Genomic DNA, 72089 nt, shown 5'->3' on the forward strand with positions numbered 1-72089 from the left:
TATCAGTGACAAAGGCAACTGGGATCTTAGTGTCATCTCTGCAGATTCCAGAGCCTGCTTCACACAGGAGTGACTGGTCCATGACTTTGGCCTCTAGGTCCGAAAAAGCAGTGGCAGGGCTGAGAGAGGAGGCAAAAGGTTGAGTGGCTGCTGCTCAGCATTTGGTGTATACTGATGGCACTCTTGCAGAATCTCAAAATAGAGTTCATTACGTTGGGTGATAATGGTACTCCTGGGGAAGAGAGAGGTTGGGAAAAGGGGGGAAGAGGAATGGGAAGCTATAGACTTTAAATATGAAATAAACACATATGTTTCAGATTGAAATTCTTATCTCAACTTTTAATAGGTTGAAGTGTCATTTAAATTTTCTAAGCCACAGCTGATAGTCATTGTTCAATCTGTGAAGTGAGAACAAAATTTTTCATTTTAAAAAGTAGGTTTCAGGATGTTAAGTATGCATGGGTCAGTCAGGCACAGTCGTCACACACACCTGTAATCCCAGCAATGAGGAAGCTGAGTAACTGAAGGAGACCCTGTCACAAAATGATAAAAGAGGCTGGAGATGTAGCTTTGTTCTAGAGACCTGGCTTCAATTCCCAACTGAAGAAGAAAAAGGAAAATAGGAGCAAAGTAACTACAATTCCTGAGACATAATACAACAAATAACCTTTGTAAATTATTATCCCAGAAGCATAACCCCAATGAAGGATAAATGCATAAATGTAGCCCTTTAAAAATCTTCCTAACCTAAAAGGATTTTTCACCTTCTTCTACCAGAGCCACTTTATTGGTGTTTTCTTTTTGAAACAGGGTCTTCCTAAATTTCCCAGGCTTTCTACTACTTGAAATTATCCCACCTCAGGCTCCCAAATAGGTGTGATTGTAGGTATGATCCACTGTTTTCTGGTTATCAGAAATTGGTTATTAAAAAATTGTCAGAAGCATACTTATATTTACATCTTATAGGAACACAGTCTATTCTGTTTAATGATTCTTTTACCTTCAGTGTCATCAACTCTGCATTATTATTTACTTAAGCATATATAAGTGCTTACCTGTGCCAGTCGTTATGAAAAGAGCTATAAGCATGACATTTTCTCTCTCAAATGTGGAATTTTATAACAACAAAGATTACTTGAATGCATAGTAGGAATTCTTAGAGTCTAGGAAGGGTTGAAGACTAGTTGTTGGAAGTGACCAATGCACTCTGTTTGAACAAGGATATAACATGAACCCCATTCAATGATTGTTGTAAATATGTGTCAATAAATGAATTTTCAAAGCACTACAACAACAATAACAACAACAACAACAATAAAGATGAATAAAACTAATTTTTTTCCTTTCCTTTGGGAGCAGGTGCAGAATTCTGTAGTCCTTGAGTTCTACCTGGAAAGGGACCACAATGTAAGGGGAAATTCCCCACCTTGGGAAAGCTGTGAGCAGGCAAGAACCAATCCACTTATCTGAGAGTTGCTGAGCAGGATCCTTAAAGTCACAGAAATGACTTCCTTTATGGATAGGATTGGAGACTTCTGTATAAGCACCTATCAGGTCTTGACAGCCCCAAGCTACTGCAGATGAGGCCCTAGTCCCAGGAGATCAGTGCATGCAAAAGTACAGAAGGGAAGAAGAGCCTGCTGGAGGCCACATGTATCCCCCAGGAGCATTCCCACAGCCTACTTCTGCTTTCTTGGTCCCTGAAACCCATTTCTATTTCAGATCCACTGCCCTGTGCCACCAGCCCCACAAAGGAGCCCTGCAGATTCACACGTCCCTTGGTTGGCCTGGTTGCAATTATAATAAATCCAATTGTTATCAGTTGTTAATTAGATTATGGTTAAAATCTTTAACAATAGCTTACTTATCATGAAATGCCAGTCTCTCTGCTTCCTTTACATATGTGATATCCCATTTTCATAGCACTTCTTCAGGGCATGTATCTCTGCTCTTACAAAGGCTTAATTCATTATCCCAAATTGGCTGACTATCAACTCAAAGCTGGCTTCCTTCCAACTTTGAGGCTCTGCAGCCCACTGGAGTTTCCTTCTATACCCATCTTCCTTGTTGCTTCATATTCAAGTGACAGTAGTCACCTTTATGTTATTAAAAATTATTATAGGACCAATTGTTCTGTTTTTTTTTAAAATATTGATTTCTTAGTTGTATTCAGACACAATACCTTTATTGTATTTATTTATTTTTATGTGGTTCTGAGGATCGAACCCAGGGCCTCACACATGCTAGGTAAGCGCTCTACTGATGAGCCATAACCTGAACCCCGACCACTTGTCTTTCTATGTATTTGTAGTACTGGGAATTAGACTCAGTTGTGCTCTAACACTGAGCCATACATCTAGCTGCTGCCCCTTTTAATTTTGAGGCAAGTTTCAGGCTGGCCAGGAACTTGCCATGATTCTGCCTCATTCTTGCCAACAGCTAGAATAACAAGCTGGTGTGCCACTGTGCCCATCCATATCAATTTCTTTTACATAATTCACATCTACGTATTTTCCCTTCATTCTAAGGAACATCTCTGACTCTTGTTGTATCTGCAATCTTGTGACACAAACCAGTAAAACTAAAATGTTCAGCATGGCCAGTATACCATGGGCTTTTCAAATTGCTGAGAATCAAAAATGAGCCTTTCAGTTCTCTTATGAGGATCATCTGTATCCATTGGTTCTCACACACTAACAAGTCATATAACCGAACTGTGATAACTTCTAGGAAAAAATGGAATATCATTAGACAAAGAGTTCTGCTTTCAGACTGCTACGCCCTAACCACCATCATCCCTTGAAATATCATTAATTTCCTGGGAGGGATCAGGATGCCCTTTCAGAGTCTTTGTTTCTGATGGTGCCATTGGAAGCAGTGGATGATATGCCAAGGATTCTTGTTGTAAATTACACTACCTGGCTCCCCATTCATTATCTTATTTTTAATACAAAACCAAGGAAGGAAAGGACCTGGGAATGAGGTGAGGCCCTGGATTTAAATGAGGTCATTAGGTCTGTGGTTCTAGTGATCAGAACTCAGCTGTAGCAGCTTTTTATTCTTTACCAAGAAAAAGATAGGGGAGTGAGCTGAGATGCAAAAGCAAGTTGGGAGCTGAGATCAGCCCTCTTCTCCCAGTCCTTGGTCATCCTGACAGGTGTCTGTATGTGTGTGTGTGTGTGTGGGTGGGGGGGTGTCCTAATTAAACCTTCTGAGGATGGGTAGGGATGGAGTGGCGGAGGCAGTCAGGGACTGGTGTTGTCTTAGCTCCAGGCCTGTCTCTAGCCTGGATGTTTAGGTGAAAGTCCCTAGCCCAGTTAGCCCAGTTACCTAAGGCCAAGATATGAAACCAAGATACCAGGCACGCCATAAACAGGTTCAGGCGCCAGGCATGCTTTCCAGACAACCGGTTGAAGAACAGAGCACCCACATCCTAAGGCATGAATGAATAAACAGGAACAGATAAGCAGGAACATAAAGAATAGAATGCAGACCTGTGGTTTTTGGAATGCAGACCTGTACCCCCTAGGTGGCCTATATACTAGATTTAAACAAACCAATAAGAAACCTGTTGCTTCCCGCGCACGTGAAACCTGTCCCAAACCCTATAAAAATCTCTGTATCCCCAAGCCTGGTGTTCCAGTTCACCAAAGCTGAGGTTCTGCTGGGCACCCGCAGGCGCCTGTGTCCCAATAAACAAACCTCTTGCTTTTGCAGCCAGTGTTTCGTGTGATTCTCCTTGGACAGGGATACCAGGGGTCTTTAACATAGGAACATAGGAAGAGAAGCTAACCTTGTAGGAGAATTGTGGGAACTTCTAGGAAAAGGAACATAGGAAACAATGGTATAAAAGGAAAACGTTGGGAAACATGGTGGAAGTAAGAGACTCAGAACTCACTCTATTTTCTTGGAGTGGTGTTCTCAGCCTGTCCCAGCAACAGAATCATATGGGGAGAAATATCTCCCCCTTCCCTGACTCCACACACACACACACAAGAAGCCCCAGAAACCAAGTTGAAAGATTAAGACATTGGTTGGGGTGTATGTTGTAGTATTTTTGGTAAATTTTAATCAACTTCTGTAAGCACATTTTCTGACTTGATACATTAGGATAATAGACTTATTCCCAATGAGGATAAGATGATAGCACAGGCAAGGACGATCTCACATTCAGTTATGGTTCTGTTTTTCCTATGCTAGCGCACCGCCTGAGTCCAACACTTGAAACAGGGTTATGCTGTTATATAGGTTTAACACTGGCTCATTTACCAGCAATTACCTCCCGTGAGCTCCCACTCTGTCACATGCTTGCATAAGTTGGAGAGAAGAAAAGACTTGAACCCTGACATCTACTTCTTACCCTCAGTGGTGACAATGCTGTCATCTTGTTTTTTTTTTTTTTTTTTTTTTTTTTTTTTTTTTTTTTTTTTTATAAGAGAGAGTGAGAGAGGAGAGAAAGAGAGAATTTTTAATATTTATTTTTTAGTTCTTGGCGGACACAACATCTTTGTTGGTATGTGGTGCTGAGGATCAAACCCGGGCCGCACGCATGCCAGGCGAGGGCGCTACCGCTTGAGCCACATCCCCAGCCCTGTCATTTTGTTTTTGAGGTCCCCGAATAGTGAATCCAATGACTTCTACAGATTTCATGACTTCTAAGCAGGTTCAGCTGAGAGACTATGATTGGCGTCTGGGAAGCCAGTGAAGTACTTTACTCCTGCCTCTTCTGACCAGGCAGGAGTGGATGCACCTGGACACTTTGCTAGCAGTGCAGGTATTGGGTAACCAGGTGGGTGGCCCTAATAAAGGAGCAGAAGTCCTCCCGGTGAATGGGGAGCCCAATCACACTAAGAGGAGTTCCATCCCAGAGAAGCTGAAACCCGCCTTTCCCATACAGAGGCCCCAAGAGGTGAAGGGACTATGCTCAGGGTGTGCACCTGTGATGACTGCCTGGAGGCCCTGGGTCTTCAGGTGTAAGCCTGGGCAGCAGAGAGGGCTTTATCCCTGCTCCCACCACCGTCCTAAGCACAGCTCTTTTAAGCTTGTTTTCCAGTTTCTCTTGCCTCAGTTTACCTGTCGACCCCTCTGATTCCTGGTGCAATTGGGTGTTCTCTCCACAGGGGCCCAAGGAGGCTTCAGCAGCACCCTTCAGTAGCTAAAGAAAAAAAAGAGGAAGCACTCCTTTAGGCATGCTTGGGGTTTTTTCCTAAAAGGAATCCACGGGTTTTCGACCTTCTGGCACCACCTAGTGGGCAGCAAGATTCAAGAACCTCGAGGTCAGAGGCAGTGTGAGGGGGATGAAGCACTAGGGGAGTGAGTCTTTGCTAAGTAGGGTCCATATCAAGTAGCCTGATGGCAGTTTCCAATTGAAAAAAAGTTCTGAGGGGTCTTAAAATAGTTGCCTTCCTCATCTCCATCAGTTCCTTTATCCCCCCAAGTGCAAGCGTGTTTCTCAGATCAGCTTGGCATTTTCTGCCACCCGCACTCTAGGGGAGTTGTCCAAGCCTTCCCCAAGGCACCAGAACTCACCCTAATCTTAAAAAAGACTAGGCCTCTGACCATGAATGGGAAATGAACATTCAGATAGTTTAAGAATTAGAGAATGCAGTAGGAGAAGGTTTACTATAAAATTCACCAATCTCATAAAGCTAATGTACCCTCAGAGCTTCTGAGAAGGTCCCTAGCCTTGTAACATGGATACTTGAGGTTTTTCAGTCTTCCTTAAATAGATTTCGCTAGCCCTCACCCTATTACTAGAACTTCCCCCTCCACAAAATCTGAATACATGACTACTGGAGTGGTGAGTCTCAGAAGGGTATCTTGAAATTTTAAAAGATATGAGTGTCAAAGAGGAGCTGGGAGAGGAGAAAGAGAAAGAAGAAACTAGAAGGACCTGAACTCTGAGACCTTCTCTGACTTACCTCCAAGTCTAGAGCCAAACCCAGCTTGGCAGACCTAAGGTCTTGACTGTAGCTTAAAGATCCTGATACCTGATTCAGCCCTTGTTGGAGAATTACTTTCATATCACTTTAAATCCTGTGTTTAATAAACAACATTGTACTTGGCTAACAGGAAAAGCCAGCGATCTCATTTCAACTATTTTATGTAAGATTCTTGCATGTCTCCAGGGTGGAACATTAACACATTGCTAAGACATTATTATAGGAACAAATGTATAAACTCATTGATTATATAGGATGAGGACTCAGTGGCCAAAGATGGCTCCATTTACTCTGGAGAAAAGAATTCTTGGGAAGAACTTGCTAGGACCCCAGATGAAGCTTTGTACTTTTTAAGTCTAGTGAACAAGGGGTGCAGTGTCTCTGCTCTACTTATCGTGCTGAGCAGCAGAAAGCCCTCATGCTTCTCAAAGTTGCAGGTCTCTTAAAACATGAGAAGACACAGGAACTAGAAGGGGAGAGAGTGAGAGTGGAGAGCTTCGGGTGGTCTCACCTCACAACTTCCTCCTGGTTCTGTTTTTCCCAAGTGGAAAGCAGATATTGGTACTTTTTGCCAGTTTCTTTGTAAAATTTTGATGCTGCAACATGTTTTTCTCTTTCCCAGCACCTGGACATTTGGGGCCTGAGGTCTCTGCAGTGCCCACCACTCCTTCCTCTCTCTTCCTCTCATAAATGACTGAACACTTTTCAGTGAGATAAATCTCCTTTTTAAATTTATCCAATTCTGTGGCTAATTATCATATTCTGTGTACCTTTTGATCTATTCATAATTGTGGTTTTTCTTTTATTAAAATTTACAACATGATTAAAGCCTTTTCCTTTCACCTTTGGAATTCAAATTTTGTGTGGTATTGAAGTCAAGAGAGGAAATAGCAGGGTTGGAACTGTGACCTGAGCAAGAGCACAAGGATGTGTGAGTCACTAACATCATAGAAATTCAAATTTCAAAAGTGAGGTAAAATGTTCATTAATATTCTGTCACATTCTAAACATCTGCCTTCTCTCCAAAGTAGGTAAGTAGGTAGATAGTCATATCTTAGTGACTCTCAAACAGTTGGTAGAAATACATAAGATAAGATCATTTGAAAGCAAATATGGGAGCTGAGGGTCTAGCTCCTAGGTTGAATATTTTTCTAGTGGGCTGTAGGCTCTGGTTCTGATCCCCAGAGCCACAGAACACAAGGTGTTGAGAGCTGAGGGGGAGAGTGGAAGAGAAACCCAATAAAACAACACCGATTCAGCATTTCACTGTGGATACTTTATGTGTGTGAGAATGCTTTTAAAACCATAATTCCACATTTTTGAGGAGGAAATTATGCTTTAAAGGGAGGTGGACCCACAGTTATCACTTCTAGTATCTAGAGGTAGTGACACCAATGATTATACCCCTCAGAGTGCCTGACTTCTTTTTGGCCTAGTTCTTTAAGCAAAAAGTAGAGCAATAACATCTGGGCTAGGTGCTGGTGTTGTGGCTCAGTAGTAGAGCCCTTGCCTAGAATGTGTGAGGCACTGGGTTTAATCTTCAGCACTACAATAAAATAAAGGTATTGTGTCCAACTACAAAAACAAACAAACAAAAAACAGCTGGGCTAAGTGGCCCACATCTGTAATCCTGGGGACTTGGGATGCTGAGGAAGATGGATGGCAAATTCAAGACCAGCCTCAGTGACTTAGGGAGTTCTTAAACAACTTAAGAAGACCTTGTTTTAAAATAAAAAAGAAAAGGGCTGGGCATGGTTGCACATGCCTGTAATGCCAGTGACTCAGAAGGCTAAGGCAGAAGGATGGTGAGTTCAAAGCCAGCCTCAGCAATTTAGCTAAACCCTTAATAATTTAGTGATTCTCTGTCTCAAAATAAAACCTAAAAAAAGCTGATATGTGGCTCAGTGGTTAAGCACCCAGGTTCAATTCCCAGTTTACATAAATGAACAAATAAATAGGCTAGATTTTTGTCTCAATGATTAATCTCCCCTGGGTTCAATGCTGGTACAAAAATTAATAGTTTAGAAATAATGGGAAACAATAGGCAAGCCCACCTTACCCAAACACTGGAAAGCAAATCTCAACAATGGGATGATCTGAAGTTAGGATCCCAGAGAAGACTTGCCCCATCACTAAAGCTGCCCTTGTTCCTGACCAGGGAAAGCCCTATTCTCTGCTCATGAAATAAGAATGTTTTTAAACTTTTTTTTTTTTAACAAGTATACATGTTTTTGTACATTCTTCCCTAAAGATGGATTACAATTTACTTTTTATGAATTAAAGTAGGGGGGAGCTTATCTTGTTATAAAAACCCTCTATACTGATTTCACATAACTTATGGTGACAATCTATGAAATGTCAAAAAAGTCTGTCTGCCTTTTCCATTTTTAAACCACTCTATTTCTACTGCTCAGATAACAGTTAGCTGTCCCATGGACCTGCTCCTCTCAGCTGTGGGCTGCTACCTGGAAAAGCCAGGCCTTGGAGGTAGGGAGGGGCCCAGTAGGGAGCCTGGGGCTGAAAATAGTATTTCTAGGGGCTAGACCTGTGGGTGAATTTGTTGGGCAGCCTCTAACTCCTGACCTCTGACCCTTAGACTTTGCCTCCCACTGAGGCTGTGTCACCATAGAGTAAGCCCCCATCCTGTGCCTTGTCCTTGAAGAGTTAACTTTCCCAAACAGTGAAAGAAAAAGCTGCTTTTATTTGATCTTCTGCAGACTGTGAACTTGTGAGCCCCCCCCCCCCTTACATACTGGGTATAAAGTTCTGAAACTACCTGAATCAGAGTTCAGGGAATTAATTGATTACAGTGAAATTTGTACCTCTGAACCTGGCTACAGCCAAATAGAATTGTTTTCTGCTATCTTTAGAACCCTGCTTGTCTGTTCCTACAACACTCCCAGCATGATTGGATCTGCCTCTAGGATTAGGAGATCCTACCTTCTGAAGAAATACCCCCTGAGATCCTATCTCCACTCAACTTTAGACAATGTGCTTCTGATCAAGAGGAGCCCAGAAGAGTAGAAATGATCAGGCAAACGGTCCCTGGAGACTTTTTCTCCTCTGAGACACTGCAGCTATGGACAAATATTTGCCCTGCTGTGTGGAAGGTGAAGCTCCAGGGACCCAGGGGCTGCCAAGCCCTAAAGGAAGCAGATTCTGGGCCCTGGCCTCTTCTTTTTTATCTCAGACTGGACTTCCTTTCTTGGGATCCCCAGGACTTAAACTGTGTAATACCTTCTACACCTTGTGAGTTTCTCAGCTGGTCCTGACCCTTCCGTGGACCCAGATCACACAGCACCATGAGAAGAGAAATACAGCCGTCTGCCTGTCCAGGACAGATGTGTGAGACCCAGCAGTAGCCCCAAGTACCCCCAGGAGAGAAGGATGCCTCTGAGAAACCCGGCTGACCAGCGTCCAGCCTGCCCCCATGATCAAGGAATCCTGAGACTGCCCATGCTCTTTCAAGAGTCTCCCTCTGTGAGTGCCAATAAATACCATCCCATGTCTGCAGGATGCTGCCTGAGGTTTCCAATCATGCTCAGTGAATTTAAAATAATGGGGGCTCTGGATTCCTCACTGCCTTCCTTTGGGTTGAGAGCCATGAGGTCTCTGCCAACACACTGCAATGGAAGATCCTCTGTGAAGAAATGGTATTAAAAAAAAACATTTCTCAGAGCTGGGGTTGTGGCTCAGCACATGCCAGGGCCTGAGTGAAATCCTCAGCACCACATAGGAATAGAAAAAATAAAGGTATTAAATAAATAAATAATTTTTAAAAGTTTCTCAATTTAGTAATCATGTGAGAAATTTATGGTTTCTTGGATTTTCGTGAATTTTCTGTCCCATGTATAATAAAATTATAGAAAAAATTGTTTTTTTCACTTGTGTGTTTGTTTTGGAGATTGAGAAAGGGAGGCTGGGTTTCCTGGGTGCCAGTATGTGTCCTGTGTGGGTATCTTTGCTGGATATGGGTTGGGTCCTCGGTCCCCTTTTCCCAGAGGTCAGACAAGGTTCTCACTTCTCTGTTAATTCTGCCAGGTAAATGTGTGGTCAATGTTAATTACAAGTACTCTTAAACTCATTTCACTTATGTAGTAGTTCTGGGGCCAAACAGCCATGCAGATTAATCTGAGTTCTCTAAACATCAGAACCCTTTCCTCCATTTCTTAGAGTGAATTCCATAAGTCTTACTTTTAAACTTTTGAGAGAGCACAGGGAGAAATTTTACTTTGTCAGATTCAAAAAGAGTTTTCCAGGAAAGGCAAAACATGATAAGCAGAGTATTCCCAGAGAAACTGATAATCCAGATATGTGTGTTAGAGATGTTGATGCACCCTTAAGGAAGTACTTCAATTTTCTACTTTCTTTTTTATTTGTATTTTTACTTTTTCGAGTTGAATAGTAAAAATGTAATCAGGGAAAAACAGCAATTAAAGGCAGCCCCTAAGTTAATACTTTATTTCATGTTCAACATTTTCACCATCAATTGCAAAATACATTATAGACAAAAATGTGAAAGATTGGTACAATTGAAATATTCCTTTAATTCACACACTGACAGTTCTCTCTGAACCCACTTGCAAATAATCACAGGTAGAATTAGGAATAGAGTTCTATTACTGCTTTTTACCAGTGACAAGTCTTTGCTTCCCAGAATGCTGAAGTATAACACCAGAGAAGTATGCCAAGGCAAGTATAGAATGGAAAGAAGAAGCTTTATTAAAGAACATCAGAAAAGACTTCTCCCTGGAGGAAGAAGGGGACCCAAAAGGTGGAATCCAAGGTAGGGCCAGGTTTTCCCTTTTTTATAGCTAAGGTCTTCTTTCAGCTTTCCCACATTCCTGTCCTTTGTTGTCCCTTATCTTGCAGTGATAGAATACAGGTGGGGAGGCCCAAAAGATGGGAGATAGGTGGACTGGAGAAGTAATCTAGGTAGGAGGGACCTGGGGTGGCTTTTGTATTAGCATCTTGGAGTTTACTGGAGTTTCTTCTTTAATATTTCCTTGGAATAGGCTTGGGACCTTGGGGACAATAACATTTAAATTTCCTCAAGTGCTGCACTGGTTTCCTGCATTCCATTCTCAAAAATGGTCTCCATTTTATTTATCTCACTCCATATTAGACCTTATTTACCTAACTACACTAATTACCTATCTTTAAATCTGGCTTCAGGTCCACAATAGTTTTCACTATTCCTCTTCATTTTTTTTGAATGCGACTCAGAGTAATTGGTAGTGTTTCTCTAACTGCTTGTCTAAATCTTTCATAGAATTCATGGATGAAGCCATTATGTCCACAGCTTTCACTTACTGGGATAGATTTTTATCCTGCAGTGGTGGACACTGAACCCAGAAAGGGTATCCTGCAAGTGTTCTGTACCAATGAGCTACATCCTCAGCCTCACCTCATGTTTGATTAGTGATTTAATCCCAGTCATTGTTGTAGCATTGTTCTGGTGTTCCTGTTGATTCAGTCTTGGTAGTTTTTGTTAATGTTAGCATTCATTCAACTTGATGGGATTAAGACATATCAAAGATTAAGAGATTTTGAGTGTGTCAGTAAGGGTGTGTTTAGGAATGATTGACATGTGGGATAACAACTGAAGTGGAGACCCTCCCTAAAGTGGGTCAGCACCATCCAATAGCATGGTGGCTTGGATGGAATAAAAGGTGGGAGGACAAGGAAGCAGCAGCAGATGCAAGTGTAATTCTTTTAGGAAGGGTTCTTGATTGCTGCTGCCATCACTTGAGAATATCAGACTCCTGCTTCTTCATTCCTGCAAAGTGAGCTCTGCCAGTAATCCTCTAAGGAGTTTCTCAAAGCCTTCTCTTTCAGATCAAGAGCACTATTGATCTCTCTTGTTTCAGGGCTTCAGTCACTTGTGCAGCTACTGGTTCCTCCAGCTCTACAGCCTGAAGATGGCCATTGGGGACTATCCAGTTTCTGGTCAAGTAAGCCAATCTAACCAATCCCTTTTTAGAATTATACTTCCTGTTCATTTTGTTCCTCTGCAGAGCCCTGACTAATACACCTTCCTGGTCACTGTTTCTGCTTCATGCCAGAAATTTTGGTATAATGTGTTCTCATAATTATTAGTTATCTATGTATTTTCTCCTCTATCTTATGCTTTTTTTCCTTGATCAGAATATTATTTTATATGCTTTTTTGCTTTTGACAAATTTGTGAATTTTCACTTCTTTTTTATTATGGATTTCTAGCTTTATTCTATTGAGGGTTTAGAAGATACTAATGTGTGTAAAATATTTTGCTGAAAAAAATTTCCAGTATGGGACATAAATACATTTCATGGGGTATTATGGCCTCATTTACTCTAAAGAGCCCAAAGTTCTCCGATTATCATATTGGGGTTTCGTTTTTCAAGTTATGAATTGGATGGAGTTTGGGATGAGGTGATAGATCAATAAGCTTATAGCACCAGATCTGAAACCCAAGACTCATTTGCCATTTTAAATTTCTTTTTGGAAGTATTCCTAGTGAAAAGTATTCTACCACACAGGCAGAGTTCAGGAAGAAAAAGGGTTACAAACAAACCAAGTTGTGATAGTCTAGGTATTGTGCTAACAACCTTGCTGAAGCCAGAAGAAAAATGTCCAGTTTTCAGTGTCTTGTATGAAGCAAGACTTCCTATTACACAGACTAACAGATAATTGTTGCTGTTGTTAATCTCATTAAGTGAGCTTTGTAATGAGATTTCCTTTCAGGATTAAAGCAAGCAACACCCAGGTTCCCAGTGTGGTTGAACACTCACTGGAGGCCAGAGGAGTTTCAGAACACCAAAGCTGCTGCATGCCGAGTCCCACATGCTTGGTGGTACCTGGTGTGAGGCCCACAATGCCATGGAGCAGCACTTTCCCTGTTGTGTGCCACAGGTTTTGCATTCTGCAGACCTGGCACCAGGGCTACAGAGGCCTCCAACCCTGAGCTTAATATGTCCTGGGTCCTTGCCATTACCCTTCTATATCCAACCGCCAGATATTTCCTATGACTACCAAGACTTGCACTGCAACCTGCATCCCACACCCCAAGCGCATCCTCTCTGGCATTGGCCATGGAAAGATGACTTTCCCTGGGCACACAGCACCTTGTGCCATGGCACAGAGCTTCCTGTCCAGGACTCTGTGTCTGCAATCCAGAAGAAGCCCCAGGCGCCCCCAGGAAAGTCAGGGGTCTTCAAAGTGTCTCGCCATCGACCACCTGCTGGGGTTTTCTTGTGTTCCAGGAGTGCTGGTGAGGGATGTCTAGAGCCCAGGACCTCTGGTGGTGACTCTTGTAAAAGTCCTCTTTCCTCTGCTCCCATCAGCGGCCAGGAGACAAGCCAAGGCTGCTGGAAGTGGATCCAGGCCCTTCTGCACAAGACTCCCTGAGTCAGCTTGAGTCTGCAACCTTTGGGACCCAGGAGCACTGAGATTTCTTCTACAACCATGTTTGGAGGAGGGGTCTGCAACCTTTGGGACCCAGGAGCACTGAGATTTCTTTTACAACCATGTTTGGAGGAGGGTTTTGGAAGGAATCATCTAGAAGTAATGCTTGTGTTTGCTAGTCCAACATGGAGGCTTCAGAGCTCTTATGAATTTTTTCTTCTGTTTTTTCAATAAAATTGTGTCAATGCGAAATTCTTGGTTGTAGTATACTCCTGTTGGCAATGTTGGGGAAAGAGGAGGCTCAGACCACTGGGTGGTGAGAGACCATGTCCAGATCTAAGGGGGTCAATTCTAAACCTAAGGGAGCCCTCCCTCATTGTCTTTCTCTGTTTATTGGCAGCATGATTTGGTGGTGTCTCCAGGTATCCAGAGCACTGGTGTATTGGGTATTGTACACGCACTGCATCCCCAAGTAGATACACAGCAGCCTTGAGAACCCAGATGAGAAATGATCTTCCTGTGTTACCCTGCCATCTAGTTCCCCCAAGACTATTTAAGAGGTGCATTCACACCTTGTAGTTGACTAACTGCTACCTCTGCATGTCTTCCTTTCAAACCCACCTACAATCTTCTGATTCTTGGGACTCACAGTCTGCCCAGGCAGTCAAGATTCAATGGAGTGGAGCTGGGGTTGTGGCTCAGTGGTAGAGCACTGGCCTAGCATGTGTGAGGCTCTGGGTTTGATCCTCAGCACCACAAATAAATAAATAAATAAAATGTATTAAACAAAGATTCAAAGGACTCAAGAAGCCAGAGAAGAAAATCAAGTCCAGCCAAGGAAGGGCAGGCAATCTGCCCACTTTGGGTCACAGCTGCCACTATACCCTTGACTGTGCTCACTGTGAGGCCATTCAACAGACCTCAAAACTCTAGGCCTTGGTATTCTCCCATTGGCATAGATCCTCCAGAAGTCTCCACCCTGAGTGTACTGCTGCCAGGGGTCCTGGAAAGAACTCTACTAAAGATGGCCTTCTTGGACCCAACTTTGTCTAGCGTTTTTATATTTTGAAATTGAAATCATGGATCTTTGGTTTTTGACATCCTTACAAGATGTATCTCCAATAATTTTTAGTTTTTGTTTTGAGACATGATTTAATGAAGTTGCTAAACAGTTTTTTGAATTTTTTAAAGTATTTTTATTAGGTGTTTATAAACTTTTTATTTTATTTGTTTGTATGTGGTGCTGAGAACCAAACCTAGTGCCTCACACATGCTAGTCAAGTGCTCTATCACTGAGCCACAATCCCAGCCCCTTGAATTTTTTTTTAATAACAGAATTGAACTTAGGGGTACTCAACCACTGAACCACATACCCAGCCCTATTTTGTTATTTTGTATTTTATTTACATACAGGGTCTCACTGAGTTGTCTAGCACCTCATTGTTGCTGTGGCTGGCTTAGACATCACAATCCTCCTTTCTCAGCCTCCATAGCCACTGGGATTACAGGTGTGTGCCACCCTGCGTGCCTTGTCTTGAATTTGTAGTCCTCTTGTGTCAGCCTTCTAGGTCACTAAGATTACAAGCCAGTACTATCCTGACCACCTGGCAGGATTTATCTTTACAATCAATTTATTATTCAGGGAGCTAGAGAACTGTTGCTCAGTGATATTATACAAAATATCAAAATGTACCTACTTTTTTGCTCCAGTGAAATAACTGGGAAAAAAACAAAACAGTGCATAAATTAATTGTAATGAACATATACCAAATAATTCTGTTATGCTAAAATATGCTAAGGTCTTCTAGTATATAATTCTGGGAAGAAAGTGGATTCAATAAGTTGTGTATTTATAGCATCTATTTGACTAAGAAGAAAAGTGAGGGATGACTTCAAATTGCATCAGAAACTTTACACCCCATAGTATATAAGAGAATGAAGCAGTTTGATTTTGAATCAACACATGAGATGGCAGTTCCCTAGGTTTTTAAGTCCAAGTATAAAAGGCTAATCCATTGGATTGACAGTTATGTTTGTGTTTATTCTTGGTATTGGTCTCCTGGGGTGAAATTTTACCCTGAGTTTTTTGCATGCAATCTTAGTTTGGCATTCTTGTTTCATACCAAAGCACTTCCTTTCTGCCACCTTCTCTTTACTTTCCTCTCCCTCCACCCCCTCTTTCTTTCTTTGTTCTCCTCTCTATTTTTCAGATACTGCACACAACTTTGATAGATCCCAAGCTCCAGGATGACCTCTGTGACTTCTATGGCCAATGCAGCTCCAGACACTAGCTTATTCCTGGACCTCTAGGGAGTTTTTCTTCCTGAATCTTCTCTCCTGCTACCTCTTCTCCTGGAATTCTAGAGCTCTATTCAATGATGTCCTCCTCCACCACGTTTTACCCAATCTGACTGCTGATGTGTTCTTACCTTAAAACTACATGAGTTTTTCTCCTGGAGCAAAAAGTAATGGTGCTTGGGGGCAGTGTGAACCTGGAATCTGTAAAAGAGAGTTCAGATGACACTGGGTATCCAGAGTTCTTGGCTGTTATGGTGCAAAGTGAAGCCATGAAGAGATGTTTCGATGTGAAGTGTGTCCCACAGAGAAACACATAACATTACTAGCTTTTCAGTAGCAATATTGAGCCTAGTCTCACCAATGTTAGACACCAGGAAATTAAAAGAAACACACATTTAAATGATATATTAGAAAGAGTTAAAAACTTTCATCACAGGGTCCAGGGATGTAGGTCAGTGGTGGAGCACTTGCCTAGCATGAATGAGTTCAAGGATTTGATTCCTGCTATATAAAATAGGAGAAGAAACGTTCATTATAATCCATGTTTTTAAAATATAGGCAAAGGACTGGGTGTGGCTCAGTGTCAGAGCGCTTGCCTTGCACATGTGAAGCACAGGGTTCTGAAAATAAACAAAATAAAGATATTATGTCTTTGTGCAACTAAGAAAACCATTTTAAATAAACATTTTAAAATAATGTTGGCAGAAATATGTTCCTCAATATTGGTGTTTGAATGAATTTGGTATGCAACATAGCCATGTGTTTTAACAATTTTAAATATACTGTTTTGATATAGGAATTCCACTTTTAGGAATTTATTGTGCAGATTCATTCACAGAAAAAAAGAAACTCTATTAAGGAAAAAATAGTGTTCTTTCATAGTAACAGATAAAAATGATCCACTTAGTTAGAAATAAGGCAACCCTTAAAATCTCAAAGGGAATAGATAGCATAGAGGTTCTAGGACATATTAAATGCCCTTATAATTCCAAGAGGTAGAGAGCATTAAGGAATTATATATATGTGTAAATTTTTATGGTATTGAAAACATGGCTCCCTTTTGATATGGAATCATATACATTTTATAACTCTAAACAAAGATAATAATGCTACACAATTTTATATATTTTGTGTAGGACCTTTAATAAAAAATATTTGATAAAATCATTCTCTAATTTCATATCTTCCACTTTCATTCTCTTTCCTGTACTACTGGAAATTATTCTAGTGAAATGAAATTTGAGTAATGAATATTTGAGCAAAGTATTTAGTAAGACTCGCAAAAACTACAAAAATATTATGAGATTTTAGTTTGCAAAATGGATGCATATGATATCAAAGATAATTATATAAGAACTTTATAAAATTATGAATGGATGTAAAAGTTACTAAAGATTATTCAATGACAAACTTTTAAATTATACAAACATTACTTAAGACAAGTAAATGTGTCATAGTACAGTTAAGTGGAGGTCAAGTCAGGAGATAACTCCTCTTCCTGGTGCATTCACCAGCTTAGACCAAAGCAAGTGGCCTCCCTCTGTGCTACTTGTCAAAGACTGAGCCTTCCTCAGCCTGGGGAATTAGAACACATACTGTGGCCCTCTGCGCCTAGCAGAAACCCACCTGATCCTTTGGCATTCTTTTGCCTTAAGGTACTCATTCCTGAACTAAAAACTTAATCAATACATTAAATTAAAAATTATTGTCAAACACTATGGTTTTATAAAATATGCTGATATTATATATGCATGATAATTATTTTTTTCTTTCAGTTTCAAAAGAAATTAAAACAATTTTGTAGGACCATAATGTATTTTAAGGCTCTAGTCACTTTGCACTTGGATGGGTGAGCCCTGCCTGGAATCTTACTGATTTATGTTAGTAGCAGCTAAGGCTCCGACTCTCGAGGGCCAAGTTATAAACCCACTACAAAGCAGAGTTTGCTTGGCCCAAATGAATTGTTAAGAAGCAAGTTTGTGAAGGAGTCTATAGTTTTATGGATGTTCTTAGAGCTCCTAATGATAACTACTTCTCCTTGGATCATTGTGACAAAAAATGTGACAGTAAAAACCACTGTAACTTCTTTCTCTCAAACATATGCCACAGAGATTTTTCATGGATAAGTTTTAATTCAAGATCATGAGGCTTTGATTATATTTCAGAATAATAATACCATATAGAAAATGAATGTGAACATAATCTGAAGAGTGTCCTGCCCTAAATTTAAAAAAAAATCACCATTTATCAAAATGAACTTTGAAATTGTGATTGAGAAAGTCAGCCATAGAGGTAGTTGTGTACTACCTCTACGCAATATTGATGTTGCCCATTATCAATAATGATATTTGATTATTAATGTTGCCCATTATCAACCTCTAAAGTGTCTTTAATTCAAGCTACTCAGGAGGCTCAAGCAAGAGGATCATAAACACACAAGCAACATAGTGAGACTCTCTCTTCAAATATAAAAACAGCAGGAGATGTAGCTTGGTGTTAAAGTGCCCCAAGTTCAATCCCAAGTTGCAAGGAGTGGGGGAAAAAACTTTTAAATGTCAGGTTTTTCATTCTTTTGTTATCTATTATTTTATTTTGCCCATATTAAAATTTGGATTCTGCAATCTGAATACTCAGGAAATCAGAAATTATATCCCATCTGATTAAAATGTATTATATGTCAAAGTCATTGTACTGTCATGTGTAACAAAAAAATTATAATGTGCTATGCTATGTATTTCTTCTCATCATTTTCAATACTGAAAGCATAGTTGTATAAAGATTTTTAGAGACTTCTAATTTTGTTTTATGTAAATTTAACCAAAGGAAAGTACATTATTAGAATGCTCAATTTTGGTAGACATGGTGTATGTGTGTGTAAAGCAATGAAAGGTTCTCAAAAATGAAGATGTCCTTTAGTACTATTACATTTGTAAAATATATCATTTCACAAGGTCTGGAATCTTTTTTTGCACAGTGACATATGTGGTCATGACATGCTATAGGTGTTTTTTTTCCCCCTTGGTGGTGCAGGTGATTGAACCAAGAGCTTCATACACCTCTATACCAAACTACATCTCCTGTGTGTGTGTGTGTGTGTGTGTGTGTGTGTGTGTGTGTGTGTGTGTGAGAGAGAGAGAGAGAGAGAGAGAGAGAGAGAAGGACTTTTAATTTTGCTGTCTCTGGCCTTGAACTTGTTTTCCTCCTGCTTCAGACTCCAAATCCCTGAGATTACAGGCCTTGGCCTCTGCACCTAGCTTCCTTTGTTTATTGTGGAGGCTAATCCTCTAGTTTTCCCCAAGGTTCAAGAAAATCCATGAGAGGGAGAGGAAGAAAAGCTGATTTAGATTTTAATTTTTTTTTAAAAAAAGGATGATCCTATTGGAATCCTGTCTGTATATCTGAACCACAAAAATACTCCAACTTCTCCTTGACCTCTACTCCCATTTTATGCCATAGACAGTTGACACTCAATTTAGCTGATGAGAAAAGCAAGGCAAACAGGTCTGATCTCACTGTTCAGTAAGACCTAGCACCTAACCCCTCTAAATCTAAATCCCCTCAATCTAAAACCTACCAGGTTTCAGGGAACAGGAAAGTTTAAAAGTCCATGTCCATGCTAATGAAGGCATTACATCCCTTCAAGCTAAGCCCAATGTATAATTTATCTTTTTATTTTTTGAGACAGGATCTTGTTCTATTGTCCAGGGAGGCTTCAAAATCCTGGACCCAAGCAATGCTCCTGCTTGAGCCTCCTGTGTACCTTGGACTACTAGTAAACAACATGGCACCCTGCTGATGATAGTTTGCTAAAGCTATCTGAGCCAACTGACATTAGGCATATGACCCCACCCAAAAGCCTTCAGTTTTGGTGGATCTCAAAAAAAAATCTGTAAAGTTTCTCAACCTGGAATTAGCCCACCAGAGCAGGATTCTGTCACCGTCTGGACATGTCTGACCTAGAGCTGATGTCTTGGATCCCATGATTGACAACTCAGAAGTCCCAAGACTAGAGATTTCATTTTGAAGTCCTTCTTAGTTAATGAGAAATTAACTGTAGAACATTTAAAGGATATTTATTGATGCTTATTCTCTCTCCTCTTCCAGAAGGTCACATTCAGTTTCGAGGAGACGCCATCAAGTGGTCACCCAACTATACATTCTGTTAGCACACTACCCTCATATCTCCAGAGATGGCATTGAGTTCAGCCACAGATCTGAGCTGGGTAATTGGCTCCTTTCTGCCCCAGACCTACCTATATAGATTCCAATCCTGACCCTTTACTCATCCCCTCCACATCAATAGACAAGCAGTGAATACAGGAATGGCTCATCATGAACAATTCAATCACATTAGAAACTAGAAGAATTTTCAGTTCATCTAAAAGAAGAGTTCTTTAACAAATTAATTACACAAAGAATTTTTGTTTATTCAAGAACCTTTATATCATTTCAGAGATAAAGAACAAAATGAGGGATGATCACCATAGCCAAGACTTCAAAGTGCCTAGGCATGCAGGGCATAGTCCTAGTGCATAAGTCCACAGGGGCAGTATGAGGGTCCCCAGTGGTGTATTTCAGGTTCCTTCTAGGGCTTTGGCTGAAGGGCATTGTACTGCAAGGCATCCTCAAGATGAGATTGCTTTTATTTCTGCGTTCCTCTGAGATGTGAGCCTCAGTTTTCAGCAGCTTCTGGGGACATCCTGGGCTCCAAGAGAAGGCCTGAATGTGGGTTTGTCCAATTGTCCAGGCACTGGCACCTCCTGGGAAGTTCAAGACCCATTGGTCCCACTGACCATAGTGTTTGCAGATATTTGAGGTGACTAGAGCTCCTGAGAGGTTTCAGTCATTGACTGCTGGATGGTCTTGAACTCCGTGCTGGTCCATCTCAACTCCGTGCTCCTGTGTAACAACACGTACTGTTAGTGCACGACCTCAGTTCCCCAAAGAAAGCTCCCTGCTCTCTGTAAGCCCAGTGAGGCAGTTGGCTTACTGGAAAATTCACATCTCTGCAGCTCTGGAGGCACTGGGAGGAGTGGCAGCTCAGTGAAGGAAAATTATCTGGGTTCAGGCCTAGGGGAATGCAGAGCTCTGGACAAGATCTCCTAAGAGTCAATGATCTCCAGGTTGACTGACAGACTGCCATAGCTTCAGCTTCCCTACCATGCCAATGTGTGTGTGTACCTGGCCTAGGAAAAGGACCAACTCATTCAGTCTGGTATGGACTGAAGCTTTTCATAGTGTTCTGTCCAGTAGTTGACCTCAGAAGCAACACCCAATCATGTGGGAGGGACATTCATTTGTATCATACATTGATTGAAGTACCTCATAGGATTAAGGTGCAAGTGGACCAATCCTGAAGGCATTTTGGAAATTCCTTGGTTTTGATTGAATGAGGGAAAGGATGCGTGGATGAGGTAGGATAGAAGCGAGCCTCTAGTTCTTTCAAGTTTCAATTCACTCTAAAAATTCTTTCTCTGTTTCAAATAAACATAGACAAATTAACAAGGCATGGTGGTGCACCTCTGTAATCCTAGAGGCTTGGGAGGTCAAGGCAGGAGAATGTTGAATTCAAAGCCAGCCTTAGCAAGGGCAAGGTGCAAAGCAACTCAGTGAGACTCTGTCTCTAAATAAAATACAAAAAAAAAAAAAAATTCAAAATCACTGGTCTAATTCTGCACTTAATTTTTGTTTGTTTTTCGATGATTCTCATGATTGAATATTAGGCTTTACCACTGAGCTTTTTGTCAGCCTTTTTTATCTTGGGTTTGAGACCATATCTGGCTATCTTGCCTAGGATGGCCTCAAACATCTGTATTTCTTCCCTCAGTCTCTTGCTTCTTTGGGATTGCCTGCAAGGGTCACTACACCTAGCTAGTTCTCCGCATATGGACTGGCTGGTTTTAGAGACCAGACTCAGTGGTGCTGGATCATACTCTTAAGACCATGGATGTGCATACCCTTGATGGCCTTGACAGTTTTGCTATGTTTCAAAAGTGAACACAAATATTTGAACCTCTTGATTTGCAAGATTTTGTGGAGCTTTTTGTATCAACACAATAGTGAACCATTTTCACACATAACCTCTAACAAGTTATAGGAAGAGGATTGATTCATTCTTCAGGAGATTATATTTTTAATTGATGTAAAAGTTTCAGGGGACATACTCAATTGTATTTAGAAGAAATTTAAACGTTTCCTTTTTTTTCTTTTTCTTTCCTTCGACTTTTTTTTTAAGTATCACTGGGTATTGACTCTAGGACTTCATGCATGCTGGCAAGCACTCTACCACTAATCTGCACTCAGAGCCCCCATCTGCAACTTATTAAGATCTTTTTATGTACATTTCATCTGCTGCTTCAAATTCTGACATAGTAGCCTCTGATGTGCCTTAGCACACCCCAACTTTCAATTTTCCTGCAGTGGACATTCATATTGCTGCTGTCTCCATAACCACACATAATTGTCTCTATGAACCTGTGGGAAAATTTCTCTAGAACAGGTGACGATTAATAAAACTGTTTCATAAAAAGTGTATGACCTTAATTTTACTGATAATTGACAGATTGTTCTTTAGGGTGCAACATTTATTTTTCAATAGTGATGTGCAGTAATGCATGCACATATTCCCCCAAAACACTTGGAATGACCCAGTATTCTGACATTTGCCAGGGGCTTTGTGGCTCTGTAGAGGTTTGCTCTGGTGCTGATGGCTACCTGTCCAGTCTTTTCTAATTTCTGAAGCTCTCTCTGTGGGCCAATTGCTGTGTGATTTTTGAGAGACATTCTCTCATATTCAGTCTGAAATCTGCTTTTGCTTTTTGATCAGATTGCTGATTTTCTTTATCCCTTGTGCATAAACTGTGTGTATTCAGTGTGGGTTCCTAAAGACAGAAGGAATACAATTGTGCTATTATATTACACTTTGTGCCTTGAGCTTATTATAATCTCTTCCGTTTTTGATAACCCCAGTATAATGGATACAGAAAAGAATACATTTCCTGTTGGGCTGGGGTTGTGACTCAGAGATACAGTGCTCACCTAACATGTGTGAGGCCCTGGGTTTGATTCTTAGCACCACATAAAGAGAAATAAAGAAAGGTATTGTGTCCATCTACAACTGAGAAAAAATATTTAAAAATACATATTCCCCATAAAAAGAATATTTAAAATATTTTTGATTTTAGGATGTTTTTATAAGGTTAGTTTTTTATAATTTTTTCTTTGAGAAAATATACAGTAAAGAAAACATGTCTTTCAAAATTTCATCTAGATACTCTATAGGTTTTCTTCTGTGTAAGCCTTTCCAGCAAGAAATACATTGTTTAAATAGAGACATTTGTACATTTTCTATATAGTTTAACTCATTACCACAGGGATCCAGGGACCAGAGGCAGACATTCTGCCTTCCAGGACCTCCTCTCCCTGGTTGGTATTAAACTGGATCTCAGTGACATCATTCTGAGAGATGCTAGTGTCTGAGAGAAGCTGTGCTGGTCAGGGACAGCCTTGTGGCTGTCTTAGACACTGAAGACTCCAGGCCCTTCCTTAGGTAGATGCAGGATACAGATATTGTGCAAAGAGACACATTTCTCAGCTAAGGAACTCCTATCATCCCACACTTTCTTTCCTATACTTGGATATATTTGTTTGAGGCTAAAATTTGGGGCTCCTTTGCATCACCCTCCCTGGATACCTTCCATATCTCTGTCCACCAAAGGAGACCATCTCTAAGGCTCTGATGACAAGTCCACAGCACAGCTCAGAATCAGAGCTCTGTTTCCTATGGCTTGCAGCACTCTTCCATCCTCTCTTCTCTCTTCATTCTGTCTCCTGTTGATCAAGAGAACCAAATATTCATGAGAGCCTGTACAACAACATCAATTGCCTATTAGAAAGTAAACAAGGAGACTTTGGTAAGTGATACATCTTACATTTTTTTGTAACAGAAGTAAAAACAAAATCTACCAATCTGAACACTCAGTACTCCTAGAACTCAGTGGTCATGGATCAGGTTTAAAAGCTTGCATGTCTCTGGGGAGCCTGTCTCTTGGACTATAGGGATTTCACAAAAGAAGCTGCCAGGTCAGGCGACTGTTTGCTTGCTTTGCAGCATGGCACTCTCCTGAGGATGAATTTGAGTTCTTTAATGTCATAGGCATAGGGTTCTGGAAAGGCAGGCAGGTAGAACTAGGGATGGTTCTATGGTGTATGGGTGCTAGGCAAGTGTCTGGGTGGAAGGAGACCAAATATAGCAGCCCCCATGGCCTATATTTTAGGCTTTCCCACCTGGGTTCTCCCAGCTGAGGACAGAAAGGGGAACCACTTCCCAGAATCTTCTAAGCTCAGTGACAAAGGGAACTGGGATCTTACTGTCACTCTGTAGATTCCAGAGCCTGCTTGACACAGGAGTGATTGGTCCATGACTTTGGCCTCTAGATCTGAAGAAGCAGTGGCAGGGCTGAAAAAAGGAGGGAAAGAATTGAGTGGCTGCTCAGCATTTGTTTTTTATTGATGGCCCACTGGAATGAACAATTTCAAGGTTGAGTTCATTATGTTAGATGATGATAGTATTCTTGGCAGTAAATTGCTTCACAAGGTTGGGTCTGATGAACTTCAGTAGAAAAGCAATCATCTTTACTGTCCTGTATATCTAGGAAGAAAAAATTTAAAAAAAAAAAAGAAAAAAAGAAGAGAAATCATCTTGGATGCAATTATAATAAATCTAATTGGGATGAGTAATTCATTAGGTTAAGTAATTAATTAATTAGATTAAGTAGATTAAGGTTAAAATATTTCACAAAGGCTTACTCATTATGAAACACCAGATTCTCTTTTTCCTTTGTGTATGTGAAATCCCATGATCACAGTGCTTATTCAGGGCATGTACCTTTGCTTCTACAAAGACTTAATTCATTATCCAAAATCACACCAAAGGCAATGCTGCAACCCAGTCCTCTGTAGAGAGTCCTGTTAGGAGAAAAGATGGAAATCAATTCTCCACTCTTGATTGAAATTCTCAGCTACCTGTTTTTTTTTCTCTACTGATGAATTCCTAAATTATAAGGACTAAGGGGAATAGAGAGGTGGGGTGGGGGAATGGAAAGCTATACTCTTAAAATATAAAAAAAATATATGGTTCGGACTTAAATTCTTATCTCAACATTTAATAGAAAAAAATGTAATTATAAATTTAAAATTTTTAAGTCACAGCTGGTGGACATTATTCAATCTGTGAAGTGAGAACAAAATTCTTAATTTTGAAACTTATGTCTTAGGATTCTAAAAACCATAGGTCAGTCCAGCATAATTGTGTCACACACTTGTCATCACAACAACTAGGAAGCTGAGGTAGAAGGAATGAAAGTCTGAAGTCAGGTGAGGGACTAAAGGAGACTCTCTCTCAAAATTATAAAAAGTCTGGAAATGTAGCTTTGTTCAAGGGACCTTGCTTCAATTTCCAGTACTGAAGAAGAAAAAAGGAAATATGAGCAAAGTAACAACAGTTCCTGAAACATAGTACAACAAATAACCTTTGTAAAGGTTTGATCATTCTTACATGATCATACTGCTTATTATCTTAGAAGCATAAACCCAATGAAGAACAAAACTGTGGCCCTTTAAAACATCTCCCTAATGTAAAAAAATTTTTCACGTTTTACTACCAGAGCCCCTTTATTGGTATTTTCTTTCAGCCACAGAGCCTTCCTAAATATCCCAGGCTTTCTAAATCTTGAAGTCCTCCCACCTCAGGCTCCTTAATAGGTGTGATTACAGGTATTGCCCACTGTTGCAAAGTTACCAGAAATTGGTTATTAAAAAATTATCAGAAGCACACATATATTTACATCTTATAGAAACACCGGCCCCCCTGTTTAATTATCCCTTCAATGTCATCAACTCTGCATTATTATTCAATCAAGCACTTTTATTCAATCAAGCATATTTCAGCAAGTTGTTATGAAAAGAGCTACATGTATGGCATGTTCTCTCTCTAATGTAGAATTTTATAAACAAAAAGTTTACTTGAATGTAGAGTAAGGATTATTAGGGTCTAGGAAGAATTGAGGAGAAGATGGAAGACAAGTTGGTGGAAGTGACCAATGCCCTTGGTATGAATGAAGATATAACATGAACCCCTTCAATGTTTGTTGTAAATATGTCAATAGATACATTTTTAAACAATACAAAAAATGAACATGAGGAAAACTAATTCTTTTCTCTCCTGTGGGAGCAGGTGCAGAATTCTGTAGTCCTTGAGTTCTACCTGGAAAGGGACCACAATGTGGGGGGAAATTTCCCACCTTGGGAAAGCCTTGAGCAAGCAAGAACCAATCCACTTACCTGAGGGTTGCTGAGCAGGATCCTAAAAGTCACAGAAATTACTTCCTTTATGGATAGGATTGGAGGCTTCTGTATAAGCACCTATCAGGTCTTGGCATCCCCAAGCTACTGCAGATGAGGTCCTAGTCCAAAGAGATCAGTGCATGCAAAAGTACAGAAGGGAAGATGAGACTGTTGGACACCACATATGTCTCCCATGGGCATTCCCACAGCTTTTTTGGTCTCTGAAACCCATTTCTATTTCAGATCTGCTTCCCCGGGCCACAAGCCCCACACAGGAGCCCTGCAGATTCACACCTTCCTTGTTTGGGTTGGAAGGTACAAGGTGGAGTGGTGCCCAAACTGAACCTGGAATATCCAGCTATAGTAGTGTCTTGGTGCAGGCACATTTTCCATCTGTGCCCTTCAACTTCTAGACCTTTAGGAAGATTTTCAGATTAAATCAGCCTCTTTTGGTCTATAATAACATAATGAGATTTGTATTAATGGATTATAGTAATTGTGGGGGATTTTCTAAAAATATTTATTTAGTTATAGATGCACACACAGTATCTATGTATTTTTATGTGGTACAGAGGATTAAACCCAGTGCATCACACGTGTGAAGTAAGCACTTTACCACTGAGGTATAGCTTCAGCCCAGGGAATTTTTCTAAATGACATTTTATCCCCTCTTTAAATAAGAGAAAAAAAGTAAGTAGTTATTTCATGAATTTAATCAGTTAGTTGTAAAGCAGAAGAGCAAAACCCTCAGTGAATGGCAAAACAAAAGCCCCTTCTTCTGACATTTGCCTTTAGTTTAAACCCCAACTATTGTCTTGCCATTTTCAAACTTAACCTCTTACCAGCATCAGCTTCTGACTTGGGCCCTGGCTACTATGCTACTCCTATCATTCAGAATTTTATAAGTGAGTTATCATTACACCTATCATAGAAAGCATATCATTTCTTATGAAAAATTGACATTTTCTCTTTTGTCTTGTTTTATTCAGAGTGAGAAAACTATAGGGAAATATGGAAGGCAAAGGGTAAAATATGAAATAGATGGTCTCCTCTCAAGAATGAAGGAACTGGCAGGGGTTGTAGTTCAGTGGTAGGGGGCTTGCCTACCATGTGTGAGGCACTGGGTTGGATTCTCAGCACCACATAAAAAATAAATGAATAAAATAAAGCTATTGTGTCCATCTGCAACTAAATTTTTTTTAAAAAGGAAGGAACTTAAATTTGATTAACAATTAGAAGTGTTTGGATAAATGATCTGCACACTTCTTTTACTGTAATTAGATATAAGAAGACAGACTCTTGATCTTCCATTGTTTATTAATGTTCTAGGTTTATGAAAAAGTTTTTAGAAAATAGAAAAAATATCTTAACTCATTGCTTAAGAGATCCTGACAAATCGTAGAGTGTACTTATTAATCACTAAAGGCCACTGAAATGAAAACAATGTTACTGAGATGTAAAAAAAATTTAACTACCTAAAATAAAACTTTCTTTCGCAGCAACATCAATACCCCAGAGTATATCCTAACATTTGAAAGGGTGGATGTTGGAGCATCAGGGTGCTGAAGACCAGTGTGTCTCACTGATCCAAAGCAGAATCAAGAGGCAGAGGTTGTGTTGTCTTGCCTGCCTAATGGCTCATTCTAACAACACCTATTCACACCTCACCAAGCAAATATCTTCACTTCTGTTCTTTTCAGTGGTGGTAGGTGTGCTGCAGCAGCCAGCAACAGGGTCCTGTTTGTGAATGAAAAACAGATAAGGCTGTCTTAGCCTTCCCACTTTCTGCCCTGTGGGCCTGGGTCCCATTGGCTGTGGATTGTAGTCTACTGATGGCTGTGAGCTGTTCCCTGCTGAGAGGCCTTCACCTGAGAGCAGGCTGGAACTGCACTCTCAGGCTCCCCACAGACCTACTGAATCAGAATCTCCTGTTAAAGTATGAGCAGGTGATTCCTTTTGGTATTAGAGTTTGGGGAGCACTCTGGGAGCTAAAGAACGATTTTCTAAGGGTGTGGAAATCAGAATTAGACAGGCATCAGTATAGATAAGTAAATAAAGTCAGGTCACATCTAGGAGGCCAATTTTGAGTGAGTCTGGGAAGTGGGAGACTTTTCCTGAGGGATCTTATCAGGAACCTGCCCCTGCTCCAACCTGTTGTCAAAGTAACCAGTCTCAGGAAAATCTCTGCCCTACAAGGAGCTATAAGGTTATTAGGGTGTTTTTCCTCTACTCCATCCTGCCCTTCTGCCTTCAGCCTACCTATTTCTCACCTTTTGGCCATCCCACCAAGCATTCCTGGGCCTAGTCATGACCACAGGAACAAGAAAAATAAGGAGGGAAAGAGAACATCAAAGGAAGCCTAGGACATATAAAAAGGGCAGAACACCTGGCTTCTTGGGATACCAGGATAGCAACTATGCCCCCTTTCTCCCTCGCAAGAGTAGTCTTTTAAATAAATTCTGCTTTATTTGCTTGCCTTGGCCTGCTTCTCTAATGTTCAAACTTCAACATGTGCAGAAGCAGCAGTCTTCACCAATAACCAGCGATATCATATTTGGAGGTTCATATTTTGAGGAGCTTACCTCTATACTGAGGTAAGCTCCTCTCCATACATCCCACATCAGTTTGAGGTACATCTTTCTTTCTCTTATTTTGGAGGATGATGGGTACCTGTCGGCTATTTAAATGCAGTTAGTGCAGCCACCACTCTTCAAGACTAGGGTGAAATGTTTCTGGACTAGGCAGATGTTAATCACCTGTTAAACACAGAGCAGGTATGTTGGGGTCTGCTGAAGCCTCTTCCTACTCTTCTGTCCAGGCTCAGAGAGCAATTGGCTTGAGTATACAGTGTCCCTAGTCCCGATCTTCCTTGGATGTGTGGAAGTGGATGAAGGAGTATGGAACAACATGAGGAATTTCTGGCCTGAGCTACAGTCAGGGGAAAATCCTAAGGTTCCTTCTCTGAAAATTTCTCCCAGCTGCCCTAAGAGGTATAAAAGGTGATCTGTAGATGAATGACACTGAGGGAAAGCCCCAGTTACATTTGCCTCCATTTGAGCCACACAACACTCCCAACCCCATGTGCATTCCCTCCTGGATGCTCCCTTCCTTTGCAAATCAGAAACACTGGCAAACACTGGAGAAGGAGGAAAGAGTGGGGTGGGGTGGGGGGGCGCAAGGGGCACCGAGAAGAGTGCGTGCAAAGGGCCCCCGGTTTGACCCGACGACCCAGAGCAACGCCACCCGACCCCACAGCACCACCCGACCCCACAGCACGCCGAGACATGACGACGAACACGCGCACAGGGGCCCGGCACAGGAGCCAGGCCCCAGGACTGGAGCTTAAAGCTCCATGGTTAGGGAGGGCTGGCTTGGGTTAGGGGCAGCCCCCAAAGGAAGAGGGCAGAGGAGGGAAGGTAGGGGATTCCGCAGGCCAAGGTCAGCGCAGCGCCCACGTCCACTGCCAGGTGTAAGGCTACGGGCAGCCAAGGGGGCCCAGGCGAGGGGCAGGGCTGTGTTTCCCCTAGGGAGCCTCAAGGGCTCAGAGGCCAGCCCATTGCACTCCTCTGCAATCCAGGGGAGTAGATCCTCCAGACAGGGACCTGGAGCCAAGCAGGGCCAAAGGAGGGCCCTGGGTGTGGAAAGGATTCCAGCGCCAGCATGAACCTTGGTGTCTGGGTGGGTAGGGACCCAGGACCCATGAAGGAGCCCAGGCTGGGGAGAATCAGGTTGACTGGAGGGACCAGGCAGTGCAGGGATCCCACAGCACCAGGGCTAAAAAGGGGAGGTTCAAGTGGAGGCACCAGCAAGAAGCCTGAGATCCAGAGATGGGGACAGGGCCAGGGTCCTGGAGATGACTGGTCTGGGACTATAGCAAAGAGCCAGGCCCAGGTCTGAAAAGCCAGTTACCATGCCCCCCATCAGTCCCAGGGGATGGGAGGAAGGGAGTGGAGACAGTGGATCAGGTGGCACAGGGGGTAGGAAGGCTCAAGGCTCAGGTCCACCTCAAGCTGTCTGGGGTCTTGGAGCATGGTCACAGGTCTGAGAAAGAGGATGTCTTAATGATCCCTACTAAAGGGCCCAGGCACTGTCCCAGGACTATGTATCTAAGGAAAGGGTCTTGAAACCTAGACAAGGATGGGAATCTATGGCCATGGAAGTTGTACACAATGACATCGTAATTTTGTGAGGCCAAGTTTTTACGACCAGGCAGTAAACATGTGGGAATGGGATAATGGCACAGGACTGGTGCAGGGAATATTAAAAAGAAATTTAAACGGGCCCAAAGCAAGAAATCTAGGCAACAAGTGTAAAGAGCCAGTAACACCAAAAGGAAGAGATGCTGGGCATGGGGGGGGGATGGAGTATCTATCTGCAGCTTCCCTCAAAAAAGGCCACAACACTTGCATTTCCCAGCCAAATTCCCATATTCAGTGCCCACACTGGCACTGTTCAGCTGGATCTTATTTCCTGCAAACATACCTACTGTGCACCTATGGCCTTTCCTCATAACCCTATTTCTCACACTTGCATGGTAGAGCTGAGAGGCCTAATTGCCTGTGATGTTTCCAGCTCTGCTGCTGTGTCCAGTGTTCAGCCCCAGGTGTGACAGGAGCCCAGCCGTCCCATGGCAATCCCATCTCAGGAAACCAAAAGTTCTAGGCAACCCCCTACCCCGACCCCACCCCACCACTATATGAAGGAAGGAGACTTACCATCTGAAGCAGGGACATCCGGCTTGGCCACCAGTATAGCCCCTCAAAATGGAAAGGGCTTCTTCCTAGTCATTTCAGTGACATGATTCTCACACATCAGGTACTGGCAAGGAATGGGTCAAACTGGCCCTTCCTGGAAGTCTGATATAGGAGACTTCCAGGAGCAAGTCTTCTGCTCAAACCTCAGTTTGTTTGTGTGAGAATCATGCGAACCCATAAAAAAATACTGAACTGTTGACAAAAGGTTTACCTCTGTGGTCCCAGTTACAGTCACAAATGACATAACATTTCAGTCAATGAAGATCAGTTTATAAGTTGGTCCCATCAGACTAGATCGCTTAGTGATGTAGCCATCTTACTTTATGTGGGTACATACTCTGATGTTTGCATATGGACAAAATTACCTCAGGATGCATTTGTCAGAAAACATTACATCATAGAGCAATACCTTAAGTGTATGCCTGTGAACAAGCATCATTTTGTTCCTTTATATAAATTACTCTTACTTATATGCCTTATAATTAAAATTGTCTATTGTGCTCCAAAGAGAGGCTAAGGTAGAAAAGCTGCCTAAAATTTTACAGCCTGCTGCCTAAAGCTAGGAGTGTCAATCAGTGATTGCTTCCCTAGCTTGTACCAGGCCCTGGTTTTTAATCACAAGAACAAAACAAGTCCTAGAGCCTTAGTCTTCTAATTCCACCAACAATATGGGGCCACCAAACCAGAACAAATTCAAGTAAATTTGCTCTTTCTCATCTCAGATGTGTATTGCTCTATGGTGAAAATGTCAATCCTGCGTTGACTTCATAGGATCAATTCCCCTGCTATAACCCTGCCCCTAATAACCAACCTCCCTCATGTCTGCTCTTTATTGAGTCTGAGTTTCTTCTGATACTCTAGACACTTGGACAATACAAAGTCATAAAACAAATTACATCATGAAACTCAGTTATAACAACTACATTATGCTAAAATAGAACCAATAATAAAATCTGTTACTATTTTTAATCTGGAAAGCCCATGGTTAAGGCAATGCCACCATGTTCCAGAGGAGAATGTTCATGAGAGTTCTGACGTTACCAGTGGGTTAATCTATTAGTTGGCTTAATAATTTGAAGAGACCACAGGGAGGTGGTGAAAAATATAGGCATATGGGGCATAAATGGAGGAAGTAAGTCATTATGGGTTTGGCCTTGAGGACAGTATTTGTCTTTGGCCCCTTCCTCTTCTACCCTGGTTCCCCACTGCCAAGAGCTGAGCAGCTTTCTCTACCATACCCTCTGCCATGATATTCTGCCTCATTTGGGTGCCAGATCAATGGTGCTAATTGACCATGACTGAGTCCACTGAAACCATGAACCAAAATAAACTGTTCTTTCTCCAAGTTGTTCTTGTTTAGGTTATTTTGATCACAGCCATGAAAAACTGACATAGCATCTTTACATCTTTTTTAGAAATTTTTTTTACTTGTCAATAGACCTTTATTTTAATTATTGATATGTGGTGCTGAGAATCAAACCCAGTGCCTCACACATGCTAGGCAAGCACTCTGCCGCTGAGCCACAACCTCAGCCCTGAAGTTATTCTTAAAAATATTTATCAAATATATAGAACCTCAATCATATAACCACAAATATTGACTTAATAAAATTATTAGTTACAACACCAGAAATGTACCACTTGCCTGAGACTCTGTTCCTCACAATTAATATCCTGGAGGCGTCAACCTATAGGAACTTGATGACAAGTACCAATACAAAAGTATTTTATTTTTTATATACATGACTGAAATTACCATTAATTTTAAAATAAAGGCACTCTGCTTATTTTTCTATGAAATCTTTATACTGAAAATATAAATGTTCCTCCTGGTAAGAAAATGTCCACCAAGTGCCTAAAAACATGAACCAATAACAAATGTATACTTAAGTACATCTTATCTTCATTTTCCTTGGAAAACCTATATTCAACCATTTGAGTTAATACTCAGTGGAAACTAAAGTTGATAATTCCCTTCCATCTTATAGAAGATAACACTCAACTATTACTAACACTTAAGCATAAAAACCAAAGTTCCTAAGCACTATAACTATATGGAATACAACTATTTTACTTCATTTAGCAAATGTTACTGGTACTTAACCATGTGCCAGACATTACAAATGACCTCTACTAAATTTTCATTACAGTCCTCACATGGGTCCATTATTTCTATCATTTTTGAAAACACACAAGTGATGAAAATTTTTATAACTCCCATATCAATATCATGCGGTCAATGTCCACAGGTCAAGTTCAAACTCCAAAGCAAGACAGATTACCAAGAGACCCACAAAGGGGTCGGACACAGGAAAGAGGGTCCATCTGGTTGCAGCTTGTTGGGCCAGGCCACCCAACACCAATTCCCTTTCAATTCCCTCTTCCAGACCCTCTTTGCCCCCACCCACACAGCCCTGGGTGCATTTTTAACAGCACTCACCCTAGGACTTTGTCCAGCAGGTTTTTCACCTCAGTACTCACAGTTTGTAGAGACCAGGAAGGGCACTGGCTACAGCTGGAGAGATGTAGGAAGTAGGTGTGAAAAGTCCAGTTTCACTTGAAGGGTCAAAGGTGAAGGACAAATGCAAGAGCTCATGGATGCCAGGCCTGGGAAGAACCTCAGTGTCTAATGTACCATCCACTGCTTCCTCTCAATCCTTCTCCACAACTTTGTAACTTACTGCACCATCTACTAATTTCTTTCCTATTGCCAATCTCTCCCCCACTAGAACATATACCCTTTTAAGGGCAGCATTTTTCCTGGTAAGGAAAATATTGAAGCAATGTCCCCGCAGTCTAATTGAAAAGGATCATGTTATGATTTGGACATAAAGTGAAAACTGTTAATACAGAATGATTCAAAGGTGAAATTATTACACTTAGAGCTGTGATCTAATTCAGTTCATCTTATTTTGAATAGAGTAATTGGGTGGTAATCATACACAGGTGGGGTATGATTGAAGGAAGTGGGTCACTGGGTACCTATCTGGAATGGGTCCATATTCCCTATGGCCTCTTCCCCTTCCCCTCTTTCTGTCTCCTGGCCAACATCAATGGGGCAGCACTCCTCCATCATGCCCTTCCGCCATGACATTCTGCCTCATTTTGGGCCAAGAGCAATGGAGTACGTTCACCATGTACTGAACCTCTGAAACTAGTTTTCTTATCATGTACATTGTAGTTAGTGATAAAAACCTGACTAACACAGGCCACAAGCCTTGTCTAGGGGAGGTGAAGGATACAGAAATGCACATACTAGAAAATGCCTCCTTGGAGGGCCAACCAGTAAATAATTCTGCCTTGTAGTGTGCTCCACTACTCAACTCTGCTCCTGTGCCAAGAAAGCAGCCATGACTGTGTTCCATTGAAACCTTACTTAGAAAAACATGTGGCCGGCCAAATTTGATGCACAAAAAAACCATGTCCTAAATGAAGTAAAGTTCAAGTACATAGAAAAATGCCATCATTGGATTGGGTGGATCTGTCAAACAGAAACAAGAATGGCAGAGGTTTTAACAAGTCTAACAGTGACACAAAACCCTGAAAATAATTCCCCAGGCTGGGAGTGGTGGCTCCTATCTGTAATTCCAGCAGCTCAGAAAGCTAAGACAGGGGGATTGTGAGTTCAATGCCAGCCTCAGCAAATTATGGAAGCCCTAAGCAATTTAATGAGACCCCTGTCTCTATGTAAAATATTAAAAAGTGTTGGGTAGGTGACTTGGTAGTTAAGCACCACTGGGTTCAATCCTCAGTACCTAAAAAATTAAAAATAAATTAAAAGGTACCACATTGTTAGCTAAAGACAGGACCACAAATGTAAACATTAAGAACCTGAATCTAACCTGAATATAATATCAACCTCACAGCCTCAGGAACATATTTTGTAAGGTCAACACCCACTTGAGTTTATAAGGTCAACACCCAGTTAAGAGTTTAACACAGGTACAACTGAATTTTATAACCAACCTCATGGTGGAGCTAAAGGACACAGGCTTTCAGGGACCAGACAGGAGTACTGAAGAACATTTCTACTACCTGATGATACCTGCACCAATTACACAAAGTAGAAAATAAAAAAGAAGAAAAGAAAGAAAATGAAAATCCATCATTTCTCATTCTCATGAAAATTATTAGAAAAATCACTGAATCAGCAATAACCTCATATAAAAGTCCCATTCAGGGTTGGGATGCAGCTCAGTTGATAGAGTGCTTACCTTGCATGCACACCATGTTGGGTTCAATTCCCAGCACCACCACCAAAAAAAAAAAAAAAAAGTCTCCCTTTCACAACAGACATAAAATATTTAAATCCTCAGGAACAAACAACATAAAATATATGCAGCTCGGGGCTGGGATTGTGGCTCAGTAGTAGCGCACTTGCCTAGCAGGAGCAAGACCCGGGTTCAATCCTCAGCACCACATAAAAAAATAAATAAATAAAAGCATTTTGTTGTATCCATCTACACCTAAAAAATAAATATTAAAAAAAATTTGCAGAGCCAAACTTCAGTAAGGAGCACATGTGGTTACTGCAGGGAACACATGCCCTGCATGGGTCAAAAAAACATTAACTTTTGAAAAAAGATGTCATAATGAATGTTAATTTTAATCAATATCACAAACTTTGGGCGCAAGATAAAGTCGTTGGAAAATATATTTGAAGAGGTATGGGGAAGGGGGCCAATCTTGTAGAGACTAGCTGTGATATGTGGGAAGCCAGAGTGAATGTTTTGTCTATTTCTGGACCCCACAGTCTTGCAGGCAGGAGCAACCACACTTTTTTTGTTTGGAGGGGTGTGGTGAGGGAAGTGCTGGGGATGGAACCCAGGGTCACTCTATCATGGAGCAACACTTGTGGCCATTTTAATTTCGAACAGCATTTTGTAAGTTGCTGAGGCTGGATTCCAACTTGCAAACCTTCTGCTTAAGCCTTCCCAGTCACTAGAATTATAGGCATTGGCCACCAGGCCAGTCAGGTTCTTCTTCTAAGAAATCATTTTCTCCACCCACTTACTTTTAAAAGCTCCTGGGTAGCCTTTTCAGACTCCAGAATTACAAAGGCTTGGAATAATGGCATCTTTTTTCCACCTGGTCATGGGTTGAGCCTGGAACCAGGGCAGAGGGTGGCTTGGTTTTGGTGCTAGGCCATATGTTATGTAAGTATGAAATATTTTTAAATACTTCTAAATGTTTCATGTTTTGGAGAGTTTTCCCTCCTTGCTAGAGCATGATGTGTTGCCAGACCTTATATGTCCCATCAGACTCCCCATGTGTCAGCCACTGATCTAAACTACTGAGCTTCAGAAAAATCTCAACTCCATAGTTTTGCCAGACACCCTGAGAGCTTAGGTTAAGGTAGGGCCACCTCTGTCATGTGAAAGACCATAACACTTCTCTGAAAGCCTGGAGCCAAGCAGTGACAAGGCCTCATCAGCTGCGAATTAATCTCAGAAGCCTCATCCACCAATACCACCTGTATAAACTAGAAATTCGATACCTTACCTGTTATCCTGACTGTCCACCAAGGTGGTCAAGCTGGCTTCACCAAAAACTGCTCCTGTACAGGAAAATCTCAGCTTCAAGGACACTTTACTTTTCACAAAGCCTTTTTCCATATTAATTGAACAGTGGGCTTTAAGAATTTTGGAAACCATTAATATGTGGTTAAAGTACTTCATCTATGAAGATTTTTCACATTATTCTCTCCCCTCTGAGCATGTAAACCTACACAACAATTGTCATTCTATTTCAATAAACTCTGATTCAGCAAATCATCTCCTCATTTCTGTCATATACAACAACTGGCTGCCAGTAGGATTTCATAATCCATAGAGGTAAATGATTGAACAAGGTTCAAATTTTAATTATAATTTTAATAAAAGCATAGAGAATACAAATTGCATAGCATTCTTCTTCATGCTCAATATTCCACTGTATTTTCAACTTTGATGACCTGGGAAGAATTTCTAAAAGTGGTAAAAACTATAAGAATTCTGTGCCATGCTCACAAACACTTCTGTCAAATTAGTTGAGTAGCATAAAGCTGTTTTCACTATAACTTGTGATATGCGCACTACTCAGTACCTTAAGATGATGGCATAATTTTTTTTTTTACCAGTAAGCATATAAAGGTAAATGAGTAAATTACTATTCTTAGTCTTTTCATTTTGAAATTTTGAAACTATTCTCTATCCTAACAAGCTAGAAAATTTTAATTACTTATATATTTAGGTAACAGGAATTAAACCCAGAGGACTTCAATCACTGAGCCACATCCCCAGCCCTACTTTGTGTTTTATTTAGAGATGGGGTTTCACCAATTGTTTTGGACATCCCTAAGTTGCAAAGCATGGCTTTGAAGTCATGATCCTACTGCTTCAGGACCCTGAGCTGCTGAGTTTATGGGCATGCACCACCACACCCAACTAAGTTACCAAGTTTTAAATACATGGTATACATAAAACAATAGGTTGGAAGCCAGGAAGGGTGGTATGTGCATGCAATTCCAGTGAGGTGGGAATTTGAGGCAGGAGGATCACAAGTTTGAGGCCAGCTAGTAAACATAGTGAGACCCTGTCTCAAAAGCAAATTTAAAATAACTGGGGCTATAGTTCCTTAGTACAGCACCCATATACCCCCAGTCCAGAAAATTAAGGTATGAAGATATCCACTATCTACACCTAGTAAATTAAAGACAAACAATTTCAGATCACACAGATGGTTCAACTAGGACCTGTCTACATCGCAGAACAAGGCTTCTGTATGCATTTTACAAGTATCTTTTCAGGTTTAAGACCTCAAGAATACACACTCCTTTTATGAAAACTCAAACAACTGAGTGTTGTGAAGGCACACATCTCACAAGAAAAATTTACATACTCATGGGCTGATGATGAAATTTCCACATTCTTTATAATCCTACTGCCACTATCTCTATCAAATGCTTTAATACCTTGCTTAAATAAAAGCTTCAATTGCTTACTAAACCCTTAAAACACAGACAAAAACCAAAGTTCTTTAGCAAGCTACAAAATCATTAAAAAAAAAAAAATGGAAATCCCCTGCCCCTTGTAATCCCAGCAACACGGAATGCTGAGGCAAGAAATGCAAGTTCAAACCCAGCATCAGCAACTCTCCAAAGCCTTAAGCAACTCACTGAGGCCCTAAGCAACTCACCAAAGCCCTGTCTCTAAATAAAATATAAGAAACTGGCTGGGGATGTGATGCAGTGCCTCTGGGTTCAATCTCCAGCACCAAAACCAAGCAACCAAACAAAGATATAGATACAATAGCGACACTCCTGTGAAAACATTACTACCAGCAAGAATCACCAATACATCTTATAATACAGAAGATCACCATTGATTATCCTAAACACTTGAAAAGTCTTAATTAAAAACAGGAGAAGACTGGGATTGTGGCTCAGTGGTAGTGAGCTTGCCTGGCGGTTGAGATACTGGGTTGGATTCTCAGCATCACATATAAATAAATAAATTTTTAAAAATGTCCAATGACAACTAAATATATACTAAAAACAAACAAAAAGCATGAAAGCCAGGCACAGTGGTAACCATCTGTAATTCCCTCTCAGTTAACTGGAGGAATAAGGAAGAAATACAGAAAGTTAGTAAGCAGCCTGGGCAATTTAGGCCTTGTGCCAGAATAAGCAATAAAATCTTCTGTGGCTAAGCCAGGCGAGGTAGTACAAACCTATAGTCCCAGTGGCTCCAGAAGCTGAGGCAGGAGGACTAACAATTCAAAGCCAGTTTCACCCATTTAACTAGGCAGTAAGCAAATCAGTGAGACCGTCTGTAAAAAAAAAATATCTAAAAAGGGCTGAGGATGTGATTCTGTGCTTAAGTGCCCAGGGGTTCAATGCCCTGTACATAACAAAACAAAAAAATTCAATGGCTGTAGCTCAGTAGTAAAACTCCCCTGGATTCAATCCCCGGTATCAAACACACACACACACACACACACACACACGCACACACACACACACACCCCACATAAGAATAAGAATGAATATCCAACTTGTTTATTAAATACACACATTTCTAGCAACTCTGCAAACTGAGGAAGGAGGAATCAAAGTTTGAAACCAGTCTTAGCAACTGAGGGAGACACTGTCTTAAAATAGAAAGCAAAAAAGGGCTGGGAGTGAGGCTCAGAGGCAGAGCACTCACCTGGCATGTATGAGGCACTGGGTTCGATTCTCAGTACCACATAAATGAAATAAAGTTTGTCACAGTCCAGCTGCAGCAAAATAACCAGAGGGTGACGAACAACTTGTGTAAGCTGATACAGCAGGAGTGGAAGCCATTTATTGTAGGACAACAGAGGTATTTATACATTTTGCACATCTTATCTTAATTAATATAAACTAGATACATCAGTCAACCAATAAGGAATCTCTACCCTTAATGGCTCGCTTTTGTTACTTCTCAAACCACTCCCTCTGGCATTTTGCCAGGCACTATCCAGACTTGTTTAGGAACTCTAACATTCCCCTGGCAAATTACCAGGTGTTATTTTGGCTATTTACAATCTCTAACAAAAGTTATTGTGTTCACTTATAATTTTAAAAAAAATATATTAAAAAATAAAATAGAAAGCAAAAAGGACTTGAAGGTAGCTAAGTTACAGAGAATATCTATGTTCTACCCCTAAATCCCCACAAGAAAATCAAGAATGTTGGCCCATGACTGCAGCTCTGAATTCAACCCTTACTCCCACCTAAAACAGAGTACATATATTATCATTCATTAAATTGCTTAAGTTGGGCTGGGGTTGTAACTCAGTGGAAGAGTGCTTGCCTAGCATATGTGAGGCACTGGGTTTGATCTTCAGCACCACATAAAAATATACAAAAACAAAACAGAGGTATTGTGTCCACGTATATTCTAAAAAAATATTAAAAGACCTTTTTTGAGTTATAAAAGTACTAGAAAACAAATATCTTTACAAACAAGAATACCCAGTTAGAACACAATGGGGGAAGACTCATAAGGAATAGACATGTTGGTGGTTCGTGCCTCCCTGCACAGGAACACTAGACACTAAACCCAGGGCCTCCATGCATGCTCAACAATCACCCTATACCTCAGCACAGAAATCAGCAATTGTTAAAAATATATAACACCTAGGAATAAACTCACATGCAAGCTCTACAATTATAAAACTGCAAAAGTTTTCTGAAATGAGAAAAAAAAATCACCCAACTGGAGTCAAACCTCTATTCGGATGAAAATCATAAGAAACACAAAAGACAAACACCTAAACCTGGACCCTGAATGTATGAGCCTGTAGTAACAGCTGCTCAGAAAGCTGAGACAGGAGGACAACTTGAGCCCCAAACATTATCACAAGCCTGCACAACATAGGAAGACACTCTGAAAGAAAGAAGAAAAAAAGGAAGGAAGAAGAAAGAAAGAAAGAAAGAAAGAAAGAAAGAAAGAAAGAAAGAAAGAAAGAAAGGAAACAAGCAACAAATATGAAATAACTCTACTCCGGAGCTGAGGCCAAGGAAGAAAAGTTGCAGGCTAGCCTGCTTCTAAATAAAAAATGAAAAGTGCCAGGAATAAAGCTCAGTGGGAGATCACCCCTGGGTCAATTCCCTAGTTCCAGAAAATAATAATAATAATAAAAAAAACATAAGACAGTTCACAAAGAACTGGACAGGCTGGCATAGTGGCACACATGAGCTTGGGAGGCGGAGGCAGGAGGAGCACAAATTCAAAATCAGCGTCAGCAATTTAGTGAAGCCTTAAGCAACTCAGCAAGACCCTCTCTCTAAATAAAAATAAAAAAAACTGGCTGAGGATGTGGCTCAGTGGTTAAACTCCCCTGGGTTCAATCCCCAGTATCTAACACACACACACAAACACAACACAATGAATGTCCAGCTGTTAAAGAGGTACACTCAATCCCAGCAACTCTGCAAAATAAGGAAGGAGGAACCAAATTTGAAGCCAGCCTTGGTAAATGAGGAAGCCACTGTCTTAAAATAAAAAGTAAAAAGGGCTTGGGATTTAGCACAGTGGCAGAGAAAATCTGGATTCAATCCCTAAACTACCAACTTTAAAAAAGAGTTGGCTGATGAGAGCAGCTCTGAATTTAATCCCCAGTTCCGCAAAAAATAGAGCCTGTAATATTATGATCCTTTAAATAAAGGCATAAGAATGCTAGAAAACAAATATCTTTATAAACAAAAATAACCAATTAGAATGCAATTGGGGAAAACTCATTAGGAATGAATAAGGGTTTGAAGAGTTGGGGGGAGGTTGACGTGATGATGCAGGTGAACACTAGGCATTAAACCCCAGACCTCCACACATGCTCAACATTCACCCTACATCCTCAGCACAGAAATCAGCAATTGTTAAAACTATGTAACACCTAGGAATAAACTCTCATGCAAGCTCTACAATTATAAAACTGCAAAACTTTTCTGAAATGAGGAAAACAAAAGACAAACACCTAAAACTGGACCCAAAATGTACCAGCCTGTACTCCCAGCTTCTCAGAAAGCTGAGACAGGAGGACACCTTGAGCCCCCAACTTTAACACTGCACTGGACAAGATAGGAAAACCCTCTTCCAGAAAAAGAAAACAAACAACAACAAATATGAAATAACTCTACTCCAGAGGTGAGGCAGTAGGATGAAAAGTTGCAAACTAGCCTGTTCTTAAAAAAAAAAAAAAAAAAAAAAAAAAAAAAAAAAACAGACCAGGGATAAAGCTTGGTGATAGATCACCCCTGGGTCCAATTCCAGCACCTAAATAAATAAATAAATAAATAAATAAACGAACCATAAAGCAGTTCACAAACAACCGGATAGGCCTCAAAACAAACAAACATAAGACATATGTACAATAGCAACACTCCTATAGAAACATTAATACCAGCACCAATCACCAATACACTTACTATACATAAGATTACCACTGATTATCATAAACACTTTAAAAGGAAAACTCTTCATTATAAAATGTGAGAGCCAGGCATACAGGTGACCATCTATAATCCCCCCTCAGTTGCTGAAGTTAGAGAGCGGCCTAGGAATTCAGACCTTTTGCCAAAATAAGCAGTAAAAATTGTCATGGCTAAACCAGGCAAGGTGGTGCACACCTGTTACCCCAAGGGCTCCAGGGGTGAGGCAGAATGAATGTGAGTTCTAAGCTAGCCTCAGCAACTTAGCAAGGCACTAAACAACTTAGTGAGACCCTGTCTCTAAATAAAATATTTTAAAAAGGCTGAAAATGCGGCTCAGTGCTTAAGTGCCCTGGATTCAATTCCTAAGGAAAAATAACAATAAACAAACAAACAAACAAAAATGCATAGCTTTACCTTAATGGTGAAATTTCCCTGGTTTGAATCCCCAGTGTCAAAAACACACAATACACACACACACACACACACATACACACACACAGACACACAAGCACACACAAGGGAATTAGTGTCCACCTGCTTACAGAGATACACTCCTTTAATCCAAACAACTCTGCAAACTGAGGAAACAGGAATCCCAATTTGAGGCTAGCTTCAGCAACTGACGGACACATTGTCTTAAAAACTACAAAAGGGGCTGGTTTGTGGCAAGGCACTGAATTCCATTCTCAGCACCACATAAAAATAAAATAAAATTAAAGGCAGTGGGTCCAATTACAACTGAAAAAAAGAAAAAGAAAAAACTTAAAAAACATAAAAAGACTTTGAGATGTATCTCCATAGCAGAAAAATATCTGTGATCAACCCCTATATCCCTAACAGAAAAAATAAAAAAAAAGCTCTCCCATCAGTGCATCTCTTAATTTAATCCCCAGTTCTGCCAAAAATAGAGCACGCATATTATCTTTCATTAAGTCATAAGAATGCTAGAAAACAAATATCTTTGTAAACAAGAATAACCAGTTAGAACACAATGGGGGAAAACTCATTAGGAATGAATGAGGGGTTGAAGGATTGGAGGGTGATGAATACTGGGCCTCCACACATGCTCAATATTCACCCTATACTCTCAGCACAGAAATCAGCAATTGTTAAAAATATGTAACACCTAGGAATAAAGTCTCATGCAAGCTCTACAGTTATAAAACTGCAAAACTTTACTGAAATGATAAAAAACTTGACCCAAATGGAGTCAAACCTCTATTTGGATAAAAATCATAAGGAAAACAAAGACAAATGCCTAAACTGGACTCAAAAGGTACCAGCCTGTAGTCCCAGCTGCTCAGAAAGCTGGGACATGAGGTCAACTTAAGCCTTGAACTTTAAGGCTAAACTGGACAACATAGGAAGACCCTCTTCCAGAAAAAGAAAACAAACAACAACAATAAATATGAAATAACTTTACTTCAGAGGAAAGGCAGTAGGATGAAAAGTTGCAGGGTAGCCTGCTTCTATATAAAAAATGAAAAGGGCCAGGGATAAAGCTCAGTGGTAGATCACCCCTAGGTCCCATTTCTAGTTCCTGGAGAAAAAATAAATAATAATAGAACTATAAAGCAGTTCACAAACAACAGGATAAGCCTCAAAGCAAACAAACAAAAGATATATGTACAATAGTGACACTCCTGTGGAAACATTACTACCAGCAGCAATCACCAATACACTTACTATACATAAGATTACCATTGATTATCATAAACACTTTAAAGGAAAAGTCTTCATTAGAAAATGTGAGAGCCAGGCATAGAGGTGACCATCTATAATTTCCTCTCAGTCTCTGAGAGGGGAACTAAGGCACTAAAGCAGGAGGAATAAAAGTTAGAGAGCAGCCTGGGAACTCAGACCTTCTGCCAAAATAAGCAATGAAAATTGTCATGGCTAAACCAGGCAAGGTGGTGCACACCTGTAATCCCAGCGGCTCCAGAGACGAGGCAGAAGGATTGTGAGTTCAAAGCCAGCCTCAGCAACTTAGCAAGGCACTAAGCAACTCAGTGAGACCCTGTCTCTAAGTAAAATATTTTAAAAAGGCTGAAGATGCGGCTCAGTGCTTAAGAGCCCTGGATTCAATCCCTAGGGAAAAACAACAACAACAAAATGCATAGCTGTAGCTTAATGTTGAAACTCCCATGGTTTGAATCCTCAGTATCAAACACACACACACTCATTAACACACACACACACACACACACAGGACACACACAAGATGCACGCACACACACACAGGATGCACTCACACACACACAAGGGAATTAATGTCCAGCTGGTTACAGTGGTACACTCTTTTAATCCCAACAACTCTTCAAACTGAGGAAAGAGGAATCCCAGTTTGAAGCCAGCTTCAGCCACTGAGGGAGACATTGTCTTAAAAAGTAAAAAGTGGGGCTGGGGTTGTGGCCTAGCAGGTGCGAGATGCCGAGTTCCATCCTCAGCACCACATAAAAATATTAGACAGGCAGTGGGTCCAACTACAACTAAAAAAAAGAAAAGAAAAAAAACTCAAAAAATGTAAAAGGGTTTGAGATGTATCTCCATAGCAGAAAAATATCTGTGATTAACCTCTAAATCCCCAAAAGGGAGGGGGGGGGGAAGCTGACCCATCTATGCATCTCTCAATTTAATCTCCAGTTCTGCCAAAAATAGAGCATGTATATTATCATTCATTAACTCATAAAAATGCTAGAAAACAAATATCTTTATTAAAAAGAATAACCAGTTAGAATACAATGGGAAAACTCATTAGGAACAAATAAGAGGTTGAAGGGTTGGGGGTGGCTGGAGAGCTGCTGCAGGTGAACACTAGACATTAAACCCCAGGAATTCCACACAGGATCAACATTCACCCTATACCTTCAGCACAGAAATCAGCAATTGTTAAAAATATATAACATTGGGCTGGGGATGTGGCTCAAGCGGTAGCATGCTTACCTGGCATGCATGCAGCACGGGTTAGATCCTCAGTACCACATACAAACAAAGATGTTGTGTCCAACGAGAAGTAAAAAATAAATATTACAAAATTCTCTCTCTCTCTCTCTCTCTCTCTCTCTCTCTCTCTCTGTCTCTCTCTCTCTCTCTCTCCCTCTCTCTCTCTCTCTCTCTCAAATATATATAATAAAACACTTAGGAATAAACTCTCATGCAAGCTCTACAATTATAAAACTGCAAAACTTTCCTGAAATGATGAAAACTTCACCCAACTGGAGTCAAACCTCTATTTTGCATGAAAATAAGGAAAATAAAAAACAAACGCCTAAACCTGGACCCAGAAAGTACCAGCCTGTAGCCTCAGCTGCTCAGAAAGCTGAGGCAGGAGGACAACTTGAACCCCGAACTTTAGGACAACATAGAAAGACCCTCTTCCAGAAAAAAAACCAAACAACAACAAAAAATATGAAATAACTCTACTTTTAGAGGTGAGGCAGTAGGTTGAAAAGTTCCAAGCTAGCCTGCCTCTAAAAAATTTAAAAAGGCTAGGGATAAAGCTCAGTGGTAGAACACCTCTGGGTCTAATTCCTAGTACCGGCCAAAAAAAAAAAAAAAAAAGGACCAAAATCAATTATAAGAAAAGACTGGCTGGGCAAAGTGGCACACACTCCAAAATCTCAGCAGAGCTCAGGATGTTGAGGCAGGAGTACAAATTCAAAGCCAGTCTCAGCAATTTAGCAAGGCCCTAAGCAACTTAGCCAGACCCTGTCTCTAAATAAAATATAAAAAACCACCTGGGAAAGTGATTCAGTAATTAATCTTCCTGGGGTTCAAACCCCAGGACCCCCCCAAAATATAAAAAGACAAAAATGTTCTACCACACAGGTGCTGAACAAAATGCAAAGGAAGTCTACCTACCAAACCCACAGAAATGCAAAGACTCACAACCCTGTTGCTGGACCTTGGGTACTGACTTCAGCAATTTCACTTCCACAAACTCATTTTGAAGAGTTAGGGCCAATTCAACAAATATATTCCACAAACGCGCTTAAATAAGGGCAAATAATGTGGGCAAACTAGTGCCTGAGTAGATCCCAAGTATTCCGGAGCACAAGCCTAGAGGATACCAATTTTAGGCCAATCTCAAGCAAGTCAGTGAGACCCTATTGACTCAAAATAAAAAGTAAAATAAATAACAAAAATGGACTGAGGGGGCAGGGATTGTGGCTCAGTGGTAGAGCGCTTGCCTACCATGTGTGAGATGTGGAGTTCAATTCTCAGCACCACATATAAAAAAGTAAAATAAGATTCATGACAACTAAAAATATATTTTGGAGATGTAGCTCAGCGATAAAGTAGTCCTAGGCTCAATCCCCATTAGCAAAACTAGTTTAAACAAACAGCAGCAGACTACTATGAGGAAATATCAGAGCTTTGGCTCATTCAGGCTTCTAAAACAAGACCCCATGGCATCTCTACCTTGCAAACAACCATTTATTTCTTACCGTTTTGCAGGGGTAGAAGTTGGAGATTGAAGACTGCTTCCAAATTGCTTAAGACACTTTCCTGCGGGCTCCTCACAAAAGGGAGAATCACTTTGGAACTTTCTTTACATAGCCACAGCTATATCCTGGGGTGTGGACTCCACCCCAGGGGTCAAAAGGTGGAAGGGTCCTCCCCCTAGGAGATAAGTTTCAGCACACTAATGGCACACTTCTGGCATCACCACTCCCTCAATAGGGTGGAGTAAATTAGAGTGCATCCAAAGAAAATATCACTCAGCCTTTGGGAAACTATTAGACCATGAGGCAAACAAACTTTTCATGTTGAGAGACAACTAAGGAAATCCAAACACCACCAAACACAATACTAATGAACTACTGTTGATAGTCTTAACTATTTGTGAAAACTTAGCATTGAGAGATACACAATAGAACATTCAATGCAATGGTTTTGCTGGCCATGCATGGAGAACTATTGAAGAGGTGAAAAGTGGCAAAAGCACAATCTCTCAACTTTTGTGAATATTGAAAATGCTCCAGGGATTCCTTCTCAGTGAAGGAGCTCTCCCGCTCCCGTCATGATATGAGGCACTGGGTTCCATCCTCAGCACCACATAGAAATGAATAAATAAAATAAAGGTACTATGTCCATCAAAACTAAACATAAATAAAGTAAATAAATAAATACAAAAGAAAGAAAATGCTCCACTCTTTTTTTAAGTTATTCATGTTTCCATTTACTGATATGAAAAACCTTAAGACAAACTGTCACATAAGGCAGCAGGAAACAAGCCAGGTGCAATGGCAAAGGCAAAGGCATGTAATCCCAATGGCTCTGGAGCTGAGGCTGCAGGAGTGTAAATTCAAAGCTAGCCTCAGCAACATAGTGAGGTCCTAAGCAACTTTGCAAGACCCTGTCTCTAAATAAAAATTTTAAAATGGGCTGGGGATGTGGCTCAGTAGTTAAGTGCCCCTGGGTTCAATTCCAATTTATTTATTAGTGTCAATAAATGAATAAATAAGAATCAAAATTTTAAAATACCAGGGAACAAAATGTGAGTTCATTCAGGTAAATTTATGTGTTATATGTGCATAGTAAACAAAAATTCAGGGTGATATCCTCAAATTAACTTGAAAATATTAATACTAAAGTCACATTAGACTATGATTTCCATGACTACTTCCTAATGAGACATTTCTACATCACTTGAATTTAAAATAAACTCTGTTTTCACAATTTAGTAAAATAAAAATATTTCATTTTCTAAATGATACAGAGGCACAAACATTAAGAAGCTCTACTAAGGTCCTAGGGGCATAGCTCAGTGGTAGGGTGCTTGCCTAGGTTTTTGAGTCATATTTGATCCCCAATACCAAAAAGCAAAAAAGAACTATAAGGGGCCAACAAGGAGGAGATTAAAGCTGCAGACCTTAGGTCAGTTGAGGGTCACCCACAGAAAAATCCAAACAGCAAGGGGCAATAGAAGCAGATACCTTAACAGACAGTGGGCAGAGCTGGACAGTTCAGAGAACCACAGACCAATCAGAGTCAGGAGAGGTAGGGAGGGGTTGAGTGGGCAACCAAAGAATTTTGATTCTCCTTCACAAGACAAAAAAGACAAAGGAAAGAAAGAGCAGGCTGCTAAATTTAGCAACAAGATGTTGAGGACCTAAAGGGAGTGCTCAGCATAGTATTCTATGCAAATAATGTAAATTACCAGAGGTGCCCCCCAGTCCAACAGGAGTTGAAGCACAGATCACAATCTAGGGGGAGAGAAACTGTTCCCAGAACAGCCAGAACACCCACAGGTTTTCTAATAAGACAGCTCAGACCCTGAGGCCTAAGGATAGTTTCCATCCCTTTGCACCTAAAAAGAGATCAATCTGATGCTAAAATTTTAAAATTATAATCCCTTCACTCCACTGAAGAAGTACATGATGCAGGTACCACCACCCTTGTGTTCACAAGGGGATGAAAGGCCTGCAGTTTGTGCTAGATTCAGCATCTGTCTCCACACTGGACTTTGAAGCCCTTCTTAGAAGTTCACTCCAGGCCAAGAGCAGAGGCTCATGTTTGGAGGTCAACCACTAGTGGAGCAGAGGCAGGAGGTCTGAGAATTCAGTGCCAGTTTCAGCAACTTATGAGGCCCTTAGCAACTTGGTGAGACACTGTTTCTAATTAAAAAATTAAAAATTGGCTGGGGATGTGGCTCAGTGGTTAAGTGCCCCTGAGTTCAATTCCTGGTGCCAATAAATAAATAAAAAAGAATCAAAATTTTAAAATACCAGGGAACAAAATGTGAGTTCATTCAGGTAAGTTTATGTGTTATATATGCATGGTAAACACAAATCCAGGGTGATATCCTCAAATTAACTATGAAAATATTAACACTAGAATCACATTAAATATGATTTTCTCGAGTACTTCCTAATGAGATCTTTCTACATCACTTGAATTTTAAAATAAACTCTTTGTTTTCACAATATAGTAAAATAAAATTATTTCGTTTTGTGTGATGCCGAGGATCGAACCCAGTGCCTCATGCATGCTAGGCGAGCACTCTACACCTGAGCCATCACCCCAGCCCCAAAATTATTTCATTTTCTAAATGATACAGAGGCACAAACATTAAGAAACTCTACTAAGGTCCTAGGGGCATAGCTCAGTGGTAGGGTGCTTGCCTAAGAGTGTGAGGCATATTTGATCCCGAATACCAAAAAGCAAAAAAGAACTATAAGGGGCCAACAAGGAGGAGATTAAATCTGCAGACATTAGGTCAGTTGAGGGTCACCCACAGAAAAATCCAAACAGCAAAGGGGCAATAGAAGCAGATACCTTAACAGACAGTGGGCAGAGCAGGACAGGTCAGAGAACCACAGACCAATCAGAATCAGGAGAGGTAGGGAGGGGTTGAGTGGGCAACCAAAGAATTCTAATTCTCCTTCAACAGACAAAAAAGACAAAGGAAAGAAAGAGCAGGCTGCTAAATTTAGCAACAAGACACCTAGGACCTGAAGAGAGTGCTCAGCATAGTATACAAATTTCCAAAGATGCCACCCAGTCAAACAGGAGTTGAAGCACTGGTCACAATCTAGGGGGAGACGGGATGTTCCTAGAATAGCCAGAACACCCACAGGTTTTCTAATAAGACCACAGCTCAGACCCTTAAGCATTGAAGTGGCACACCCTCTCTCCACAGGAAGGTCTTAACTGGGCTTCTCCAGAAATCTTTACCATGGCTGATTTTAGGACTGTCAGCAAAAGAGTCTCTGCAAAAGAGTTCAATGTATAAACTTCCTATATTCTTGTTGCCCTGTTTTATTTGGCCACTGGCAGAGAAGATAGCAGCACTCCAGGTGCTGGACACCCCTTACTAGTTTTTCACAAACATATTCAATATACTACTTTGAAGAAATGTGCAAACAAGGCCTCTGGCCTTGAGTTGGGCTTCACAGAGATGTCTATATTTTTAAGATAAGTTACAATTGGGTTCCTTGGTAACAACTGGCAAGGAGAGGAAAAAAGGGGAAAAGAAGCTCTCCCCTTCTCAGGTGTTGTCCTTGAAGAGTTGACTTGCACAACATAGTGAAATAAAAAGCTGCTTTTATGTGAACTTCTGAAGACTGTGAACTTCTGAGACTCTCCCCTTACATGCTGGGTATAAAACTTTTAAACTCCCTGAACTTTGGATTCAGGGAATTGATTGATTACAGCAAAGGCTGTACCCTATGAACCTGGCTACAGCCAAATAAAACTGTTTCCTGCCATCTTCGGTGCCTTGCCTCATTCGCCCCTAAAACAGATCAACCTCTGTTGGGTCCAGAGTACTGTCCAAAGTTGTTGAAGCTGAAATGAACCCGGGGAGTTATCAGAGTAGTCTCTGTTCAGGGACAGTGAGTAGAGGGGAAAACATGACTCCCTTTTTGTTTCCTTGGGAATTATTGGAATTTGGGCGATATAGAAATTCTGTCCTGGCAATGTCTGTGGGAAAGTGTGTGAAACTTTGTGGATGAGACAGACAAAGGGAAGGGTTCTGACCCAAACCAAGTGCCAAAGCAAGTGCAGAGTCCTGATCCACGGTTCCGTGGCACCTCATACAGTCTGTGGCGGAATTTCACCAACCAACATCCAGGTGAAAGCTCCAGGTCAGCGGTTGATACCGACTTGCAAGGCTAAGAGGGCCCTAAGTCCCCATAAGAGGAGCGGCAGGAGATGGACAAAGCAACTTTTCTCCTAAGTGTGTTTTGTTTTAAGTGTGCTCCACCAATGCTGGGTGGAACATGGGAGGCTCACTAAGGAAACTGAGCCTTCTGAAATGTGTTAGAAACCTTTAGAAGATTTTCCTGGTAAGTGTGGAGTGAAACTCACTCCACAAATATTGTGTACTCTGTGAATTAGAATGGCCCACCCAAGATGTGGGCTGGCCACCAGATGGATCTTTAGAAGAGAGAGTCATATCTGAGGTCCTTTTGATTGTTGTTGGAACAACTGAACCAATTTGCTTATATTGATTGCTTGCAAGAGACAGTTCAGAAACAGCCCCCTTGGTTGAGAGCCTGTCTAGATGGACAGTCCAAGCTGATGTTCACCAGCAGCATCTCTAATACCCAGTGGAAAGCAGCTAAACAGAAAATATGACTAGGAAAGGGGAAGGCAAACAGTTTTTCCTGTGAGCCAAAAGACGAGCCAATCCCTTATGTGCCACTCTACCCAACTTTACCAAGACCACTGGGACAACAGACTCTCCTTTCAGCCCCCTTGTCCTCAGAGGCAACAAATGATGGCCCCCAATACTGGCTATTCCTTCCTCTGTGATGTCCTCAGAGCTAAAGGCTTCCTAGGACCAAAGACTTTTTCACCTCCAAAGATGAAGGTAGAAGATCTGTCCTAATACCATAGCCACAACTCAGATGAGAACTCTCCAGATGCCCCTGCAAGGGACTAAAGGACATACCCATGTTGACCAGAAGGGAAATGTCTGAGGGAGACAAGGCAGTTTTGTGTGCCAGCCTTTCACCACCACTGAGCTCATAAGTTGGAAAAATCATACTCCCTCCTACATGGAGAAAGCTTGGGCCATGACTGATCTGATGCAGCCCGTTATCCAGACCTAGGACGGGGCCTCAACAGAGAAGAAGGTCTAAAAATGAAGAGATATCAAGAAGTCCTCATAGAAACTCTAAAAGAAAAGTAAAAAGAGAACAAAACACACTGTCTGGGCCCTGAGCCCCAGCCTAAGCCCAGCACATCTGCAGACAGAGCTGAGATAAGCCTCCCGCTGCTCCAGCATCTCCTTGTGGCACCCTCAATAGCCCTGAACATTTCTCTGGCAGCAATAATCAAAAGAGATGTGCCCAACTGACTCAGAGCTTAATGTCCAGGCCACCTCCGCTGCCACCCCTCTGTCTGCCCAGAGGTTTCCGGGGGAGGATGGGCACATACAAGTGTAACAGCCACAATGCAAGTTTGTCAGAAAGAAATGCACAGGTGCAAGCAACAGGTGATCAATGCAGCCTTAGTGGGACAGGCTCAGAGAGCCATTTGCCAAAAAATACCATCCTAGAGGGCTTTACTGAGAAGTGTGCCAGTGAGTTGATTAAGGTGGCCACCACAGTTTTCATCAATCGAGATCCAGAGACTCAAAGACAGGCAGACCAAAAAGATGAAGAGGAGGATGAATCTTCTTACAGTGGCCCTCACCACAAACCCAAGGTCACTCAAAGGGGGGGGGGTCTCACTAAAACAAAGCCAATGGTCTAAATGTTTATAAGGAAAAAAAGCGTGGCCAGAAAAATGGGAAGCCTCCAGTGGCCCCAGCAGGCAAGCACCCACTGCCATGCTCAAATGCTAAGCCTTGAACAGAGAAGGAGTGAATATTTTCCTCCAGCCTTTGGCCCCAGCCCCTCCTTTCAGTTTCTTCCCACTTGCTTGGAAGTTGATGATTGACGAATATGGCAGGGGTCCCATAGACACACAACTGCATCTGATGCTCGGGACCCAGAACCTCAGAAGGGCTCAGCTACTGCAAGCCTCCAAATGAAGCATGAATATGTTCATGTTAACAGCCGATAGTGGGCCATAGGGTGCTCACTCCAAAAGGACATGCCACCCTGTCTCCAAGCCACACGCTGGAAGCAACCAGCACGAAGGGCCACAGAGCCCCATGCACCCAGGCATACTGAACAAAAACACAAGTGGGGAAGTTACTATGGACAATTAGAGCAGGCTTCCACCTGGCAGGAGGAGAAAGCCACACAGTCAAGGAGCAACACCTAGGTGGGCACAATGTGGCTTCCACACTGGGACCTGCACGGGACCACACCACTGCCCTCCATCCTTGGCAGACAGCCCATGACGAGATTGACATAAATGGCTTTTACACAAATGATATGCCAGATCATCAGTCTCTGTTAAGATTTACATTAGATTTAAGAGTTGGAGAATCCTAGCAGCCAAGATCCTGCACTGGGAAATAACAACAACAAAAAAAAATTCTGCATCTTAAAGCTCCAGAGGCTCTATATATGCCTCCCTTCCCTAAATGACAGTATCTCCCAGGTGCTTGAGTACATCATCTTTGTGAGAGCACTGGACTCTAACGTAAAAGTCCACATCTATCAAGAAAAAGTCAAATACCTTAGTCACCATCTGACTCAGCAACAGAACAGAACAACCACTGGGCCTCAAAAGAAACAGGAGATCTGCTCAATTCCAGTTCCTTCAACCTGCCATCAGACTAGAGAATTCTTGGGGGCTACTGAGTTCAGCCATATATGGATCCCCATCTTTCAGTTAAGACAAAACCCCTCTATGAAGCCACAAAGAGTGGAGAATGGGATCCTCTAATATGGGGGCCAACTAAGCAAAAGGCCTTTGAAGATATTAAACAAGCACTCACCGGTGCACCTGGATTAGGGCTCCCTGACCTCACAAAGCCTTTCTTTCTGTATGTCCATGATTGGTCTGGAGTGGCTATGGGAGTTTTGACTCAGATGCTGGGGACATGGAACCTTCCAGTTGCCTATTTGTCTAAACAGCTGGACTGTGTAGCAGAGTACTGGCCACCTGGTTTATGGGCCCTTGTAGCCATAGCTTTTCTGGTATTGGAAGCTGATAAACTGGCCATGGGACAAGAGCTGGTTGTCAGAGTTCCTCATTCAATTTTGACATTGTTAGAATATAAAGGAAACTATTGGTTGGCTAATGAAAAAATGGTCAAATATCAGGGCATGATATGTGAAAATCCACGTATCCATGTCAAGGTCCTCAGAACTCTAAACCCAGAGAGTTGACAGAGAGGCCAGGTTACCTATCTGCAAGAAACGGGAAGAAAATCCAGCCCCATGTTTAAATGCTGCTTTTCTGTCTGGCTGACTAGCTAAAAGAATAGGAGCCAACATACTCCCAACATGAAAATAAGTGATTTAAGACTGAAAAAGAAACTTTTCTCCAAGGTGGATGGTGGAGATTTTCTGATGGTTGGAATAGCCATCCCGGAGATTCTAGCCCCAGCCTTTATCAGACAGTTTCGCAGGAAAACATGTTGGACCTATGTTACTGCTGATGAGTCCTTGCTTCCGAAATGCTTAAGTATAACACCAGAGAAGCACACCCAGGCAAGTTTAGAGTGGAAAGTAGAAACTTTATTAAAGACAGCAGAAAAGACTTCTACCTGGAGGAAAAAGGGTACCCAAGAGGTGGAATCTGTGGAAGGGATTATAGCTAAGGTCTTCTTTCATCTTTCCCACATTCCTGTCCTTTGTTCTGTTGTCTTGAAGTGATAGAATGTAGATGAGCAGACTAAAGGTGAGGGGTAGATAGGCCAGAGGAGTAATCTGAGCAGGAAGGGCCTGGGGCTGCCTTTGGTTAGCACTTCCCAGTTGGCTGGGAGCTGCTTCTTTAACATTTCTTTAGAGTGGGCTCTTGGCCTTGGGAATGTTAACATTTCAATTTCCCCAACTGCTGCTCTGCTTTCCTGGGCTCCATTCTCAATATTGCCTTAATTTTTTATTTTACTGGTTATTAGACCCGATTTACTAACTACACTATATACCTATCTTTAAACGTGGCTTCACATACAGCACTTGAGACAGTTCTGAGTTGACATTTCTATGTCCCCTGGCTCACAAGCAACACCTGGATGATCTGCAAACAATGTGAGGTTTGTGCTCACAGCAATCCTTGTCAGGGGCCAGAGCTCCCAACAGAAATCCAAACTATAGGAGGAGCATCTTTTGAAGACTTGGATGTAAACTTCACTGAACTACATGCTCAGGGGGCTATAAATAACTTTTGGTTTTTGTGTGTTCATACTCTGACTGGGTGGAAGCCTTTCCCACCTGCACTGAAAAGGCTAGGGAGATACTAGGATGCGTCTCTGGAAAATTATTCCCACATTTAGTGTCCCAATAATTGTTGGCTCAGACAATGGGCCAGCTTTTGGACAGAGGTGATATGATTACTGACCAAAAGTATAAACATCAGATGAAAGTTACATACTGTCTATAGACTTCGGAGTTCTGGATGAACAGAACTTTAAGGTTCAATTGGATAAGCGGTGTCAGGAGACTCACTTACATTGTGATGAACTTCTCCCTATTACACTGTTGAGGATTAGATCTACTCCCACTAGGAGGAATGAAAGTATCCAGGGAATTGGCTTCTTTCTCACTTCATTATGATTGTAGAGACCTGACTTGTGGCCTTTCCTATGCCTTCTAGGAATGGAGAAAAATTTTTCAAACTTGATTCTCTAGGATAGCAACACTTTTTCATGAACATTCTTAGGTCAGTGTTTAGACAAGAAATTCATTGCTGTGATGGATCCTCTTGTAGCCTGGCTGGAATGGAGCTTGCTTTGTCATTTGTTTGGTACAGATTCTGGAACAGCCTCCTCTGCTTTATACAGCTGGAACATGATGCCAGATTCACAGTCCAGAGTCCCAGGCTACATTCCCAGGCTTTCTCCTTACAGTATAAACAGTGTCTCTCTCATACTCTTTGTTGAAATTTTGACAGGCCAGCAAGGCTCACTAAAAGAAAAAAAAGTGGCTCTTCAGAAGAGAAACCTCTGCATGAAGCTGTTGCTGGTGTTCTTAAAGGGAAGTCTCTATCTGGCAGTGCTTTCTGAACTTGACTGTGACTCTGAAACATCTGGGGATGCTGCTAAGGTCAGATTCTGATGCTGTGGTAGGGTCTGAGATTCTGAGATTCTGAGATTCTAGCAAGTTCCCCAGTGCTGCTGTTGCTGCTGCTAATGGAAGAAGCACTGCAAGGATGTACACACCTGTGCAGAGGCAGGAGATTTCCACATTAGCACAAGAAAGGTCCAGAGGGAGAACCCAAGGCCAGCCTGTTGCCAGGACACCAGATTAATGACACTGAGCAGAAAGAGGGATGATGCCTGGAGTAGCTATCAAGTGATACCATCTTAATTACTCATTGAAAAGAGTGCTACTTCCACCAGAGCATTATTTCCTGATCAATAGCCCTGTCTTTTCAAATATGCTTTCTGGCCATTTATAACCAAACCTTTGTTGTACTTGTCCTGAGAAAGAGAATCAGCTTCTCAGCCATCTCTACTTATCAGCAGCCCATATCCCTCAGGACCCACAGAAGTTTCTGTGTGGAGCTATTTTGAATGGTTGGAAACTCCTCATCACTTGCTGTGTGTCAGGGACTTTGGGCTATGGATTACAGAAGCTGGCATCTCCCCTTGTAGCCCTTGTGTTATGCCCCTGAGGCAGGCCTCTGTTTGAGGAAAGGGAGGGGGTTCTTGTGAGCCTTCTTTGAGGCATTTTGACCTGGGCTTCCTGTTGTTGCCTGAGGGCTTGTGGCTGGCCATCCCTTAATGTGCTGAGAGATGGTCTAGGAAGGCAGAGTGGCCCTGCCTTCCCTCCATGATACTGTAAGGGTCCGGCGAAATGTCGGAGGGAGAGACCACCCAAGAGACTGACTCCATGCAAATGGCAAAAGGGGATTTATTGGGGATCCATTCCAGTGCACTGAGACTCTGTGCTCACTCAAGAAGGGAGAGCAGCCCAGAGCCCAGAGCAGAGTTCAAGTGGAGCTTAAGTACACTTTTTGGAGAGGGTGGGGGGCTTTGCATACATCAGAACAAATCATCATGAGGCGTGGGAAAATTGAACAACAACCCTGAGTCAGGATTAGTGCATACATTGGTGGGAACAATCAGGGCAGGAGTGATTGGTGCTCCTAGGTGGGGTACACATTCAAACTGATTGGTTTAGGTCCTGCAATGCCTACGTTGCAAGCAACTCAGAACCCTTAGCTATTAAACAACCAGAAAGTCAGTGGAAATATTTACTGGGCAGTTCCAGTATTGTCCTAACAGCTGCAGGGATTACAGGTTTTGGGGGTAGCAGAGGGACTCTAACAATACCTAGTCTTTTACTTTTTAACCCAATCTCTGCACTTTGGAAACTTTAGGATGCCTGGTCTTTTACACTTTAACTCAGGCTCTGCGACTTAGAATCAGCTTGGAAATTTTACCTTTACAATACCACCTCATTGATTAGAAAGGTATTGATGAATACAGGGTATTGAATAGTGTCCTTGCCAGATTTCTCTGTATTCCCTTTTTCTGTTTGCCTCTGATTAGAGTTAGTGGTTCTTTTCTTTTCTTTTTTAAAAGATTGGTGTTTTTTTGTGTTTGGACCTTTATTATTTTATTTATATGTGGTGTCCAGAATTGAACCCAGTGCCTCACACATGCTAGACAAGTGTTCTACCCTGAGCCACAACACCAGCCTGAGGCCTTTTCTTTCTTTGGATCTTTTGTCTCTTCACTGAGGAGGCCTGGAGACTTGGCAGAGTTAGCAGAGCAGTCCTTGTAACAATGCAGTGATGCTAGCTGACACCATCCTGTGAAAGACCTCTTGACAGAGAAGATGGTCCTGATGCTTGGCAGTGATCTATAGAAGACCCTCTGTATAGAAGGGAAGTGAACCAGGAACCCAGAACAGCTGGCTTGAGCCTTGAGCACCCCTGTTGGCTGATGCCTTCTTGGGGTTCTCAAAAACTAAAGTGATGGAAATGTGTAGGATCTAGGGTGCCATGTCCTGCTGCTCCTGATGAAGCCTTAGTTCTTTCAATTGACTCTAATTCCTACCTGTGAGGGTATTGTCTGCACTGAATCGTTTTTTCTGCCTAGTTTATCAACTGTGGTGTGTTGATGAGTCCACCTGTGGGGTTCCCAGCCTCAGCCCTGGTCAGGTGTACTACTAGAGGTCAGCAGGAGAGGGGATCTCTCTGTTGGAAGAAGGCTGCTGGCTTTCCCCACTGGCCTGTGTGGAGAAGCATGGAGCACACAGACAAAGAGCACACTGATGGGCCTGGTAGTGATACTGTCAGCACTGTTACAGTAAGCAGCTATTGCCACCTGGCAGGGCCACTTTCCAGGGCTTAGCACCATGACAGGAAATGTTAAACTGATTAGGGACTTTGACATCCTGCCAAAGCATGTCTGGGGAAGCCACCGCCAGAGGTTGATGAGCCAGACATATATGTGCAGCACTGAGAGGTTGGTCTGTCCAGAAAGCTCAGCTTCTTAATTGAGCGGCAGGGCTTGTAGCAGTGCAAGTACAGCCAGTCCCAAAGTATCTTCAAAGACCCTTTGGGCACCTTCTCCCTGCACTTCCTCTTGCTAACCAGGGAGAGAAGGCTTTGGTTCTTACCCAGATCATTTTCGACATGGTGCCTAAAAGCTAGACAGGACCTTGGATGAGCTTTTCTTAATGGCTTTCAGACCCACTTGGCCTCATCTGGGCATTCTGGGTGGGACAGGGGAACTGGGGTTGCACACAGCATATCGACCAGGCCTGACAGCTCACAGTCTAACCTCCTTAACTTTTTTTTTTAATATTTATTTTTTAGTTGTAGTTGGACACAATACCTTTTTATTTTATTTATTTATTTTTTTGTGGTGCTGAGGATTGAACCCAGGGCCTTGGACATGCTAGGTGAGCGCTCTACCATTGAGTGACAACCCCAGCCCTAACCCACTGAGCTTTAAGAGAATACATTCCTGCTGTTTTATGCCATTAACTGAGTGTGGTAAATTGTCTACACTCAATCATTTCTTCTGCCTTGTTAATCAACTGCTTAAAGTCTGAATGTCTGGCTTTCTATAATTAGAGTTTGGGCTATTGAAGGGAAAAAATATTATTATTTACATTTTTTTTTGTTTTGAGTATTTCTTTTATTTCTGTGCCCCCAACCCAGTATTGGGAATTGAACCCAGGGGTGCTTTACCACTAAGCTTCCTTCTTAGCCCCTTTTTAAAAATGTTTTGTTTTGAAACAGGGGCTTATCAAGGTGCTAAGTCTGGCCTCAAACTTATAATTCTCTTTCCTCAGCCTCTCAACTTTCTGAGATTACAGGCAGATGCCATGGTGCCCAGCTTTTTTTATGTACATCTTAGTAACCAGAAAATTGCATACACATATATAATCACCTGTAAATAAGTATGCAACTTAATGCAATAGCATTTTACTTTTTAATTTTGTCTCCTCTTTTTAAAACTTGTTCTTTTAGATATACATCATGGTAGATGTATTTTGACGTATTTTACTAACATGGAGTACATCTTATACTAATCAGAATCCCATTTTTGTGGGTTATACATGATATGGAGTTTCACTGGTCATGTATTCATTTATGCACCTAGGAAAGTCATGTCCAATTCATTCTATTGTCTTTTCTATTCTTATTCTCCCTTCCTTTCATTCTCCTTTGTATAATCCACTGAACTTCCATAGCTGCTTCCATTGTTAGATCTGCAGATCAGAGAGAACATTTGATTTTTTGGAACTGGCTTTATTTTACTTAGCATGATAGTCTACAGAGCCATCCATTTACCATAATTTCATTCTTCTGAGAATATTCCATTGTGTATGTATATTACATTTCCTTTATCCATTCATCTGTTAAAGGATAGGTTGGTTCCATAGCCTAACTGTTATAAACTGAGCTGCTATAAACATTGATGTGGCTGTGTCATTGTATAATGCTGATTTTTAGTCCTTTGGGTATATAGCATGGAGTGGAATAACAGGGCCAAATGCTAGTTCCCATTCCAATTTTTCTGAGGAATGCAAGAGCATTTTAAAAGTCAAAAATTTTAAAAATAGGGCTGTGGGTATAGCTCAGTGATACAGTGCTTGCCTAGCAAGCAAGTGCAAGGCCCTAGGTTCAATTCTCTGTCCATGAAAGGAGACCTTCTCTAAGGCTCTGATGTCTAGTGCACAGCACAGCTTAGAATCAGAGCTCTGTCTCCCACCCCATGCAGCACCCTTCCATCCTCTCTTCTCTCTTCATTCTGTCTGCTGCTAAGCAAGGGAACCAAATATTCATGAGGGCCTGTTCAACAACATCAATTGCCTAGTAATAAGTAAACAAGGAGACTTTGGTAAGTGATCAGTCTTTCATTTTTCTGGAACAGAAGTAGAAATAAAATCTACCAATCAGAACACTCAGTACTCCTAGGACTCAGTGGTCATGGATCAGGGTTAAAGGTCTGCCTGTTTCTGGGGAGCCTGTCAACAGGACTACATGGATTTGACCAAGAGAAGCTGCCAGGGAAGGCAACTGTCTGTTTGCTTTGCAGCATGGCAGTCTCCTGAGGCTGAATTTGATTTCTTCTGTGTCATGGGCATAGGGTTCCAGGCAGGGAGGCAGAAAAAAAACTATGGTGCCTGGGCTCTAGGCAAGTATCTGTGTGGAGGGCAGGCCCAATATAGCAGCCCCCATGGATTAGAGAGCATTTTCCAGTGGAAATGTAGACTACCCCTCCAGGGAGTACCCTTGGTCCATAATCTTCTAATATCAGTGACAAAGGCAACTGGGATCTTAGTGTCATCTCTGCAGATTCCAGAGACTGCTTCACACAGGAGTGACTGGTCCATGACTTTGTCCTCCGGGTCAGAAAAAGCAGTGGCAGGGCTGAGAGAGGAGGCAAAGTGTTGAGTGGCTGCTCAGCATTTGGTGTATACTGATGGCACTCTTGCAAAATCTCAAAGTAGTGTTCATTACGTTGGGTGATAATGGTACTCCTGGAAGAAAATTGCTTCACAAGGTTGGGTCTGAGGAACTTCAGTTGAAAAGCAAGCATCTTCACTCTACTGTCCTATATATCTAGGAAGAACAAATGAAAAAAGAAAAGCAATCATCTTGGATGCAACTATAAAAAATCTAATAGTATCAGTTATTAATTAGATTCAGGTCAATATATTTCTCAAATGCTTACTTATTATGAAATACCAGACTCTCTGTTTCCTGTGTATATGTGATATTCTCTGTTCACAGTGCTTCTTCAGAGCATGTGCCTGTGCTTCTACAAAGGCTTAATTCATGATCCCAAGTCAAAACATAGGTAAAGCTGAAGGTGTGTTCTCCATAGAGAAGACTGTTTGGAGAGAAGATGGAGATCAATTCTCCACTCTTGACTGGAATTCTCAGCTAACTGCTTTGTTTCTCTACTGATGAATTCAAAAATTATAAGGACTAATGGGAAAAGAGAGGTTGGGGAAGGGGGGAAAAGGAATGGGAAGCTATAGACTTTAAATATGAAATAAACACATATGTTTCAGATTGAAATTCTTATCTCAACTTTTAATAGGTTGAAGTGTCATTTAAATTTTCTAAGCCACAGCTGATAGTCATTGTTCAATCTGTGAAGTGAGAACAAAATTGTTCATTTTAAAAAGTAGGTTTCAGGATGTTAAATATGTGTGGGTCGGTTAGGCACAGTTGTCACACACACCTGTAATCTCAGCAATGAGGAGGCTGAGTAACTGAAGGCTGAGTAATCCTGTCTCAAAATGATAAAAGAGTCTGGAGATGTAGCTTTGTTCTAGAGCCCTGGCTTTAATTCCCAACTGAAGAAGAAAAAATAAAATAGGAGCAAAGTACCTACAATTCCTGAGACATAATACAACAAATAACCTTAGTAAATTATTATCCCAGAAGCATAACCCCAATGAAGGACAAATGCATAAATGTAGCCCTTTAAAAATCTTCCTAACCTAAAAGGATTTTTCACCTTCTTCTACCAGAGCCACTTTATTGGTGTTTTCTTTGTGAGACAGGGTCTTCCTAAATTTCCCAGGCTTTCTACTACTTGAAATTCTCCCACCTCAGGCTCCCAAATAGGTGTGATTGTAGGTATGATCCACTGTTTCCTGGTTATCAGAAATTGGTTATTAAAAAATTGTCAGAAGCATACTTATATTTACATCTTATTGGAACACAGTCTATTCTGTTTAATGATTCTTTTACCTTCAGTGTCATCAACTCTGCATTATTATTCACTTAAGCATATACAAGTGCTTACCTGTGCCAGTCGTTATGAAAAGAGCTACAAGCATGACATTTTCTCTCTCAAATGTGGAATTTTATAACAACAAAGATTACTTGGATGCATAGTAGGAATGCTTAGAGTCTAGGAAGGGGTGAGGAGAGGGTAAAAGACTAGTTGTTGGAAGTGATAAATGCACTGTTTGAACAAGGATATAACATGAACCCCATTCAATGATTGTTGTGAATATGTGTCAAAAAATAAATTTTCAAAGCAGTACAACAACAATAATAAAGATGAATAAAACTAATTTTTTCTTTCCTTTGGGAGCAGGTGCAGAATTCTGAGAGAGAGAATTTTTTTTAATATTTATTTATTTATTTATTTTTTTAGTTCTCAGCGGACAGGTGCAGAATTCTGTAGTCCTTGAGTTCTACCTGGAAAGGGACCACAATATGAGGGGAAATTCGCCACCTTGGGAAAGCTGTGAGCAGGCAAGAACCAATCCACTTACTTTAGAGTTGCTGAGCAGGATCCTTAAAGTCACAGAAATGACTTCTTTTATGGATAGGATTGGAGACTTCTGTATAAGCACCTATCAGGTCTTGGCAGCCCCAAGCTACTGCAGATGAGTTCCTAGTCCCAGGAGATCAGTGCATGCAAAAGTACAGAAGGAAAAATGAGCCTGCTGGAGGCCACATGTGTCCCCCAGGAGCATTCCCACAGCCTGCTTCTGCTTTCTTGGTCTCTGAAACCCATTTCTATTTCAGATCCACTGTCCTGTGCCGCCAGCCCCACACAGGAGTCCTGCAGATTCACAACTTTCTTGGTTGGGCTGGGTGCAATTATAATAAATCCAATTGTTATCAGTTGTTAATTAGATTATGGTTAACATCTTTAACAATAGCTTACTTATCATGAAATGCCATTCTCTTTGCTTCCTTTACATATGTGATATCCCATTTTCATAGCACTTCTTCAGGGCATGTATCTCTGCTCTTACAAAGACTTAATTCATTATCCCAAATTAGCTGACTATCAACTCAAAGCTGGCTTCATTCCAACTTTGAGGCTCTGCAGCCCACTGGAGTTTCCTTCTATACCCATCTTCCTTGTTGCTTCATATTCAAGTGACTGTAGTCACCTTTATGTTATTAAAAATTATAATGGGACCAATTGTTCTGTTTTTTAATTTAAATATTGATTTCTTAGTTGTATTCAGACACAATACTTTTATTGTATTTATTTATTTTTATGTGGTGCTGAGGATCGAACCCAGGGCCTCACACATGCTAGGTAAGTGCTCTACTGATGAGCAATAACCTCAACCCCAACCACTTGTCTTTCTATGTATTTGTAGTACTGGGAATTGGATTCAGTTGTGCTCTAACACTGAGCCACACATCTAGCTGCTGCTCCTTTTAATTTTGAGGCAAGTTCCAGGCTGGCCAGGAACTTGCCATGATTCTGCCTCATTCTTGCCAACAGCTAGAATAACAAGCTGGTGTGCCACTGTGCCCATCCATATCAATTTCTTTTACATAATTTACATCTACATATTTTCCCTTCATTCTAAGGAACATCTCTGACTCTTGTTGTATCTGCAATCTTGTGACACAAACCAGTAAAACCAAAATGTTCAGCATGGCCAGTGTACCATGGGCTTTTCAAATTACTGAGAGTCAAAAATTAGCCTTTCAGTTCTCTTATCAGGATCATCTGTAACCATTGGTTCCCACACACTAACAAGTCATATAACCACACTGTGCTAACTTCTAGGAAAAAACAGAATATCACCAGACATAGAGTTCTGCTTTCAGGCTGCTACTTCCTCACCCACCATCATCCCTTGAAATATCATTAATTTCCTGGGAGGGATCAGGATGCCCCTTCAGAGTCTTTGTTTCTGATGGTGCCATTGGAAGCAGTGGATGATATGCCAAGGATTCTTGTTGTATATTACACTACCTGGCTCCCCATTAATTATCTTATTTTTAATACAAATCCAAGGAAGGAAAGAACCTGGGAATGAGGTGAGGCCCTGTATTTAGATGAGGTCATTAGGTCTGTGGTTCTAGTGATCAGAACTCAGCTGTAGCAGCTTTTTATTCTTTACCAAGGAAAAGATAGGGGAGTGAGCTGAGATGCAAAAGCAAATTGGGAGCTGAGATCAGCCCTCTTCTCCCAGTCCTTGGTCATCTTGACAGGTGTCTGTATGTGTGTTTGTGTGTGGGTGGGGGGTGTCCTAATTAAGCCTTCTGAGGATGGGTAGGGATGGAGTGGGGGAGGCAGTCAGGGACTGGTGTTGTCTTAGCTCCAGGCCTGTCTCCAGCCTGGATGTTTAGGAACATAGGAAGAGAAGCTAACCTTGTAGGAGAGTTGTGGGAACTCCTAGGAAAAGGAACATAGGAAGCAATGGTATAAAAGGAAAACATTGGGAAACATGGTGGGAGTAAGAGACTCAGAACTCACTCTATTTTTTTGGAGTGATGTTCTCAGCCTTTCCCAGCAACAGAATCATATGGGGAGAAATGTCTCCCCCTTCCCTGACTCCACACACACACACACAAGAAGCCCCAGAAACCAAGTTGAAAGATTAAGACATTGGTTGGGGTGTATGTTGTAGTATTTTTGGTAAATTTTAATCAACTTCTGTAAGCACATTTTCTGACTTGATACACTAGGATAATAGACTTATTCCCAATGAGGATTAGATGATAGCACAGGTAAGGATGATCTCACATTCAGTTATAATTCTGTTTTTCCTATGCTAGCACACAGCCTGAGTCCAACACTTGCTACAGGGTTGTGCTGTTATATAGGTTTAACACTGGCTCATTTACCAGCAATTACCTCCCGTGAGCTCCCTCTCTGTCACATGCCTGCATAAGTTGGAGAGAAGAAAAGACTGGAACCCTGACATCTACTTCTTACCCTCAGTGGTGACAATGCTGTCATCTTGTTTTTCAGGTGACACGCCTTCTCTCCCCGAATAGTGAATCTAATGACTTGTACAGATTTCATGAGTTCTAGGCAGATTCAGCTTAGAGACTGTGATTGGCATTTGGGAAGCCAGTGAAGTACTTTACTCCTGCCTCCTCTGACCAGGCAGGAGTGGGTGCACCTGGAAACTTTGCTAGCAGTGCAGGTGTTGGGTAAGCAGGTGGGCAGCCCTAGTAAAGGAGCAGAAGTCCTCCTGGTGAATGGGGAGCCCAATCACACTGAGAGGAGTCCCATCTCAGAGAAGCTGAAACCCGCCTTTCCTATACAGAGGCCCCAAGAGGTGAAGGGACTATGCTCAGGGTGTGCGCCTTTGATGACAGCCTGGAGGCCCTGGGTCTTCAGGTGTAAGCCTGGGCAGCAGAGAGGGCTTTACCCATGCCCTCACTGACTTCCTAAGCACAGCTCTTTTAAGCTTCTTCTCCAGTTTCTCTTGCCTCAGTTTACCTGTCGACCACTCTGATGCCTGGTGCAATTGGGTTTTCTCCCCACAGGGGCCCAAGGAGGCTTCAGCAGCACCCTTCAGTAGCTAAAAAAAAAAAAAAAGAGGAAGCACTCCTTTAGGCATGCTTAGGGCTTTGTCTTAAAAGGATTCCAGGGGTTTTCGTCCTTCTGGCACCACCTAGTGGGCAGCAAGATTTGAGCACCTCGAGGCCAGAGGGAGTGTGAGGGGGATGAAGCACAAGGGGAATGAGTCTTTGCTAAGTAGGGTCCATATCAAGTAGCCTGATGGCAGTTTCCAGCTGAAAAAAAGTTCTGAGGGGTCTTAAAATAGTTGCCTTCTTCATCTCCATCAGTTCCTTTATCCCCCCAAGTGTAAGCGTGTTTCTCAGATCAGCTTGGCATTTTCTGCCACCCCCACTCCAGGTGTGTTGTCCAAGCCTTCCCTAAGGCCATCGAACTCACACCTAATCTTAAAAATGACTAGGCCTCTGACCATGAATGGGAAATGAACATTCAGATAGTTTAAGAATTAGAGAATGCTGTATGAGAAGGTTTACTATAAAATTCACCAATCTCATAAAGCTAATGTACCCTCAGAGCTCCTGAGAAGGTCCCTAGTCATGTAACTTGGATACTTGAGGTTTTTCAGTCTTCATTAAATATATTTCGCTAGCCCTCCCCCATTTACTAGAACTTCTTCCTCCACAAAATCTGAATACACACCTACTGGAGTGGTGAGTCTCAGAATGCTATATTGGAATTTTAAAAGATATGAGTGTCAAAAAAGAGCTCGGAGAGGGGAAAGAGAAAGAAGAAACTAGAAGGACCTGAACTCTGAGACCTTCTCTGACTCACCTCCAAGTCTAGAGCCAAACCCAGCTTGGCAGACCTAAGGTCTTGACTGTAGCTTAAAGATCCTGATACCTGATTCAGCCCTTGTTGGAGAATTACTTTCATATCACTTTTATATCCTGTGTTTAATAAACAACATTGTACTTGGCTAACAGGAAAAACCAGGGATCTCATTTCAACTATTTTATGTAAAATTCTTCCATGTCTCCAGGGTGGAACATTAACACATTGCTAAGACATTATTATAGGAACAAATGTATAAACTCATTGATTATATAGGATGAGGACTCAGTGGCCAAAGATGGCTCCATTTACTCTGGAGAAAAGAATTCTTGGGAAGAACTTGCTAGGACCCCGATGAAGCTTTGTACTTCTTAAGTCTAGTGAATAGGCGGTGCAGTGTCTCTGCTCTACTTATCATGCTGAGTAGCAGAGAGCCCTCATGCTTCTCAAAGTTGCAGGTCTCTTAAAACATGAGAAGACACAGGAACTAGAAGGGGAGAGAGTGAGAGTGGAGAGCTTCGGGTGGTCTCACCTCACAACTTCCTCCTTGGTTCTGTTTTTCCCAAGTGGAAAGCAGATATTGGTACTTTTTGCCAGTTTCTTTGTAAAATTTTGATGCTGCAACATGTTTTTCTCTTTCCCAGCACCTGGACATTTGGGGCCTGAGGTCTCTGCAGTGCCCACCACTCCTTCCTCTCTCTTCCTCTCATAAATGACTGAACACTTTTCAGTGAGATAAATCTCTTTTTTAAATTTATCCAATTCTGTGGCTAATTATCATATTCTGTGTACCTTTTGATTTATTCATAATTGTGATTTTTCTTTTATTAAAATTTACAACATGATTAAAGCCTTTTCCTTTCACCTTTGGAATTCAAATTTTGTGTGGTTTTGAAGTCAAGAGAGGAAATAGTAGTGTTGGAACTGTGACCTGAGCAAGAGCACAGGGATGTGTAAGTCACTAACATCATAGAAATTCAAATTTCAAAAGTGAGGTAAAATGTTCATTAATATTCTGTCACATACTAAACATCTGCTTTCTTTCCAAAGTAGGTAAGTAGGTAGATAGTCATATCTTAGTGACTCTAAAACAGTTGGTAGAAATATATAATATAAGATCATTTGAAAGCAAATATGGGAGCTGAGGGTCTAGCTCCTAGGTTGAGTATTTTTCTGGTGGGCTGTAGACTCTGGTTCTGATCCCCAGAGCCACAGAACACAAGGTGTTGAGAGCTGAGGGGGAGAGTGGAAGAGAAACCCAATAAGGCAACACAGATTCAGCATTTCACTGTGGATACTTGATGTGTGTGAGAATGCTTCTAAAACTGAAATTCCACTTTTTTTGAGGAGGAAATTATGCTTTAAAGGGAGGTGGACCCACAGTTATCACTTCTAGTATCTAGAGGTAGTGACACCAATGATTATACCCCTCAGAGTGCCTGACTTTTTTCTGGCCTAGTTCTTTAAGAAAAAAGTAGAGCAATAACATCTGGGTTAGGTGCTGGTGTTGTGCCTCAGTGGTAGAGCTCTTGCCTAGAATGTGTGAGGCACTGGGTTTAATCTTCAGCACTACAATGAAATAAAGGTATTGTGTCCAACTACATAAATAAAACAAAACAAAAACCAACAAACAAAAAACAGCTGGGCTAAGTGGCCCACATCTGTAATCCCAGGGACTTGGGATGCTGACGAAGATGTATGGCAAATTCAAGACCAGCCTCAGTAACTTCAGGAGTTCTTAAACAACTTAAGAAGACCTTGTCTCAAATTAAAAAAGAAAAGGGCTGGGCATGGTTGCACATGCCTGTAATGCCAGTGACTCAGGATGCTAAGACACGAGGATGGTGAGTTCAAAGCAAGCCTCAGCAATTTAGTTAAACCCTTAATACTTTAGTGATTCTCTGTCTCAAAATAAAACCTAAAAAAAGCTGATATGTGGCTCAGTGGTTAAGCACCCAGGTTCAATTCCCAGTTTACGTAAATGAACAAATAAATAGGCTAGATTTTTGTCTCAATGATTAATCTCCCCTGGGTTCAATTCTGGTACAAAAATTAATAGTTTAGAAATAATGGGAAACAATAGGCAAGCCCACCTTACCCAAACACTGGAAAGCAAATCTCAACAATGGGATGATCTGAAGTTAGAATCCCAGAGAAGACTTGCCCCATCACTAAAACTGCCCTTGTTCCTGACCAGGGAAAACCCTATTCCCTGCTCATGAAATAAGAATAAGTTTTAAAACTTTTTTTAACAAGTATACATGTTTTTGTACATTCTTCCCTAAAGATGGATTACAATTTACTTTTTATGAATTAAAGTAGGGGGAAGCTTGTTTTGTTATACAAACCCTCTATACTGATTTTACATAACTTATGGTGACAATCTGTTAAATGTCAAAAAAGTCTGTCTGTCTTTCCATTTTTTAAACCTCTCTATTTCTAGTGTTCAGATAACAGTTAGCTGTGCCAGGAACCTGCTCCTCTCAGCTGTGGGCTGCTACCTGGAAAAGCGAGGCCTTGGAGGTTGGGAGGGGCCCAGCAGGGAGTCTGGGGCTGGAAATAGTATTTCTAGGGGCTAGACCTGTGGGTGAATTTGTTGGGCAGCCTCTAACTCCTGACCTCTGACCCTTAGACTTTGCCTCCAACTGAGGCTGTGTCACCATAGAGTCAGCCCCCATCCAGTGCCTTGTCCTTGAAAGGTTAACTTGCCCAAAACAGTGAAAGAAAAAGCTGCTTTTATGTGAGCTTCTGCAGATTGTGAACTTGTGAGCCCTTCCCCTTACACACTGGGTATAAAGTTCTGAAACTACCTGAATCAGAGTTCAGGGAATTAATTGATTACAGTGAAATTTGTACCTCTGATCCTGGCTACAGCCAAACAGAACTGTTTTCTGCTATCTTTAGAGCCCTGCTTGTCTGTTCCTACAACACTCCCAGGATAACTCTTTCACTCTCTCATCCTCTACCCTCTCTTTCTCTTCTTGGAGACCAGGGTAGTCAGGCTTGGCCATCACCATCAACAGTGGGATCCTGAGATTTTCAAAAATTATTTTAAACCAATCAATCAACAAAACCTATTCAAATGAACACTGACACCCCAGATGATTGGATCTGCCTCTAGGATTAGGAGATCCTGCCTTCTGAAGAAATATCCCCTGAGATCCTATCTCCACTCAACTTTACACACTGTGCTTCTGATCAAGAGGAGCCCAGAAGAGTAAAAATGATCAGGCAAGGGGTCCCTGGAGACTTTTCCTCCTCTGAGAGGCTGCAGCTATGGACAAATATTTGCCCTGCTGTGTGGAAGGTGAGGCTCCAGGGACTCAGGTGCTGCCAAGCCTTAAAGGAAGCAGATTCTGGGCCCTGGCTTCTGCTTTTCTATCCCAGACTGGGCTTCCTTTTTTGGGATCCCCAGGACTTCAACTGTGTAATGCCTTTTACACCTTGTGGGTCTCTCAGCTGGTCCTGACCCTTCATGGACCCAGATCACACAGCACCATGAGAAGAGAAACATAGCTGCCTGCCTGTCCAGGACAGATGTGTGAGACCCAGCAGTAGCCCCAAGTACCCCCAGGAGAGGAGGATGCCTCTGAGAAACCCGGCTGTCCAGCGTCCAGCCTGCCCCCATGATCGAGGAATCCTGACTTTGCCCATGCTTTTTCAAGAGTCTCCCTCTATGAGTGGCAAGAAATACCATCCCATGTCTGCAGGATGCTGCATGAGGTTTCCAATCATGCTCAGTGAATTTAAACTAATGGGGGCTCTAGATTCCTCACTGCCTTCCTTTGGGTTGAGAGCCATGAGGTCTCTGCTAACACACTGCAATGGAAGATACTCTGTGAATAAATGGTATTAAAAATTATTTCTCAGAGCTGGGGTTGTGGCTCAGCAGTAGAGTGCTCATCTAGCATATGCCAGGCCCTGGGTTAGATCCTCAGCACCACATAAGAATAGAAAAAATAAAGGTATTCTGTCTAACTACAACTAAAAAAAATAAATAATTTTTAAAAAGTTTCTCAATTTAGTAATCATGTGAGAAATTTATGCTTTCTTGGATTTTCATGAATTTTCTGTCCCATGTATAATAAAATTATAGAAAAGATTGTTTTTCACTTGTGTGTTTTTTTGGAGATTGAGAAAGGAAGGGTGGGTTTCCTGGGTGCCAGTATGTGTCTTGTGTGGGTATCTTTGCTGGATATGGGTTGGGTCCTGGGTCCCCTTTGCACAGAGGTCAGACAAGGTTCTCACTTGCCTGTTAATTCTGCCAGGTATAAATGTGTGGTCAATGTTAATTACAAGTATTCTTAAACTCATTTCACTTCTGTAATAGTTCTGGGGCAAAACAGCCATGCAGATTAATCCCAGAGTTCTCTGAACGTCGGAACCCTTTCCTTCATTTCTTAGAGTGAATTCCAGAAGTCTTACTTTTAAACTTTTGAGAGACCACAGGGAGAAATTTTACTTTGTCAGATTCAAAAAGAGTTTTCCACGAAAGGCAAAACATGATAAGCAAAGTATTCCCAGAGAAACTGATAATCTAGATATGTGTGTTAGAGATGTTGATGCACCCTTAAGGAAGTACTTCAATTTTCTACTTTTCTTTTTATTTGTATTTTTTTTTTGAGTTGAATAGTAAAAATGTAATCAGGGAAAACCAGAAATGAAGGGCAGCCCCTAAGTTAATACTTTATTTCATGTTCAACATTTTCACCATCAATTGCAAAATACATTATAGACAAAAACGTGAAAGATTGGTACAATTGAAATATTCCTTGAATTCACACACTGGCAGGTCTCTCTGAACCGACTTGCAAATAAACACAGGTAGAATTAGGAATAGAGTTCTGTTACTGCTCTTTACCAGTAACAAGTCTTTGCTTCCCAGACTGCTGAAGTATAACACCAGAGAAGTATGCCAAGGCAAGTATAGAGTGGAAAGAAGAAGCTTTATTAAAGGACAGCAGAAAAGATTTCTCCCTGGAGGAAGAAGGGGACCCAAAAGGTGGAATCCATGGAAGGGCCAGGTTCTTCCCTTTTTTATAGCTAAGGTCTTCTTTCAGCTTTCCCACAATCCTGTCCTTTGTTGTCCCTTATCTTGCAGTGATAGAATATAGGTGGGGAGGCCCAAAAGATGGGAGATAGGTGGACTGGAGAAGTAATCTAGGTAGGAAGGGCCTGGGGTGGCTTTTGTATTGGCATCTTGGAGTTTGCTGGAGTCCCTTCTTTAATATTTCCTTGGGATAGGCTTGGGACCTTGGGGACATTAACATTTCAATTTCCCCAAGTGCTGCACTGGTTTCCTGCACTCCATTATGGTCTCCATTTTATTTATCTTACTCCATATTAGACCCGATTTACCTAACTACACTAATTACCTATCTTTAAATCTGGCTTCAGGTCCACAATAGTTTTCACTCTTCCTCTTCAATTTTTTGAATGTGACTCAGAGTAATTGGTAATGTTTCTCTAACTGCTTCTGTAAATCTTTCATAGAATTTATGAATGAAGCCATTATGTCCACAGCTTTCACTTACTGGGATAGATTTTTATCCTGCAGTGGTGGACACTGAACCCAGGAAGGGTATCCTGCAAGTGTTCTGTACCAATGAGCTACATCCTCAGCCTCACCTCGTGTTTGATTAGTGATTTATTCCCAGTCATTGTTGTAGCTTTGTTCTGGTGTTCCTGTTGATTCAGTCTTGGTAGTTTTTGTTAATGTTAGCATTCATTCAACTTGATGAGATTAAGACATACCAAAGATTAAGAGATTCTGAGTGTGTCAGTGAGGGTGTGTTTAGGAATGATTGACATGTGGGATAACAACTGAAGTGAAGACCCTCCCTAAAGTGGGTCAGAACCATCCAATAGCATGGTGGCTTGGATGGAATAAAAAATGGGAGGACAAGGAAGCAGTAGCAGATACAAGTGTGATTCTTTTAGGAAGGGTTCTTGATTGCTGCTGCCATCACTTGAGAATATCAGACTCCTGCTTCTTCACTGCTGCTAAGTGAGCTCTGCCAGTAATCATCTAAGGAGTTTCTGGAAGCCTTCCGTTTCAGACTCTGAGAGTATTGTTGATCTCTCTTGTTTCGGGGTCTTCAGTCACTTGTGCAGCTACTGGTTCCTCCAGCTCTACAGCCTGAAGATGGCCATTGGAGACTATCCAGTTTCTGGTCAAGTAAGCCAATCTAACCAATCCCTTTTTAGAATCATACTTCCTGTTGATTCTGTTCCTCTGCAGAGCCCTGACTAATACACCTTCCTGGTCACTGTTTCTGCTTCATCCCAGAAATTTTGGTATAATGTGTTCTCATGATTATTAGTTATCTATATATTTTCTCCTCTATCTTATGCTTTTTTCCTTGATCA

The 72089-nt window shown here is 41.5% G+C and overlaps 1 long non-coding RNA gene across 20 annotated transcripts; it reads right to left on the reverse strand.

Annotated features, from left to right (window-relative positions):
- Nucleotides 1–20031: 20031 nt before the first annotated feature.
- On the reverse strand, nucleotides 20032–46303 carry LOC144364950 (uncharacterized). 20 transcript variants are annotated; one of them, XR_013423130.1, is made up of 10 exons: nucleotides 46108–46303; nucleotides 36226–36280; nucleotides 28726–34768; nucleotides 27638–28646; nucleotides 25967–26423; nucleotides 24434–24592; nucleotides 23996–24275; nucleotides 23319–23455; nucleotides 20948–21099; nucleotides 20032–20524 (listed from the first exon to the last, which is right to left on the reverse strand). It is a non-coding gene; the product is annotated as an uncharacterized LOC144364950 (long non-coding RNA). The 20 variants fall into 20 exon arrangements; XR_013423128.1 differs by lacking the exon at nucleotides 20948–21099 and having other exon boundaries at nucleotides 25967–26088; nucleotides 26315–26423; nucleotides 46108–46302; XR_013423125.1 differs by lacking the exon at nucleotides 20948–21099 and having other exon boundaries at nucleotides 25967–26088; nucleotides 26264–26423; nucleotides 46108–46302.
- Nucleotides 46304–72089: the final 25786 nt, after the last annotated feature.

The sequence above is a fragment of the Ictidomys tridecemlineatus genome, chromosome 1, assembly GCF_052094955.1.
Source record: "Ictidomys tridecemlineatus isolate mIctTri1 chromosome 1, mIctTri1.hap1, whole genome shotgun sequence".
NCBI lineage: Eukaryota > Metazoa > Chordata > Mammalia > Rodentia > Sciuridae > Ictidomys > Ictidomys tridecemlineatus.